The sequence below is a fragment of the Cherax quadricarinatus genome, chromosome 55, assembly GCF_038502225.1.
Source record: "Cherax quadricarinatus isolate ZL_2023a chromosome 55, ASM3850222v1, whole genome shotgun sequence".
In the NCBI taxonomy this organism is placed as follows: Eukaryota; Metazoa; Arthropoda; class Malacostraca; order Decapoda; family Parastacidae; genus Cherax; species Cherax quadricarinatus.
Window position 1 is genome coordinate 4,909,438 of NC_091346.1, and position 72,089 is coordinate 4,981,526.

The window sequence follows — 72,089 nt, forward strand, 5'->3', positions numbered from 1 at the left end:
AAAAAATCTGATATTGAATTGTTGTTACTACCATGGTGATTTTCCCAAGGTTTGTGGGGTCTGGACCTTCTGGTCCCTTTCAAATGAAATGAAGCGCAGTTTGTGTTGTAGCTTTGTTTTTGGTGGTCTGATGTATAAAACATTTTAGGGTGAAAAAGTTTAAAGGAAGCAGAATGACTTACTCCTTTTGACAGGAGGTCACGGCATTTTTTGGAATGGTCAAAATTGTACGTTTCATTCGTTTTTCCAGGTATTCCATGCCTGCAGATATTCTGGTGATTTCTGCAATATGACAGGAGCCTGGGGATTCGTGCCTTATGGCGGCCAGCAAGATATTTTCCATAGGAATGGTGCCGTCTCTCCACCATTTTAAGGCTCCCAGACAACTGATGAAACATTGGAATCTGTTCGAAACCATTTCTTGAAATATTTCCGCCCTACTGTAAAGATAAGTCTTGCGTGGTCCTCTTAGCCTGGTCCTCTCAGGCAGGTCCTCTCAGCCCGGTCCTCTCAGCCCGATCCTCTCAGCCCGGTCCTCTCAGCCCGATCCTCTCAGCCCCGGTCCTCTCAGCCAGGTCCTCTCAGGCAGGTCCTCAGCCCGCTCCTCTCAGCCTGGCCCTCCCAGCCTGGTACTCTCAGCATGGTCCTCTCAGCCGGCCCTCTCAGCTTGATCCTCTCAGCCTGGTCCTCGAGGCCTGATCCTCCAGGCCTGGTCCTCTCAGCCCGGTCGTCCCGGCCTCGTCCTCTCAGCCTGGTCCTTTCAGCCTAGTCCTTTCAGCCTAGTCTTCCCGGCCTGGTCTTCTCAGCTTGGTCCTCTCACCCTGGCCCTCCCAGCCTCGGGTTTTAAAACCATCAGTGGGATAGGAGCGGTCTGGGGAATGAATTACGAACACTCCTGGGAATGAAATGGGAACGATTCAGGGAATGGAATAGAAACATTCCGTGGAATAAAGTACGATCGATCCTGGGATTGATATACAAACGGTTCGGGGAATGGAATGGCAATGGTTCGTGGAACGGAATGGAGATGGTCCGTGGAATGAAATGGAAATGGTCCGGGGAGTGGAATGGAAATGGTCCGGGGAATGAGATATAAACTCTTGCTGCAGTCAGTAATACAGAAAAGACACAGGTGCTGAAACACGTTTCGCCTTAACATTTCGCTCTGATAAAGCTCTGCACAAAGTCAAACGTTTTCACCACCTTGCTTGGCTCTTATGTTTTTTCTTTGAGCAGGGAATTTTTTTCTTAGAGAGAGGGAGAAATAAAGTGGAAGAAATTTCTGCATTAGTCCATTCATGGAGCATTGCTAAACCCGTAGGGTTGTCATACAGCGCCTGGATAACGGGAGGCATTCAGGCTTGATCCAAGGATGGGCAGGTAAGGTCCAGTGTCAGCCGCTGTTTCTCTCGCTCGCATGTTATGTTTTAACATTCTTATTACAATCATCATCATCATCATCATCATCATCATCATCATCATCATCATCATCATCATCATCATCATCATCATCATCATCATCATCATCATCATCATCATCATCATCATCATCATCATCATCATCATCATCATCATCATCATCATCAATCCTCATGTATTTTTTCCACGTACCAAATTGTCTTAATCCCTGTTCCCTACACCGTACCCAACCCCCACTCATCTCCCCTTCGTCTTCCCGAGGTGGCCACTTTACCCAGGCCTCACCATTTCCCCCCCCCCCCTTCCTCATACCATACCTTATTCCCGTCCCCAGGCCAGATCATCCATCCACCCCACGGGCTACAGCTAGACGATCCGTCCATCCCACAGACCAGACCATCCATCCACCCCAAAGGCCAGACCGTCCATCCACCCCAAAGGCCAGACCGTCCATCCACCCCAAAGATCAGACCATTCATCCACCCTACTAGTCAGACCATCCGTCCATCCCACAGGCCAGACCATTCAGCCACCCCACTAGCCAGACCATCCATCCACCCCAAAGGTCAGACCATCCATCCACCCCAAAGGCCAGACCATCCACCCACCCCACTAGTCAGACTATCCACATCCCTCCCCCAGGTCAACAATCTGTGACCAGCAGACAGACGGATACCAGCCTCCCCAACTGTCATTAAGATAATGCCATTAGTGGTGTAATTACCGCCAGGGGGTACACGACAACACAAACATTAAGAGGCAGCCACTCTGTAACAAGCTCGTCCCAGGCTGCTTAACACTCTCTTGTTTGCATATACGACTCAGATGCTTATTATTACCTCATCTTAACCTCTGCGGTCTCTGGTTATATGACTTATCCCACATGAGGATGTCTCTATTGTATTTTTTTGTCACTGATGCTGACGTGGTATTTGATGTATCCTTAATGTCGCTGTTAAGTGGAGGAAGAAGGAATGCTAGGATAGAGAGCTGGAGGATGAGGAGGATGTGCTGGGACTGAAGGAGTGGGAGGGGAGTCTGAGTGTAAGGAAGTGTTAGGCAGGGGAGAGGAGGAGAGAGAATAGAACGAAAGGGATTTGAGTTTTAGCAGAGCTGATCTATCCGTTATACCATCATCATAACACCATTATAGCTCCTCTTCACACAGGAGGCAGCAGAGCGCTGGCCAAAAAAAAAAAAAAAAAATTACAGGTCAGTAATACTAACATCACACATTTTCAGTCTGTTAAAGAGTGATGAGAGGGCAGATTACAATCATTATGGAAAAAGCATGATCTGCACAATCCACTCACAACCCATCCTACCAGCAACTATGTCACCTCGCGCGGCTGCAGTACAAGTCATACTTCAGTTAAAGGAACCGTCAACAGTCACCCATTTGACTGTTTTTACAACAGTGCCAGGATGTCTGTGGTTAAAGGGATTGGCTTCAAACCAGCATAGACCTAGATCGGGAATTAATTTTAGATTCTTCAGCCGAACAGCTAGTATGAAGTATTGTGCACTCCATATCCATCCTGTGGAGTTTAGTGCAAGAGCATATGATACATCAAAGGGCATAGGAACTAGGTCCCAAAAGGGACAACAGGAGTATTTCTGGATTTATTCTTATATTGTCTTCTTATCTGTTGTAGGCAAATATAGGATATTCTCTTAATATGTCTAGCATCTTATTTCTGTATCACATAGGTTATTATATTGCCTATCTCTATATTCCTTAGTAAATGGACAGTTAAGCACATAGATTATTATTATTATTATAATAAAAAAGAAGCGCTAAGCCACAAGGGCTATACAGCGCTGCTAAGCACATAGAGTTTTCAAGTGACCATGAGGCATTTAGTGTGATCATCATCTGTGTCTGACAAACTAAGCCTGGGTACTAGAATATCAATTGTGTGTTGACATTGCAAATCGTAGACATGCTTATATACATTCAAAGTATCATAGTCAGTGATAGATCTACTCAGACTCCTAACTGCATTCCTATGACATTTACTTTACTGAGAGGATCTTACTTGTCACTGCATGATAACGAAGGCTTTGCAAGAAAATGATAATGTAGATGTGGTCTACACTGATTTTGCAAATTCATATTATGAATGAAGTCGTGGTGTGATGGCACAGAAAATGAGGTGAGCTGGTAAACGGGAAAATTAGGCTGTAGTAGTAATAGTAAACAACATAAAATTTGGTCGTACCGCAGCAATGCAAAAATCTCATTACTCCAGGGTAAAGTCCTTGCTTCTTTGCTATTTTTCATCCATATGTCAGTTACAGATGAAAACACTCGGCACAGCTTCATGTATTTGCGGATGGTTCGAAGATAAGCATGAAAGTATCTTCAGTAGAAGACACAACGAAAAAATGCAAGAGGATATAACCAGAGTTTTCCAGTTTTCAGTAGATAGTAACATGGTCTTCAAAGGTGACAAATTCCAGTTGCTCGTATATGGAAAAAAAATAACTAAAACCGAAACTACGAATGAAAACAATATTTAAAAGAACCTAGATGTAATAATGTCAGCCAGTCTGCCATTTAGAAGACAATAGGCAAATATTGGGAAAGCTAGAATAAAGTCGGGGTGGATAATGAGACTGTTCAGTACTAGAGAAATATTACCAATGATGACGCTATTCAAATCGCATGTGCTCTCTCTACTAGAGTACTGTTTGGTGTTGACAGCCCAGTTTAGGCCTGGCTAAATATCAGAGCTTAAACAGACAGGAAGATCACATACATAAAGCCAGTAAAACATTTAAATACTGGAAACGCCTAAAAGTACTCTTTGTATGTGCTCTTTGGAGCGAAGAAGAGATATATGATAATATGTACATGAGAGATACTAGAGGGCCTGGTCCCAAACTTACACAACATATTTAGTAAGAGAGCTGGAAGGAGGCGGGGTGAGGCAAGGTAAACCCAATGAAGTTCAGGAGAGCTGTGGTCACAAGTGAGCACTGTATCAACAACTATGGGTCCAGACTATTCAACATTTTACCAGAGGATATAAAAAAATAATGCTGGGATAATTGCAGATGTCTTCAAGAGAAAGCTGGACAAGTACCTCATCCACAAATCTGACATAGACGGTGTTCGTGACCAGCGAACCAGTTGCTAAGGGTTTAACGTTCAAGGGGGCCCCTCGTTGCCCCGTCGTTATACCAGTACCTTGGTTCAACCAACAAATCACAAGGAAGCCAACCAGAGCTGTGAAGCAATGTGGTACACTCGTGAAACAACTATAGCGGACTTGCCTTCCCTGCTAGTCGCCACAATTTGACTGTATCTTGTGCTTGCATTTTCCTCATAGATTATAAATACCAGCTTATGTTTGGTGAAGGAAATCTAGTCATTTATTTTCTGTTGTCTTTTTTACTCGTTCCTAAGTAGTTATAGCATTACGACAAGGTGTGCAGGCCATATCTACACCTGTGTACGTAATAGACAGAGACATGAATCATAGGCATTGTATCGTATCATCATTTACAGACGACATTAGAATTTGCATGAGTGTCATCCATTAAGGACACTGTAAATTTCCATGTAAATCGTCTTCCAGTGGGCCGCAGAAAACAATATGATGTTCGTTCAGTTACTCTTTTATGGAAAACTTGAAACAATAAAAGCTAGAAGAGAATATAAAAGATATTATAACCACACAATAGCGCGAGAAACTAATGTGAAAGATTTAGAAAATATTATCAGTAGACATCACCTTCAAAGATTACAACTGCGTCGTTATCACAACAGCCGTGAGGAAAGTGATAGGCTAGATGATGAAAATCTTCAAAACAAGAAATGAACATTAAAAATGGTATAAAATACCGACAGGTTGTTAGGTAAGACACATATGCAACAGTTAGGTATATTGTTTCAGACTACGGAACAATGCTCTTCTCCAGACAGAGGGACTGACCACCTCAAAACTTTAAGGGTGATGGACTGATTACATCGTCTTCAAGTCTCTTCTGCTTCTATCAACTTTTCTGTACTCTACTGAAGAAGCCTACTGTGTAGGCGAAACGTTTCGAAATAAAGATAACTGACTGTTGCATATGTGTCTTACCTAACAACAAAACAAGAAATGTCAAGCGAATGATGGTCCTCTTTAAGTTACTTGTTCTCTCTAGGCTGGAATATTGCTGTACACTAGCAGCCCCATTCAACGCAGACGAAATTGCTGATCTAGAGAATGTACAGAGAACCTTCACTTCACGTATAAGTTCTGTCAAGCACCTTAATTACTGGGAACGTTTGAAGTCCTTTGACTTGTACTCCTTGGAACGCAGCCAAGAAATATGCATCATAACTTAAACCTGCAAAATCCATTATACCCCCCACTGAGAGTCAACACAGTAAGTGTCAGGAGCCCAAGACTAACAGCCTCCATCATACATAAGGTGAGATTACCGATAGACATTTACCTGTCTTCAAGAGAGAACTGTATAGGTTCTTAAAATCACTTCCTGACCAGCTGGGGTGTTTTGTACGTTGGACTGTGTGCAGCCAGCAGTAACAGGTCATAATATACAATGGTCATATCATGTCACTTCACTCTGAGCCTTCAAGGTTGACTAGACAAGGGAAGAAGGCAGTACTTGCTGATGCAGTGTGGACAGCTGTAGGCATAGGCACTCTCATGCCTGGTCCAACCGGAGACGAAATAAAATATGTGCTTTATGGTGGCTCACTACTTCTACATCTAGTGCCTTGGCGCAGAGACGCATCATTTGACTCTGTATATTACATACGTGTAGAATTTGTCTTGAGACATTTCGACCAGTGCACCATTGTGTTTGGTGGATATACAGTAGTTCCATCTACCAAGGATCAAGACGATCAATGGGTGTGGTTGGAGCAAAGGTAAATTTCAATGGAACTATGCTCATCAGAACAAAGACGGACCATTTCTTGGCAAATACCTCAAATAAACAACGATTTGTTGTCATTCAGAGTGAGAAATTAGAACAAGGAAAATACAAGTGCATGCATTCTCCAGGGAGTCATAGAAGATGCTGATCTCTTGGTTCTGCTGTGTCATCATGCCGATATCACATTTTACCCACCGTTCTTACAGTCGGGTCATAAGGACGGTATCAGGAAGCAAAAAATGTCATATTCATTGAACGCTCAAGTTTGTTGATGTAGATACCTGACGCATGCAACCATTTGTGCATGCTGTTGTGGGTTGTGATACCACTTCACATATTTTTGGCATCGGAAGGGGAATCCCTTTGAAATAATTGAAGAGGATTCGCTCTTGCCAGTGAATCCACCATTGAAGAAATGCATAATGCTGGTTAAGAGGTGCCTGTTTGCCTCTTTCATAGTCGTCCCGATGAAGATTTAAATACATTGCGCTACCGACGATGTGTAGAGATGGCTTCAACTATTACATCACCTGTGCTGGTAAAGACCCTACCTCCCACATGAGCTTCTACCCAGTGCCACGGTTCTCGAGTTTACTTCCAAGTTCTAGAGTTGATGGGCAATGAGCAGTTGAAACCTGAAGCCTACATACAGACTTGCTAGCCACTCCAGAAGTTCTATTGAGGGTAGTGAGGAGCAAGCGTAAAACATTGAAGGAAATGTACCTGTAAGAAATAAGACCTGGATTGCTCGCCTGCTTGTAATAGTGCGGAGGTGTTAGTTATATGAACTCGCCTGAATTCTCCATGGACAATTCAAATGAAAACTGAGACCAACTCTTTGTTAAGTAATGAAGATTGCTTTAGGAAGTATCTGCTCCCTATTGGCTCAAAATAAAGTACTAACACAATATCACCTCATCATTTAGTAAACTTCCTCCACATACATCAGTCTACATTTTTCATATGTTACTTCTGGAAATGTTGAATAGGATTTTGGAGAAAAAAATTCTGTTACATTTCTTTGAGGTTCCACTACAGATTGACTGGACGAGAAGTCCGTCAGTGCACCAAGGCACTGTTCTAACACCTTTGTTTCTCGTCCTCTCAGCAGATGGAACGTTTTTAAGCCACAGCTTCCTATCATTCTTGACAGAGGATACTGAAGTATGAAAGTCGCCTCGCTAGAAGGTAGAAACATTACAAATAGATAGCAGAGTAAATCAGTGGGCACATGCAAATAACATGATGTTCACTTGTGACAAATTTCGCTTGCTTGAATATGTTAAGAGTGAAGAACTCCAAACGAGTATAGTATGCAGAACACAAGCAGACTCTCTCGTAGAACGTAAGAAACAGGTGAAAGATTTAGAATACTTATACGTGGAAAATCCTTGAGGGATTGATCCCGAATTGAACATTCAAATCACGCCATACAAGGCCAAACTAAACTAAAAGATAACTCAGTATGTGTGTAGTGACGAAGGCATTTCAACACCCTCCCCTAATACAATATGGAAATTACCAACAGACCGCTGGCTGTCTTCAAGAGGGAACTAAATAAATGCCTGAAGCTAATTCCTGATCAGCCAAACTGTGGTGAATACATTGGATTCCTTGTGACTAGCACCAACAGCCTGATTCATAAGGCCATCACCGTGAAGGGCTGGTCTGGGATGAGGCCGTTGCAATGGTAACCCAAGGGAAGGTCTTACAGTAACCTTCAGATTACCTGCTGCCAGCAGATATCAGCAATATCACCGGAACTAAGGAAGCTTCAAAGATGAAACTGAACTACTGTCTATAGCAAGTGCTTGATCAGTTGGGCTGTGATGGACATATTGGCTGCTAGCACCAACAGCTTGAATGACCAGGCGGTCACCTGAGAAGTCTGGCTTCAGGCCGGGGTATGAAGGTAGAATACTGGATACCGACCACAGGTATTTTACAGGTAGAGGAAGAGAAGGAATACGGAGAGTTTGAGGGAAAGTGAAGGGAGTTTGATAATGGAAGGTAATGAAGTAACACCTGAGCAAAACACAAGAACAAAAAGTCACAATACCGTGACTGGAACAATACATAAATAACCCGCGCGTAGGGGACTCAAACTTATGACGACGTTTCGGTCCGACTTCGACCATTAAGCAGTAACACAGAAACTGGTTAATGATCCAAGTCGGACTAAAATCTTCGTCATAAATCTGAATCTCGTACGTGCAGGTTATTTGTATAAAACACGTAAGTCATAAATGTCCTATATGTTTTGCACAAGTGTCATTTTATCAACTTGTCTGTATTACAAAAGTGGTTTTTACCAGGGGAGAAAGAATTCTTGTGGGAGTGGGAGTGTGAGGGGGGGGGGAGAGGCTGGAGTTAACACCCCAGATGAGTGCTTCATGGGTTGTCGTGATATTCAGAATCGTGCGTAGTAAAAGTCATCGTCACAGTGTTCCACCAGCACACCCAAGTTATCATGCATTAAACAGGGCGAGATAAAGGCAGCTTAACGAGGCACTTCACGTTAATTATCACCTAGGACTTTGTCTCTGGCGCCTCTGTTAATTTATTGCTGCCACTGCTTGCATTCTCGCCCAAGCTTTATCCTGATTCTCTTGATAGTAGAATTAATGCATATTTCTGTATGCCTTTCTGTGAATATATATATATATATATCAACCGAGCTCCGTAAAAAATTAATTGAAAATATATAAAAAGATATTTTTGGGCCAAACCTAACTTCAAAATCTCTCCTAACCTAACTTAACGTAAAGAATTAAAAGACACAATACCGTGACTGGAACAATACACACACAACCCGCACATTGAATGAAACTTATGACAACGTTCTGGTCGAACTTGGACCATTAATTAATCACACAACTACTAGGTTACCAAAGTTCGTTGCCATATGACTGCTTTTGAGCAAGACAAATTTGCAACGCCTTGTTAGGTATCTTTATTACCAAGTAGACTTTTTTTTCAGTCGAATACGGTTATGACTATTATACTGGAGATAATGGAAGTAGAGAGGTAATTTTAAGGTGTTTAGTCTTTTTGTTTACAAGTGCCGAGAGGAGTTCAAACTTTTAGTCTTGAGCTGTGTAAAGCAGAGACATGAGGGTGGAGTGTTATATAGGGAGCTAGGGGAGAGGTGCAGCAGTTACAGATGGTGTCATAGGTGGGCGGGACCCACTAATAGAAGTCTGTCATGGCAATAAATTTGGCAGCACTTAACATAAGAGTTATAGAAAATATCCTCTGTATCAAGACTGCATGATATTGCTGTATCATATAAGTATCATACATTAATGATATACAATACCGACAGGTTGATGAAAAAGACGCATATACATATGTATTCAAAATAAGACATGAAAAAGCAAAATCATACCGGGAATGTGGAAAAAGGCTTGTGCACAGTTCAAGACATGAAGCCACTAGCAGCGAGATGTTTCCTCTCTATGTCCTAATGTCTTTTTCTACATCTTGTTGGTATTATTAGACCATTTTCCAATTCCGGGAATAAACCACACCAAGCAATCGATGGCGAAAAGTCGGGGCCCAAAAGCTGCAGTTTAACCTACCTCCTAAATTTTTTTTATATATTTTTTCCGCTTAAGCGGGAAACTTATTGTGTAACTCATACTGTGGAGGGTAGCACGAAAGCATATGGATACACAAAAGGCCTACGAAGTAAGCCCCAAAAAGGCTGTGAATTATTATTATGTGAGTAAATTACCTGCATGAGGTTTACAGGGTATTATCTGAATTATTACAGGCAAGTAATTTGGGTGAGATAAGTGGGACTTAAGTCAGAGCAGGTCGCAGGACTGTATCTCCTTCGATGTTCACTTCATCCCCACTCGCACAACAAGCTAGACCTGACATTAAATTAATAATTACAATATTAAACATTAATACAAATAATGGTAAATTATTAAATAATGTGGACTGTATATGATTAGGCTTGCTGGGCACACACAATATAATTATTGGACATAAATTACAACAGTGTTATTAGAAAGGAAATTCGTATTATCACTTACCATTTAATCACTGGATCATAATTATTTTTTGGAAACACACCCTAACGCTACCTCTACAGCTAGGATTTACGATGGCCAATGCAAAAACTACTGTACATAATGGGTAAGTGCCACTTAACTAAGGTGTGTTGCTGGGAAGGATTGGAGTCCTCTATGTTGTTAATCCTTGTTGCCGAATTGTAAGAGTTTTCCATACTATTTATCCCAGTTCTTCAGCAGGAACGTGTCAACAATTTCTGAATTACGGATTAAGGCCGATATACACCAGTTGACCTTCGAGAACGCCTGATTACATTGCACAATTCAGTCTAGTGTTCACACATAAATTCAGTATGGCGTCTCTCCTGCGTCACTCCCCCCGGCTGTTCCGTATCCCCCCTCACTCGAAATTTCTCGAAGGGTCAAATCAGCATCACATTTTAATATACAATTATTATATAATTCAAATTTATACATGCTGAATTTAGGAAAATTTAAAATTTTCCACAAAGGCTGTCTGGAGTGCATCTGGATTTATACCGACAAATGACTTATCTATTGCAAACAAATTATGATATTTGTTTAACATGTCTGGTATCTTCTTTTTATTATTAATATACATTGACATATTTCAAAGCCTGCCACAGGTGTAATTAAGCTAGTGCACGCCCGCGCGAGCGCCGCTGTGGACACAAGCCACGGTCATTAATAAGATGATGGGAGCCAGTGTTCATCACGGGAAGCATACACCACGAACGTTGGACCATGGACGAGTGATCGACTACGTACAGAAGACGATAAATGCCGGACTGGGAAACTGTTAACCTGTAAATTACATATAGACGATTTCGGAGGTCATGGTGGTAAGCTCCCAGACCAGCTTCCCTGTTGATGGTCTGATCAAGGACAGAATTCACTGCGCCACTAACCGATAACAGACCACGAGCAGGGTCCACGTACGGAAGTTAATAGATTAAGGACGGAGGACAGAAAGATGAGATACAGTCGATAACGACGGAAAAAAGCAGGCGAGGGCGTCAAGCAACGGACGGAAGGCGACCTTGTTTTTGTTACCATTACCCTTCCACTCTTTTGAAGTTGTTGGGATAAAAATGAAACTAGCGCCTTGATACTGACGGGATCATTATCGAGTCTCAGAAGTTGAGAGAGAGAGAGAGAGAAATTGAGCTAGCAAGAATGAACGAAAAGAAACTATCCACCTTAATAATTGTTTAATATTATCATAGTTGGATAAAGAACTTGGCAGCATGCCCAGACACTCTTCTCCGTGGCATGAATCTTTGAATTATATATATATATATATATATATATATATATATATATATATATATATATATATATATATATATATATATATATATATATATATATATATATAATATACCACTAGCAAGGGTGCTCGGCATACTTTAATGTAAGAGTTGCACCGGGTGACTTTCAGAGGCCCTGAAAATGGTAGCCATAGCTCCACTACACAATGGAACCAGTGCAGCAATAACAAAACTTGACAGGTAATTCACACTAGCATTTCTGAGAGGTTACTAAGAAAGCAAATTGTTAATTTCGTGAAAATTACAAAACAGATCAAAGTGGTTTTAGAGAGGGAAAAATACTGTCACTGTCAGTACTAGATCACTAATACACCTGAGGATTTCCAGGACAAGACAACCAGTATTTTTCGGATTTTTTTTTTATTTACATGTTTGAATTTACAGACTAACGAGCACCATGGGCACAGTGAAAGAACAAAATGTTTAGAACTATTGCTGGAACACGTGTAGAAGTTTGAAAAAAAAAAATGGCGCAGTATCTGTGCCAAGTGCCAGATCTATCAGGCTGTGATGGCTATGTAGGCCAGCGGGCTGCCAATGATAACAGGAAAGCCTGATCCCAGGTTAGATTGCAAGGCTACTAAACCTCTCGAAGCCGGTCATATCTACCTCAGCTCATTAAAGGTCTATGCCTATTTAAGGTCTATTATAAATATACCATAATCCAAATCACTCCAGATTTGTAATTAATATTTTCCCATATTCGGCAGAGTACAGTATTCCAATGTTGTTTTATTTACCGAGATTAAAAACTGAGCAAGTGATTTCTTGACTTATAGTCACTATGTGACCTCTGTGATGTCATCTGATACGGAGAAATTATTCAACTCAAAATATTAATTCAGTTATTCACAAGAGCTGCGATAATTGTGTACATACATAGTTTACTTGTTAAATCTCGCCGAACTCCAATGAACCTGTTTTTTTGTCACTTTTTATCTGACTGATAATTTAATGAGACTCGTACTGGTTCAATATATTGAAGTTCTTAGTAAAATATTTTATTAATATTATTTCCTAATTATAAGTTTTGTTAATATTAGACAAATTCAATGACCGAAAAAAATATACTTGGTACAATATAACATATACTTATATACTATATTTATATTATGCATTTTCATTGACTAGCAATATTAAAAATGTCTATAGGCCGGGAGAGTACCGGCAAATAAAAATATAGGCCTTGTTCAATTAATTTCAGTTTCCCTAGGCACTTAAGTTACTAACAATGTTATAATAAAAACAAACTTAAATACTATATAAATTTGTGAAATTAAATAACCTGGTCTAGCTGTTAATAAGTGTCACTTTAAGAATACTGTCAGCATGTTCTTCAGACAGAAATGTGTATTGTAGTCTTGAAGTGGTGATGACTTCAACAGGATGATGATTTGGTACAGCGTATATATATATATATATATATATATATATATATATATATATATATATATATATATATATATATATATATATATATATAATGTTGTATCAGGAAGAGAATATGAAATACATTCAGTGCTGAATAAAGGTAATTGCAAAGTCACCAGTTCATCTGAGTGTTTCGTAATACAGCTTATTTAAATAAATACAACCAGTATAATTTATAAACTTTATTTTTCAAGTCTTTACAGGAATTTCTTTTCAACTGTCTTCCACCTTTTGATCTTTGTATTGACAAAGAAACGTGTTATATTAATGCCTAAGTAATCTTCACAAATTCTAACATTTCTTCAGGTGTAAAAATTAATTTGAATAAGTTCTCTGCAAACTACCACACTCAATTTGCCCTTTTGAATGTTCCTCCAGTTCCATCACATGTATATATGCCCTGGCAGGTGACAGATTGGTGCCATCCATAACTCAGTCCAATATCTTCATGATCAATTTTAGAACCAGAGATAAACACTTGTATCTAACATGTATTAACGTGTTCTAGAATTGCAGTGTAGTATATATTAAGATAGATATTACAGACACATTAATGTAGTTAAAAGGTTTGCTTAAATATAAATTAAGTTGAAGAATAAGACGTATGTGCAAGACGAAGAATATTGAAGGAAGGTTTTGCCTGCGCTGCAGGCTTCATTAGTCGTATACAGAGATGAATTACACTGCAGAAGAGATCAGCTTCGGTGGAAGACGAAGATAGAGGGAGTTTCCTGGTAATTTCCCCTATGTATGAAAGGAGTGTGTTAAAGAGTCTTGGTTTATTTACACTTAATGTACTCATAGCACATTTGCTTTTCATTATGGGTATTTTGCGCAGACTGTTGGGCCTTTTCCTCTCTTAGGGAATGATTTGTGTGTGCAGATTTGGGACCAGTCAGTATAAAATTTTCCAAGTGGAAATTATAATTCATTTTTCTCTCCTGCATTATAAGGGTATTGAAAAGTCTTGGATCGTTTACAATTAAGTTATGTCTTGTTGTATTTATTGCATCCCATCTTTCGTATTTTCCTGGTATAAATTCTGTTGTCTTCCTCGTCTGCATTCCAGTAATTCAGGTGCTTTAACTGATGTGGACAGTGAACGTTCTCTGCACCATTACTGTTTCTCATCACCATATCATCCTTTGCGAATGATGAAAGACGTGGTAATGTATACATGGAACATACTAGAGAGCCAGGACTAATGTATAGACTAAGAAACAACTTATTAGAATGAGAGATTCTGGAAGAAGTGTAGAATATAATCAGGTGTGAGAAATATTGCCGGAATAAAAGTACGATGAAACAGAGGTTGTTGGCTATATAGGTGTGCGAGCCGCGGGTAGCTACAGCCTGGTATATCAAAATTCCGAAATGGAGCCTGGCTTTAGGTTGGGCAGCGAGAGTAGAAAAACTCTTGAAGCTGCTCACAGATATGTTTCGTTAGAACATTTTAGTTGAAAGAAAATGTTGCGTTTAGTTTCTCCTCCCCGCTCTCCCCTATTCCATCCATCATTTCTTCTTTAGTACATTGCCCTCTTCCATCCTCTTCCTACTTTATCCCTCGTTACCTCTCTCATTTCTCCCTTCCAGTTTTCCTTCCTAATTTTACGTATATAAGAGAGCACTGCACCAATATTTTGAGCAATGAAGATTTAAAAACTGTTGTCCAGAAGGCTGAGGAAGGGTTGTTGAGGTGGTTCGGGCATGTAGAGAGAATGGAGCGAAACAGAATGACTTCAAGAGTGTATCAGTCTGTAGTGGAAGGAAGGCGGGGTAGGGGTCGGCCTAGGAAAAAGTTGGAGGGAGAGGGTAAAGGAGGTTTTGTGTGCGAGGGGCTTGGACTTCCAGCGGGCATGCGTGAGCGTGTTTGATAGGAGTGAATGGAGACGAATGGTTTTTAATACTTGACGTGCTGTTGGAGTGTGAGCAAAGTAACATTTATGAAGGGGTTCAGGGAAACCGGCAGGCCGGACTTGAGTCCTGGAGATGGGAAGTACAGTGTCTGCACTCTGAAGGAATGGTGTTAATGTTGCAGTTTAAAAACTGTAGTGTAAAGCACCCTTCTGGCAAGACAGTGATGGAGTGAATGATGGTGAAAGTTTTTCTTTTTCGGGCCACCCTTCCTTGGTGGGAATCGGCCAGTGTGTTAATAAAAAAAAATAAATATTTAAACTAGTGCTGATGGATGTTCAGTTGTGGTGAAAAATAAACCCGTTAACACCGCCTCCAGAGTTCAAAAATTATGCACAAGTTTCATACAACAGTTGCAGATACGTCACAACCTGCTTAATTACTAGCTAACTTTAGAGTTTTAGGGATGATTATTCGGGATTAAACAAGATATTTCGTCTTTAGTGAAGCTTTCCGCGAACACTTTCGTAATGATAGACGTTCTTTGTTAATGGTGTTAGGGTCATCGTCTCCGCTGTGTGGTCTCGGACCAGGCCTCTTAAATTAGAAATAAAAAAAAAAATATAGCAAAACAAAATATTAAAAATATCAGGAAAGTAAAGTGTACGTATATGGAATATAAGTAAAAATTTTCAATATTTACTCGCTATCATACATGATCACAAAAGAAACCAACAAACCTGCCAGAGTGCAAAAGGTTTAACAGACTTCAGCTTCATAACCATATATGACAGGATGGTAGTACCTACCTGAATGGTTGGTGTCTACCAGCCTGTGTGCGATATTTTTATCTTTCGTAAAGTTCGTTGAATCCTAACATTACTTCGTAACTTGTTTGCGGTGTATGTACTGTTGCAGGTTGGTGTGCGGGTGGTCCGCTCAGTGACCTCTGCTGATTGATAGGCTGCCTCTGTGGTCCTAATTGCTTAGACTCATTTTCTTCCACCACCGAATTAGGTCAGTGAGTGATTAATCTCGGCTGCTTGATTACCTGGACCCTGTAATTCCCGAGTCTCTTGTTTAATATTTCACTTGTTACCCACCAGGAAATATGGAATATACTCTTACATTTGCAATTTGATTTTTTTTATTTTGGATTCACCATGGGTAAAGTTGCTTTGAGTGCCTAATGTTGTCACTATATTTTGAGTGAAAGAAGATGCGAATCAGTTGGGTGTAAAAGGTCGATGAGGTTATAAATATTTTCTTACAAGATTGTACAGTGGTATTAAAATTCTTTCAACCGACGACTTTGAAATTGAGAGACTGTCATTGGGTACATGTACCGAGATGTTCCCAGCAGGTCAGCAAGAAATACTAAAGATGAAGAATAAGACTTTCGGTCGAATACAGACAAATACATCAATAAATAAGAGAGATTGTGTGTAAATGGTAAGAGCGAATGACTTAAAAGAGCATTTTCAGGAGTTATGCTGTAAAATATATCAACTGAATTCTGAGATGGTAGTCAGATATTATTGAATATGAAAGTGGAGAATTTTAATACTATTTGTGTATTAGGTGATTAATGTTACCGACGAGACCATTTTTTCCTTGGTTTTGGGCGTTGTAGGTGCAAAATCACGTGAACTGATGTGTAAGAGGAAAGACTTTTTAGATTTATGCTTGTGGTAGACAGTCGGAAATTTATGGATATTGAAAGCTTTAAAGTATTTTTGTAATTTACAACTATTGCTGCAAATACTAATATTACTGCTGCTGCTTCTCAGGAGGAAGTTCTGCTAAGAATACTATTACTATTAATTGTTGTATTAAAATTTGTTTATTAATTCAGTAAGAACGACCTTTCAAGACATTAACTGGAGATTAACACTTGATTAATGCTAGACCCCGTGAAGAACAGGATACCAAAGACTATAAGTACTTAAGTGTAAGCCACTGACTAGGGGCACTTAACAGTGTAAGAGACTCACTAAGAGTACTAAGTTTATTGTACAAGGGACTGACTACTAGCACATAACAGTGTAGATCATTATCTTGTTAATTATAAATATAATTCAGAGTGTGGGAAGCGACTTGCAGCTGGAAAGCAGATGAGATTAACGAAACTTGACACAAACTTTGCGATGTTTAATTAACCAGTGTATACATTCATCCATACTTTCACAGATGATAAATATATTTTAATTTGTTGTAATAGGATCAGTAACCAATGTGTTAAAGGGGGGAGAGAGAGAGAGAAGAGAGAGAGAGAGAGAGAGAGAGAGAGAGAGAGAGAGAGAGAGAGAAATATAGTGGAGGGAGGGAGAACTAGAGTAATGAGGTGCCAGATTGGATAAGTAAGACCCAACGTAGCAGCTTCCTTCAGGAAATGACTCTCTTCGCTCCACAGCGTCAGGAGGGTCCTGGCTGGAGGGAGATGAAGATGCTGTTGCGGGATAGATGGATGGGTAGTAGAAGGTGGAAAACTGACTCGAGGGAAGCGAAGATGCTGCTGTTGGATAGATAAATGAGTAGGCGGGTACTGGCTCGAGGGGAATTAAGACGCTACTGGTGATTTTTAATTAACATAATCAGAACTCTGATATCTGTTGCCCAACACTTAAATACTTCCAGCAGGTACTGGAGTTTCTTACTTGCAGGACTGAAGTGTTTTATTACACAGGGTAGGACATTCCAGAAGGAAATTTGAATGTTGTGACACTTCTTTTCCCCGGATGCATCCTACAACAAATTGCTATAACACTGGTACCTGTTTTTTGTCGTTAGGAAACTGGCCAGGAAATTGAACCCGGGACCTTTCGATTGCGTCGAATGCTGCTGCTGAAGAAATGGATGGGAGAGGAGAGGAGGGCGGCGGTTGTCTGGCTTGAGAGAAAGGTGACGATGTTGCTACTGGATGGATGGTGGAGTTGGCTCACGGGAGATAATGTTGCAGCTGGATAAGTAGACGGTTGGGTCAAGGAGGAGGTGCACTGCGTAAGTGGAGGGGCTGACTCGGGATGGTAGATCACCCGGAAATGTGTAAATATTCACTGGATAAAAAGGGTGCCATGACCTAGAATGTTCACTGTTTAATGCAAGACTAATTGAACGTTTCCAACGTAAATGCTGATACGGTGGAACTTAGGTTAGGTAAGGTTTGTCAGGAAACAGCAAAAGTGTTTCCTGACCCGGGTCTTAGTCATATGAGGACCTGCAGCTGGAACTTTTGATCATCTGACCGAGACCTTCCGCTTGCTTACCCCCTTCATCTCTTTAAAAATTATGGTTAAGTGCCTGGGATAAAAGTGGAGAATAAGAAAAGAAGCAGGTAATTGTCCTTATATACAAACCAGCATCAGCAACAGCAGAGGAATTCACTGAATAGATAAAAAAGACGAACACCTTCCTAGGAAACCTTGAAAATACTACACCAGATATTATCATTCTTGGAGACTTGCCCGATGTAAGATGGCTGAGGATAGACAACAGTATTCTAGTGGAAATTGTACCGAGAACGAGACAAAATACTGCAGACATCTTCCCAATCTTTGATACAACTGTAAGCCCACTTGACTTCGAAGTAGCTGTTGATTGCATGCCCACGTACTCAGCTAGTCAAACAATGTAATAATATAATATCTTTATTTCTACAAGTACATATACAAGGTATACAGACCTAGCTGACATCAGTGACATACTACTATATAAAAAGCCCCTTGTTATGCAGAGCATTTCGGGCAAATTAGGTCAGTTTTGTCCCAGGATGCGGCTCGCACACCAGTCGACTAACACCCTGGTACTCATTTTACTGATGGGTGAACATAGACAATCGGTGTAAGAAAACATGCCCAATGTTTGTACCCTCGCTGGGAATCGAACCCGAACCCTCGCCATGTGAAGCGAGAGCTTTAACTACCAGGCCACTGGGCCATCCAAAATGAGAAAATGAAACGGAGTATCAGCCAGGAGGGAAAAAGTACGGGCGAGTACCAGCCAGGAGAGAGGGAGTGCGGGCCAGTGCCAGACTGGAAGGAGTCAGTGCGGGCTAGTACCAGACTGGAGGGAGTGCGAGCCAGTACCAGACTGGAGGGAGTGCGAGCCAGTACCAGACTGGAGGGAGTGCGAGCCAGTACCAGACTGGAGGGAGTGCGGGCCAGTACCAGTCAGGAGGGAGGGAGTGAAGCCTAGTACCAGACTGGAGGGAGTCGAGCAGGTGCCAGACTGGAGGGAGTGCGGGCCAGTACCAGTCAGGAGGGAGGGAGTGAAGCCTAGTACCAGACTGGAGGGAGTGCGAGCAGGTGCCAGACTGGAGGGAGTGCGGGCCAGTACCAGCCAACATGGAGGGAGGGCCAGTACAGGCCAGGAGGGAGTGCAGAGAGGTAATAGCCAGGAGGGAAGGAGTGCGGGCCAGTACCATCCAGGAGGGAGGAAGTGTGGGCAAGTACCAGTCAGGAGGGAGAGTGTGGGCGAGTACTAGCCATGAAGGAGTGCAGAGAGGTACTGTTAGCCAGGAGGGAAGGAGTGCGAGCCAGTACCATCCAGGAGGGAGGGAGTGCGGGCCCGTACTAGTCAGGAGGGAGGGAGCACGAGCCAGTACAGTCCAGGAGGGAGAGTGTGTGGGCGAGTATCAGCCAGGAGGGAGTGCAGAGAGGTATTAGCCAGGAGGGAAGGAGTGCGGGCTAGTACCATCCAGGAGGGAAGGAGTGCGGGCCAGTACCATCCAGGAGGGAGGGAGTGCGGGCGAGTACCAACCAGGAGGGAGTGCGGAGAGGTATTAGCCAGGAGGGAAGGAGTGCGGGCTAGTACCATCCAGGAGGGAAGGAGTGCGGGCCAGTACCATCCAGGAGGGAGGGAGTGCGGGCGAGTACCAACCAGGAGGGAGTGCAGAGAGGTATTAGCCAGGAGGGAAGGAGTGCGGGCTAGTACCATCCAGGAGGGAGGGAGTGCGGGCGAGTACCAACCAGGAGGGAGAGAATGTGGGCGAGTACCAGCCAGGAGGGAGTGCAGAGAGGTATTAGCCAGGAGCGAGGCAGTGCAGGCCAGTACCAGACGGGACGGAGTGTGAGCAAGTACCACTGTAGAGGAAGGAAGGGATTGTGGACCAGTAATACTGTGGAGGAAGGAAGACAGGGTGGACCAGTACCAGCGTGGAGGAAGGGAGGGTGGACCAGTACCAGTGTGGAGGAAGGGAGGGTGGACCAGTACCACTGTGGAGGGAGGGAGGGTGGACCAGTACCACTGTGGAGGAAGAAAGGCAGGGTGGACCAGTACCAGTGTGGAGAATGGAAGGGAGGGTGAACCGGTACCAGTGTGAATGCAGAAAGGGAGGGTGGACCAGTACCAGTGTTGAGGAAGGGTGGGTGGATCGGTACCAGTGTGGTTGAAGGGAGGGTGGGTGGACCAGTACCAGTGTGTAGGAAGGGAGTGTGGAAAAGTACCAGTGTGGAGGAAGGAAGGGAGGGTGAACCGGTACCAGTGTGGAGGAAGAAAAGGAGGGTGGACCAGTACCAGTGTGGAGGAAGGAAGGGAGGCTGGACTAGAACCACTGGAGGAAGGAAGGGAGGGTGGACCTGTACCAGTGTGGAGGAAGGAAGGGAGGGCGAACCGGTACCAGTGTGGACGAAGAAAGGGAGGGTGGATAAGTACCACTGTGGAGGAAGGAAGGGAGGGTGGACCAGTACCAGTGTTGAGGAAGGAAGGGAGGGTGGACCAGTACCATTGTGGAGGAAGGGAGGGTGGACCAGTACCAGTGGAGGATGGAAGGGAGGGTGGACCAATACCACTGTGGAGGAAGGTAGGGAGGGTGGACCAGTACCAGTGTTGAGGAAGGGAGGGTGGACCAGTACCACTGTAGAGGAATGGAAGGGAGGGTGGATCAATACCACTGTGGAGGAAGGAAGGGAGGGTGGAACAGTACCAGTGTGGAGGAAGGGAGGGTGGACCAATACCACTGTAGAGGAAGAAAGGGAGGGTGAACCAGTACCACTGTGGACGTAGGAAGGGAGGGTGGACCAGTACCAGCGTGGAGGAAGGAAGGGAAGGTGAACCAGTACCAGTGTGGTGGAAGGGAGGGTGGACCAGTACCAGTGTGGAGTAAGGAAGGGAGGGTGGACCAGTACCTGTGTGGAGGAAGGAAGGGAGGGTGGACCAGTACCACTGTGGAGAAAGGGAGGGTGCACGAGTACCACTGTGGAGGAAGGAAGGGATTATGGACCAGTACCACTGTGGAGGAAGGAAGAGAGGGTGGACCAGTACCAGCGTGGAGGAAGGGAGTGTGAACCAGTACCAGTGTGGAGGAAGGAAAGGAGGGTGGACCAGTACCAGTGTGGAGGAAGGAAGGAAGGGAGGGTGGACCAGTACCAGCGTGGAGGAAGGGAGGGTGGACCAGTACCAGTGTGGAGGAAGGGAGGGTGGACCAGTACCACTGTGGAGGGAGGGAGGGTGGACCAGTACCACTATGGAGGAAGAAAGGCAGGGTGGACCAGTACCAGTGTGGAGAATGGAAGGGAGGGTGAACCGGTACCAGTGTGAATGCAGAAAGGGAGGGTGGACCAGTACCAGTGTTGAGGAAGGAAAGAAGGGTGGACCAGTACCAGTGTTTAGGAAGGAAGGGTGGGTGGATCGGTACCAGTGTGGTTGAAGGGAGGGTGGGTGTACCAGTACCAGTGTGTAGGAAGGGAGTGTGGAAAAGTACCAGTGTGGAGGAAGGAAGGGAGGGTGAACCGGTACCAGTGTGGAGGAAGAAAAGGAGGGTGGACCAGTACCAGTGTGGAGGAAGGAAGGGAGGCTGGACTAGAACCACTGGAGGAAGGAAGGGAGGGTGGACCTGTACCAGTGTGGAGGAAGGAAGGGAGGGCGAACCGGTACCAGTGTGGACGAAGAAAGGGAGGGTGGATAAGTACCACTGTGGAGGAAGGAAGGGAGGGTGGACCAGTACCATTGTTGAGGAAGGAAGGGAGGGTGGACCAGTACCATTGTGGAGGAAGGGAGGGTGGACCAGTACCAGTGGAGGATGGAAGGGAGGATGGACCAATACCACTGTGGAGGAAGGAAGGGAGGGTGGACCAGTACCAGTGTTGAGGAAGGGAGGGTGGACCAGTACCACTGTAGAGGAATGGAAGGGAGGGTGGATCAATACCACTATGGAGGAAGGAAGGGAGGGTGGAACAGTACCAGTGTGGAGGAAGGGAGGGTGGACCAATACCACTGTAGAGGAAAGAAGGGAGGGTGGACCAATACCACTGTGGAGGAAGGAAGGGAGGGTGAACCAGTACCACTGTGGACGAAGGAAGGGAGGGTGGACCAGTACCAGCGTGGAGGAAGGAAGGGAGGGTGAACCAGTACCAGTGTGGTGGAAGGAAGGGAGGGTGGACCAGTACCAGTGTGGAGTAAGGAAGGGAGGGTGGACCAGTACCAGTGTGGAGGAAGGAAGGGAGGGTGGACCAGTACCACTGTGGAGAAAGGGAGGGTGCACGAGTACCACTGTGGAGGAAGGAAGGGATTGTGGACCAGTACCACTGTGGAGGAAGGAAGAGAGGGTGGACCAGTACCAGCGTGGAGAAGGGAGTGTGAACCAGTACCAGTGTGGAGGAAGGAAAGGAGGGTGGACCAGTACCAGTGTGGAGGAAGGAAGGGAGGGTGGTCCAGTACCACTGTGGAGGAAGAAAGGCAGGGTGGACCAGTACCAGTGTGGAGTAAGGGAGGGAGGGTGGACCAGTACAAGTGTGGAGGAAGGGAGGGTGGACCAGTACCACTGTGGAGGAAGGAAGGGAGGGTGGACCAGTACCAGTGTTGAGGAAGGAAGGGAGGGTGGACCAGTACCATTGTGGAGGAAGGGAGGGTGGACCAGTACCAGTGTGGAGGATGGAAGGGAGGGTGGACCAATACCACTGTGGAGGAAGGAAAGGAGGATGGACCAGTACCAGTGTTGAGGAAGGGAGGGTGGACCAGTACCACTGTGTAGGAGGGGAGGGTGGAACAGTACCAGTGTGGAGGAAGGGAGGGTGGACCAATACCACTGTGGAGGAAGGAAGGGAGGGTGAACCAGTACCACTGTGGACGAAGGGAGGGTGGACCAGTACCAGCGTGGAGGAAGGAAGGGAGGGTGGACCAGTAGCACTGTGGAGGAAGGGAGGGTGGACCAGTACCACTGTGGAGGAAGGGAGGGAGAGTGGACCAGTACCAGTGTGGAGTAAGGAAGGGAGGGTGGACCAGTACCAGTGTGGAGGAAGGAAGGGAGGGTGGACCAGTACCACTGTGGAGGAAGGAAGGGAGGGTGGACCAGTACCACTGTGGAGAAAGGGAGGGTGCACGAGTACCACTGTGGAGGAAGGGATTGTGGACCAGTACTACTGTGGAGGAAGGAAGAGAGGGTGGACCAGTACCAGCGTGGAGGAAGGAAAGGAGGGTGGATCAGTACTAGTGTGGAGGAAGGAAGGGAGGGTGGTCCAGTACCACTGTGGAGGAAGGAAGGGAGGGTAGACCAGTACCAGTGTGGAGGAAGGAAGGGAGGGTGGATCAGTATCAGTGTGGAGGAAGAAAGGCAGTGTGGACCAGTACCACTGTGGAGGAAGGAAGGGAGGGTAGACCAGTACCAGTGTGGAGGAAGGTAGGGAGGGTGGACCAGTACAAGTGTGGATGAAGGGAGGGTGGACCAGTACCACTGTGGAGGAAAGAAGGAAGGGTGGGCCAGTACCAGTGTGGAGGAAGGAAGGAAGGGTGGACCAATACCACTGTGGAGGAAGGAAGGGAGGGTGTACCAGTACCAGTGTGGAGGAAGGAAGGGAACGTGGACCAGTACCAGTGTTGAGGAAGGGAGGGTGCACCAGTACCAGTGTGGAGAAAGGAAGGAAGGGTGGACCAGTACCAGTGTGGAGGAAGGAAGGGAGGGTGGACCAGTACCAGTGTGGAGGAAGTAAAGCAGGGTGGACCAGTATCAGTGTAAAGGAAAGAAGGGAGGGTGGACCAGTACCAGTGTGGAGGAAGGAAGGGAGGGTGGACCAGTACCAATGTGTTGAAAGGGAGGGTGGACCAGTACCAGTGTGGAGGAAGGAAGGGAGGGTGGACCTGTACCAGTGTGGAAGGGAGGGTGGACCAGTACCAGTGTGGAGGAAGGAAGGGAGGGTGGACCAGTACCAGTGTAAAGGAAGGGAGGGTGGACCAGCACCAGTGTGGAGGAAGGGAGGGTGGACCAGTACCAGTGTGGAGGAAGGAAGGGAGGGTGGACCAGCACCAGTGTGGAGGAAGGGAAGGTGGACCAGTACCAGTGTGGAGGAATTAAGGGAGGGTGGACAAGTACCAGTGTGGAGGAATTAAGGGAGGGTGGACCAGTACCAGTGTGGAGGAAGGAAGGGAGGGTGGACCAGTACCAGTGTGGAGGAAGGAAGGGAGGGTGGGCCAGTACCAGTGTAGAGGAAGGAAGGGAGGGAGGGTGGACCAGTACCAGTGTGGAGGAAGGGAGGGTGGACCAGTACCACTGCAGGAAGGAAGGGAGGGTGGACCAGTACCACTGGAGGAAAGGGAGGGTGGACCAGTACCACTGGAGGAAGGGAGATTGGACCAGTATCACTGGAGGAAGGAATGGAGGGTGGACCAATATCACTGGAGGAAGGAAGGGAGGGTGGACCAGTACCACTGGAGGAAGGAAGGGAGGGTGGGCCAGTACCACTGGAGGAAGGAAGGGAGGGTGGACCAGTACCACTGGAGGAAGGAAGGGAGGGTGGACCAGTACCACTGGAGGAAGGAAGGAAGGGTGCACCAGTACCACTGGAGGAAGGGAGGGTGGGCCACAACCACTGGAGAAAGGAAGGAAGGGTGCACCAGTACCACTGGAGGAAGGGAGGGTGGACCAGTACCACTGGAGGAAGTAAGGAAGGGTGCACCAGTACCACTGGAGGAAGGGAGGGTGGGCCAGTACCACTGGAGGAAGGAAGGGAGGGTAGGCCAGTACCACTGGAGGAAGGAAGGGAGGGTTTGCCAGTACCACTGGAGGAAGGAAGGGAGGGTGGGCCAGTACCACTGGAGGAAGGAAGGGAGGGTGGGCCAGTACCACTGGAGGAAGGAAGGGAGGGTGGGCCAGTACCACTGCAGGAAGGAAGGGAGGGTGGACCAGTACCACTGGAGGAAGGGAGGGTGGGCCAGTACCACTGTAGGAAGGAAGGGAGGGTGGGCCAGTACCACTGGAGGAAGGGAGGGAGGGTGGGCGAGTACCACTGTAGGAAGGAAGGGAGGGTGGGCCAGTACCACTGGAGGAAGGAAGGGAGGGTGGGCCAGTACCACTGTAGGAAGGAAGGGAGGGTGGGCCAGTACCACTGGAGGAAGGAAGGGAGGGTGGGCCAGTACCACTGGAGGAAGGAAGGGAGGGTGGGCCAGTACCACTGGAGGAAGGAAGGGAGGGTGGGCCGGTACCACTGGAGGAAGGAAGGGAGGGTGGGCCAGTACCACTGAAGGAAGGGAGGGAGGGCCAGTACCACTGGAGGAAGGAAGGGAGGGTGGCCCAGTACCACTGGAGTAAGGAAGGGAGGGTGGGCCAGTACCACTGGAGGAAGGAAGGGAGGGTGGGCCAGTACCACTGGAGGAAGGAAGGGAGGGTGGGCCAGTACCACTGGAGGAAGGAAGGGAGGGTGGGCCAGTACCACTGGAGGAAGGAAGGGAGGGTGGGCCGGTACCACTGGAGGAAGGAAGGGAGGGTGGGCCAGTACCACTGGAGGAAGGAAGGGAGGGTGGGCCAGTACCACTGGAGGAAGGAAGGGAGGGTGGGCCGGTACCACTGGAGGAAGGAAGGGAGGGTGGGCCGGTACCACTGTAGGAAGGAAGGGAGGGTGGGCCAGTACCACTGGAGGAAGGAAGGGAGGGTGGGCCGGTACCACTGGAGGAAGGAAGGGAGGGTGGGCAGGTACCACTGTAGGAAGGAAGGGAGGGTGGGCCAGTACCACTGGAGGAAGGAAGGGAGGGTGGGCCAGTACCACTGGAGGAAGGAAGGGAGGGTGGGCCAGTACCACTGGAGGAAGGAAGGGAGGGTGGGCCAGTACCACTGGAGGAAGGAAGGGAGGGTGGACCAGTACCACTGGAGGAGGGAAGGAAGGGTGCACCAGTACCACTGGAGGAAGGAAGGGAGGGTGGGCCAGTACCACTGTAGGAAGGAAGGGAGGGTGGGCCAGTACCACTGGAGGAAGGGAGGGTGGGCCAGTACCACTGTAGGAAGGAAGGAAGGGAGGGTGGGCCAGTACCACTGGAGGAAGGAAGGGAGGGTGCACCAGTACCACTGGAGGAAGGAAGGGAGGGTGGGCCAGTACCACTGTAGGAAGGAAGGGAGGGTGGGCCAGTACCACTGTAGGAAGGAAGGGAGGGTGGGCCAGTACCACTGGAGGAAGGAAGGGAGGGTGGGCCAGTACCACTGTAGGAAGGAAGGGAGGGTGGGCCAGTACCACTGAAGGAAGGGAGGGTGGGCCGGTACCACTGGAGGAAGGAAGGGAGGGTGGGCCAGTACCACTGGAGGAAGGAAGGGAGGGTGGGCCGGTACCACTGGAGGAAGTACGGGAGGGTGCACCAGTACCACTGGAGGAAGGAAGGGAGGGTGGGCCAGTACCACTGGAGGAAGGAAGGGAGGGTGCACCAGTACCACTGGAGGAAGGAAGGGAGGGTGCACCAGTACCACTGGAGGAAGGAAGGGAGGGTGGGCCAGTACCACTGGAGGAAGGAAGGGAGGGTGGGCCGGTAACACTGGAGGAAGGGAGGGTGGGCCAGTACCACTGGAGGAAGGGAGGGTGGGCCAGTACCACTGGAGGAAGGAAGGGAGGGTGGGCCAGTACCACTGGAGGAAGGAAGGGAGGGTGGGCCAGTACCACTGGAGGAAGGAAGGGAGGGTGGGCCAGTACCACTGGAGGAAGGAAGGGAGGGTGGGCCAGTACCACTGAAGGAAGGGAGGGTGGGCCAGTACCACTGGAGGAAGGAAGGGAGGGTGGGCCAGTACCACTGGAGGAAGGAAGGGAGGGTGGGCCAGTACCACTGTAAGAAGGAAGGGAGGGTGGGCCAGTACCACTGGAGGAAGGAAGGGAGGGTGGGCAGGCAGGACACACCCCACATTACTGTACATGTGTTCCGTATTTAGCATCACTGATCCTTCATTTATAAGATAACCAGGGCTCTCGTAAATATAGACAATCCTCCATCAGGACTCCCACACTTCTCCTATTGTTCATCATCAGGACTCCCACACTGCTCCTATTGTTCATCATCAGGACTCCCACACTGCTCCTATTGTTCATCAGGACTCCCACACTGCTCCTATTGTTCATCATCAGGACTCCCACACTGCTCCTATTGTTCATCATCAGGACTCCCACACTTCCCCTATTGTTCATCATCAGGACTCCCACACTGCTCCTATTGTTCATCATCAGGACTCCCACACTGCTCCTATTGTTCATCATCAGGACTCCCACACTTCTCCTATTGTTCATCATCAGGACTCCCATACTGCTCCTATTGTTCATCATCAGGACTCCCACACTGCTCCTATTGTTCATCATCAGGACTCCCACACTGCTCCTATTGTTCATCATCAGGACTCCCACACTGCTCCTATTGTTCATCAGGACTCCCACACTGCTCCTATTTTTCATCATCAGGACTCCCACACTGCTCCTATTGTTTCTTATCGGGAACTCCACACTCACTGCATTTTTTCAGCCTTAAGGTGGATAAAAAGTGGTATTGTCTGACAACAAACTGAGAAATACCCAAGATTTCCGGTCTGGTTTAATTACTTTAATTAATTAGTCGTTAATTAGTTGCTAATTACCTTCTCACTGTAATTATTTTATTATATATTTTCTGGCTCTCAACTACTCTTCCCTTCACTTATCAGATTAGGCAAGTAAATTATAAACAGTGTAAAACATGGTACTGCACACATGTAAAAAGTGCGAGGGGGAGTTTATGGGTAATGCAAAAGGAAGAATTAAAAGGCTCTTTGCAACAATTTATTTACTATCTTAAAGGACACAGTGATATAAACTCTCAATACTATTAGTTATTAGTTATCTTAAAAACTTCTATCAATAATGTACCTGGAAGGAGAACGATATTATTAGAGGGATAAGCATAAAGGAAGAAAGTCTAAAACACAGTATACTCACAACATTTTCCTGTCTTCAGAAACAACCCCTAATATTAGGCTACCTCATTGTAAGTGGTTGTCGCTGGATCACCAGCGACAACCACCTCTCTGCCAGTCACGGCACCATTACTCCTTCACCCTCACTTCTTCATCTCCTTTCTTATTTTCCTAGATAGAGCATCATAATCACCTAATATATTATCTACCAGCAAGTCAGCAATTCCTTATGAATTCAATTTATAGCTTCTACAGTGAAAAACTCCGTTCCTCAAGGTACAGTACTCGCCCGAATCCTTTTCTTCATCCTGCAGATACTAGAAGCTGCACGGGAGTGTCATCCAGTGACACTGTAACTCTCCAAGAGGATATAAATCAAGTCTTCTAGTGGGCCGCAGAAAACGATATGATATTCAATGAGGACAAATTTCAGTTACTTCGTTTTGGAAAACTTGAGAAAATAATAGCTAAACCGGAGCATAAAACAAATTTTATTCACACAATAGAGCGAAAAACTAATGTGAAGGACTTGAGGGTGATGATGTCAGAATCTCACCTTCAAGGATCACAAGTGTCATTATCACATCCGCGAGAAAATGATGGGGTGAATAATGAGAACCTTTAAAACAAAGGGTACCGTGCCAGCGATGATCTTCTTTAAGCCACTTGTTCTCTGTATGCTGTAATACTGCTGTACACTAGCAACCTCACTCAAGGCAGGCGAAATTGCAGATCTGAAGAGTGTGCAGTATTCATTGCACATATAAGTTCAGTCAAGCTCATTTATTATTGGGAACCTTTTGAAGTCCCTTGAACCACACTTCCTGCAGTGCAGGTGAGAGGGATTGATCCGAGATCTGCACACAGAAATCATTCTGTACGAAAGCAAAAGACCCGGCAGACGGCGCAACACTCCACCAGTGAAAAGTAGGAGTGCCATGAATACCCTAAGAGAAGACACAATAAATGTCTGGGTCCCAAGACTGTTCAACGGACTCCCATTATGCACAAGAGGGATTACCAGTAGACCCCTACATGTCTTCAAGAAGGAACTGGATAAGACACCTTAAGTCAGTTCCCGATCAGCCGGGCTGTGGTTCCTATGTTGTATTGCATGTAGCCAGCCTGGTTGATCAGTCCCTGATCCATCGGGGGGCCTAATCGAAGACAGGGCCATGGGGCGTTGACCCTCCGGAACCAGCTCCAGGTAGGTTGAGTAGGGAAGGGAGGTAGTCCGCATTGCACTCCTCACGGGTATCCTTCGAGGTTTTCCTTATGTATCCCTCACGGGAAGGTACTCTTCCCAGAATGACTTTGATGAGATAATGGAAGCAAATACGATATACAGTTTCAGGGATAGATGCAACATAGTCGACGAGGAAAGAAGGAAACTTGTGAAACCAGTCTGGTAAGGTTGAGAGGTGAGGAACAACTCCCTCCCTTCCCTCCGGCCACCCAGTCACCCACCTCAGAACAGCATTCAGAGACTTTAAACAAATACTCCTAGAGAAGAGAGAAAACTGTACGTGGGCGTCAGTGCGATAGCCCCCGAAATCAACAGTTTCCAAAAGATTTAAGCCCATCATAGAACTCTTAGGCCCAGCGTAGAACCTCACCTGATCAGTCAGATGCAAAAACTTCGATTTATGACCCGAAGCGAAGGCTTTTTTTTTTATGCTGGGAGGGGCGATTTTATTGTTCAGCGCTACTTACCTTCTGAGCAGTCTTTTACCACCTTAATAAGACGCCATTAACGATATCAGCTGAATCCTTGGCTGTTTCTAAATACAAGTAACACTACATTTACAAATTATATTGCTTAAATCCTGTCTTCATTTTTCAAATTTAGGAATGCTTGAGCCGTTCATATACATCTGTAGCATTAATTGTAATATTGCAAGAGTGTAGGAGGGTTTATCCTCCTCTGCTCACACTTCACATTGTCTTTCTCCTCATGAAGTTCCTACAACACACTGCCACATATACAGGTACGTAATTAGAAGAAATATACACTCTTTACTGTTCTGCTTCTTCTTTCACCATAAATATATTTCATCTAATACAAAACTTATTGTAGTGCTGTACAGATTCACTATTTTGATGTTTTTCATTGATTTGACCTTCTAGATTTTTTTTCTTATAATTCAGTGCAACATTTGTGCCAACCTATAGTGTGTTCTTGTGCCAGTTCATCAGCTCTCTTATAACTTATGTTAACGTGAAGTGATATTCATACAAACTCAGAATTTTTATATGTTATAACTTTTTTATATTTCTTTGATTCCCTACCATAATGATATTTTTGGTGTTTAAACTGATTAAGGCTTACATTGAAAATGAGAATACAACCGGATGGATTCTTATTTTCCCTACTTCTCGATGTATAATTTAAGGGTAACTATGACTCACAAAATCGTAATAACACTATCACCAACAAATCACAGAACGGGTAGGGCTCGTACCCCTGGCATGAGTGTTATTAGAGCCAGCTGGTCCAGTAGTTAACACACTGACCTGTGAGTTTTAGGACTCGCCTGCCACGGGGTCGAGCCAGACCGTTCTGTGATTTAAGGGTAACTATTTTACTCTTGATTAAAGATGCTAAGTTTCAGACCATGACAACAAACATTTTTATTTCTAACTACAGAAGCGCTGATCTAGCTCATTATTCAGGGAATATGATTACGATGCACAGTGCTAAAATGAACTGACAAGCAGACATCTGTTTACGAAAATCAAGGAGAAGTTGGCATAGAAGTTAATTAAAACCATATTATGAACCATAAGGGCACTAGGAAGTATTTAAGCCTCAGGATCGTCGAGTAATGGAACGAGCTTTGAGGACGTCGTGGAGGTGGACACCTTACACAACTTAAATAATATATAGGTACGATAAAAACCGCAGACTCATAAGCTGGTAAATATTTGTCCACTTAGTGTAATGTGTGGGATCACTGAGTGTAATGTGTGGGGTCACTGAGAGTATATCCCCACTACCGACTCGTAAATACATATGCATATAGCAAATACGTAGACTACTGATTCTATGTCATCATTGAAGGCTCTTGACTCATGTAATGACTCAAATAACATGCTCATTGGAGAAGCCAGGTATAGATACTCAAAAATTAGGAACAAAGGAATTAATGTACAATTGCTATGGATCCCATCACACATTGGATTACTCCTTCATGATAAAGTTGATATGTTAGCCAAGAAGAGTACCCAGAAGGAGAATGTAGAATATAACTTTGGTATAACTGTGTCTAGCATTAGGAATAATATTAGGAGAGAAGTAAATAATGAAAATGATTGCTATAGGAATGTAGTTAGAAGCCTGAGTAGATCTATAACCCACTATGATAACATGAACGTAGATAAGTATGTTTATGGAGCAACTTGCAATGTGAACAGACTGACTGATGTTGTAGTGGCCAGGCTTAGGCTTGGTTACAAGTACTTCTGGCAGTTTGGGAGACACACAGATGATGATCAAACTAAATGTAAATTATGTGATCAGGCATATGGTCACTCTCTTGAACACTATGTGCTTAATTGTCCACTTATTGAGGAATACAGAGACAGACAGTATAATAACCTATGTGACATGTCAAGATATCTTATTAATAAAAATAAGATACCAGATATACTAAGCAAATTTCCTAAATTTGCTTGTAACAGATAAGTGAACTATAGATATGTAGATATAAATCCATATGCATTCCTGTTAACCCTTTGGGGCCTAGTTCCTAGGCCTTTTGTGTATCCATATGCTCTCGCGTTACCGTCCACAGGATGGATATGCGGTGCACAATAAACTAGCCACTTCGGTGGCAAAATCTAAATCTAATCGTAGACTACAAGAATATTGTCACTGTACCTCTTAAGAAACTAAATTAAAATAGGGCAAAATAAGGAAGATGATTCACCGGATAGTGGAATATTTGAGAAATAGGAAGAAAAGAATATCAGTGAAAAAGAAATTATTTTGGAAAGGAATGACAAGGCTCATCCTTCATACTAATGCCCGCGGACGATTTCAAGCTATTAATATGAACATATGATGGAAAAAAAACCATACCACGGGTGGGGTTTGAACCCGCGGTCAGAGAGTCTCAAAACTCCAGATAGATGTAGATAAACTTCAGACATGCTTTGAAAAGAGTATGCTGGTGATAAATATGAGAAAAATAACACGTTAAGAACTATAGAGTTGAAGGAACACTAAAGATTGACCAACAATATAACCCTCAAAACTGGCATCTCGACGAGTGTATCGTGTGAGGTATACACAAACATGATAAACTTAACCGGTATATACGAATGTAAGAACTATCTTCAAGAATTTCTAATTTTTTTTTTCGCGTAGCCCCGCCTCAAGACTACGGTAGACATCACAACGCCTCCAGACTACGGTAGACATCACAACGTAGAAAATACTCAAAATTGTTAATCAAATGGAACTACATTTACTGATGTAGGTGCCAGGAGAGAACACACATACTGTTACAGAATGTCCAGGAACCAACAGCTGCAAAGGTCTCAGCAGTGTGTGTGTGTGTGTATGTGTCTGTCTGCGCGCGCGACTACACGACTTCCTACTCAGCAAGCATTTTCGGGGTCGCTTGTCCAGCTGCCCGCTGGGGGCGGAAAATTGTCTTGTCTCTGGAACACTGTAGACTGTAGAGGAAAAGGAGAGAATGGTTGTGTGGAGAGGATGGTTGTGTGGAGAAGATAGTGGAGGATGGTTGTGTGGAGAAGATAGTGGAGGATGGTTGTGTGGAGAAGATAGTGGAGGATGGTTGTGTGGAGAAGATAGTGGAGGATGGTTGTGTGGAGAAGATAGTGGAGGATGGTTGTGTGGAGAAGATAGTGGAGGATGGTTGTGTGGAGAAGATAGTGGAGGATGGTTGTAGGTAGGGGAGTGTGGGGTGTTTGTAGAAGAGGACAGAGGACAGAAGGGTTATAAGAAGATGGGTTGTTGGTTGTTGGGAGTGTGTTGGTGTGGGTGAGGGGTGGGGGTTTTAGGGGAATCGGGGTGTGAGGGAGGAAAGAAGGGTGACTACATGGTCGACCAGGTTATTTCTTCTAGTAGTCCGCAGGCCTACATACTCGTAGCCCTCACAACCTGGCTGATGTGGCACCACCGAAGGACTAACTTATCTACCCGAACTAACTACTGGTTTACAAATAATCTAGTGACAAAGATGAAGAATTTACATTTAAGAGACTGAGATGAGATTATTATAATCAAATAGAAGCGCTAAACCTACAAGGGTCATACAGCCCGTCCCTTGTAGGTTTAGCGCTTCTTTTTGATTGTAATAATAAACTCATTTCAGTCTCTTAAATGTAAATTCTTCACCTTTCTCAGTCGATTATTTGTAATCTAGTAGTATAGGCAGATAAGCCAGTTCTTCGGCTGTGCTGAAATGAGAGAAGATTGACAAAGCAATAGAAAACAGTTATTGTTGACGGAAGTGGAAGGTCTGTAGTGCAGAGGTCTTGTTTGATAGATATATGGGTGTTTTATTAAACAGGTATAAGGTTTCTGTCTCTAAGTTGCCCTGCTGGCTAGTCTGTTTCTGTGATAGAAAGGCTGCCTGTTTCCCTGATTACCGCTTAAGTCTGGGACAAGTTTCGTTGCAAACAAATGCACTTTATTCAGTTTCTTGACATGCTTTATCAGGTGTGGGTTCCATGTTGTTTCTACCCACTCCAAAAGAGGCCTGAAATATGTTGCGTATAGTGTTGCAAATGCCTCTTGAGATTCCTGAAAGCAAATCTGAGCAAGAGAATGAGGGTACTTGGTTTCTGAATCATGGAATGGTTGCGTTTTGGACGATTAAGAGGAAGTAAAGTTGTCTGGTGAATACTAATTCACTGGACCTCATGTTTGATCAACCAGACCTGTTCCCTATTTGAGGGGAAACGCTAAATTTATAGGAGTGATACAGAACCTGGTTTAGACTGCTGTTATAATTTGTGAGTTACCTGCTCATTTCTCCTCATCCTGGTTAATTTTAATGCCCAACACCCTATGCAAGATGTGTTTTCTCTATGCTAGACAGGAGGAGTGCTCTTTTAAAGACTTTGCTGACCCCTTTGGATGTTAGCATTCTGAGCAACAGGTCTGTAATCTATCGTAAGGTTCGTACGAATGCTTTCTCGGACATAGACTGCTCTAAGTCTTCAGACGGCGTCGGATTCGCAGCAGTGTTTCCGGACAGCGTCGTGCGGGGACATTTACTATCTTCAGCTAGCATTTTTACTGCTGAACTGTATGCCATTCTTACAGCACTTATTCGTATCGCATCTATGCCTGTGTCACCATTTGTAGTAGTCTCAGACTCCCTTAGTGCTCTACAGGCTATACGAAAATTTGATACATCTCATCCCCTAGTTCTCCGTATCCAACTTTGGCTACGCCGTATCTCTACCAAACATAAAGATATTGTTTTTTGTTGGGTCCCTGGTCATGTCGACGTACAGGGCAATGAACAGGCAGACACTGCTGCGCGGTCAGCAGTACATGACCTACCAATTTCCTATCGAGGTGTTCCATTTCTGGACTATTTTGCTGCAATAGCTACCCACCTTCGCACCCGTTGGCAACAACGTTGGTCAACTCTGCTCGGTAACAAACTTCATTCTATTAAACCGAGCATAGGTTACTGGCCGTCTTCTTGTCATCAGTGCCGAAGTTGGGAGACCACTCTCTCCCGCCTTCGCATTGGTCACACTCGTCTTACTCATGGGTATCTCATGGAGAGGCACCCTGTTCCTCTCTGTGAGCAGTGTCAAGTTCCAGTATCGATTAGCCACATTCTGTTAGACTGCCCTCTCTATCAACGAGCACGCAGAATTTACCTCCAACGTCGTCTTCGTTCTACTACTCTCTCTTTACCTTCCCTTCTTGCTGATGGACCCTCCTTTAATCCTGACTCTCTCATTGACTTCTTGACAACGACTGATTTACTCCACAAACTCTGATGATACTTTTTGCACTCCCCTCAGCCCTTTCTAGTTCAGTCTCTTGCTGCCCTTTACCCTTTCACCATCCACTACCCCGCTGTTATCCGTAATCTATTACTCATCCATCTCCCTTTTGCCACCTGATGCCCTCGCTTCCTTCCTGCCCTGCAGCGCTGTATAGTCCTTGTGGCTTAGTGCTTCTTTTTTATTATAATAATAATAATCTGTTCCAATTCTGAACTTCAGATGGTCTGTTCTTCCAATCTTACAAGGTTGCGATCATTTCCATCTCGTTGAATCTGTAGTATCCTTCGCTCCATAAGTATCAAAGGAAATATACCGACAAGTATTTGAATAAGATAATATGAAATTTCTAGCATTTACTGAGAGACTTTATCAATCCATTGATAAAGTCCCAGATTTACGAAGCGTCTCGGTAAATATCATAAATTTCATATTAGTCTTATTAACATATCTTCCATTCTAGTTTTCTCTCTTTGGTGAAAGCTGGCGACTTGTTGAAGGTGAATTTTGTGGAACATAAGAAAGAAGGAACACTGCAACAGGCCTACTGACCCATGCGGAGCAGTTCCATGTCCCCCCCCCCCCGGATTAGACCAATGACCCCCCCCCCCCCGGATTATCCCAATGACCCACCCAGTCTGGTCATTCCCACTCAAGGATGGAGCACTGTACCAGACCCAGCAGCACAAGCTAGTCAGGTCCAACTCTCACCCACCCACACCCACTCATGTATTTATCTAACCTATTTTTAAAACTACACAACGTTTAAGCCTCAATAACTGTACTCGGGAGTTTGTTCCACTCATCCACAACTCTATTACCAAACCAGTACTTTCCTATATCCTTCCTGAATCTGAATTTTTCCAACTTGAAACCATTGCCGCGAGTCCTGTCTTGGCTGGAAATTTTCAGCACACTATTTACATCCCCTTCATTTATTCCTGTTATATGTGGCATGATTATTTAACTGTCCAACATTTAGAACTTTGCATTTCTCCATATTAAACTGCATCTGCCACTTCTCCGACCATTGCGTCAGTCTATTCAAATCATCATGGAGTGCTCTAATGTCCTCATGAGTTAGACGGCCTATTTTGGTGTCATCAACAAATTTGCATATAACATGTATTGGAAGTACTCCCCAGTCCAATGGTCAGCCTTCTTCATATTGGGCAAGTAGTAGACTACCCTTCTGATGTGGCCAATACGTTTTCTGTGGGCTTCTCCTCTATCTCAAGTGTAGGACATTCCAGGTCTCTTATCCCATTGTGGAGGACTTTGGGAAGTCTTGTGATTTTTCTCTGCTTCTCTCTCCCCATTGCTCCGAGGGAAGGGTGGAGACCATTACTACAAGTTACAGCACCTTTCCTCGCTATCATGCTTTTATTGGCCATATTTAATGGTGTCTGGACAGGTTGGGTGATGTGGTTTTGGCTTTACCCAAGTCAGGCCAGAACTCCAGGGAAGCTGTGAACTAAAGCCCGAGCTCTCTGACGAGCTGTATAAGTTGTTTGAGAGGATGTTGAATTTTCGATTAGTATGGTACTTGGAGACGAAAACCTACATCGCTTTAGTGCATATAGGCTTCTCTAAGTTCAGGTCGATGACTGATCCCTTGGTTCAGCTGACTGGTGACATTCGGGTGGATTTCTCCAGATGCCTTCACGTTTTGGTTTTCTTCTTCAACTTGCAGAAACCCTGTGACACAAAATGGAGGTTTGGCTTACTTCTCCGTCTCCAGACTCTAGGACTGTGGGCCGTCTTTTCCTGTTTCTAGAACAGTTTACGTAGATCATTCAAGGTGGTTCGTAAGGCTTGCAGTAGTGGGGGTCCTGCATTACAGCATTTGGAACATCACATGTTTTACTATTATAATCATGAATGGTGTGGTCATTGTTATTCCTAATGTCAAAGTCTCCTTGCATTTGGACGATCTTGCAGTGTACGATTCATGTGTCTACTCCTGGGATGGCCTCTCACTGGCATCATGTGGCAGTGAACATCACGAAGTGGACTGTTTCTGATGGCATCTGGTCGTCCACTAGGTAGACGGTGGCTGTTTATTTAATCAGGCCTTGGTTTCGACAGCATGTTCCTAATGTGCGCTGCATGGTGTGGGCCTCCCATATGAGCTGCACATGACATTCTGGGGGATCTTTGATCATCGCCTGACGTGAGCATCTCATAGAAAAAAGCTCAGTGAATGCAGTCTAAGGGCGTTAGTTAAATTTACGGTGCTTTTCCTCCACCAAATTGGGGGTGGATTGGTGGACTATGCTTTGCTTGTATGTGGTTTGCTGTTCCATTCTGAGGTATGGCTGCTAGATCTACTTCTTGGCCTGCTCTTCTCTTCTACACTTGTTCTAATCTGTCCGTTACTTAGGACGGTTACATTCTATAATTGCTTTATTGAGTGTCTCTATTTTGAGTTTGGGGATTTCCCCCCGAATCTTTACTAAGAGCTAGACCTGCGCAACCTGTTTCAGGTTTGGCATAGACCTGGCATCCCAGCTTATGCTGTGCAAGTGGGTGGGGCCCGCTAGCGGAAGTTGGTCAAAGCAGGTTGAAGGACTGAATACCTCAAAATTACCTCCAGCATAATAGTCGCCTCTGCCTACCTGGAGGGCATTCCGGGGATCAACGCCTCCGCGGCCCGGTCCACGACCAGGCCTCCCGGTGGATCAGAGACTGATCAACGAGGCTGTTACTGCTGGCCGCACGCAGTCCAACGTACGAACCACAGCCCGGCTGATCCGGCACCGTCTTTAGGTATCTGTCCAGCTCCCCCTTGAAGACAACCAGGGGTCTTCCCGTAATGCCCCTTATTACCGGTGGGAGGCTGTTGAACAGTCTTGGACCCCGGACACTTATTGCGTTTTCTCCTAGTGTACCAGTTACGCCCCTACTTTTTACTGGGGGTATGTTGCATCGCCTGCCAAGTCTCTTGCTTTCGTATGGAGTGATTGCTGTGTACATATTAGGGACCAGTCCCTCCAGAATCTTCCAGGTATAGATTATGATATCTCTCTCTCGCCTGGAGGTTACCTGGAGGTTATTCCGGGGATCTAGAGAGTACAAGTGAAGTGCTACCAGGTGCTCCCAGTAGTTAAGGTGTTTGATGGAGCTTATACGTGCAGTAAAGGTTCTATGTACATTCTCGAGTTCTGCAATTTCACCTGCCTTGAATGGGGATGTTAATGTACAGCACACTCAAGTAAAGGAGCAGTTGTACAGGCGAAACATTTCGGCAAAAGCATAACCAAGTGTTGTATATATCTTTTTCATAGAGGCGTCCTTTGTCGTTTGGTGTTCGAATGCAGGAAGTGAACCGGGATCACTAAGCGATAACCTTGGCTAATTTCTTGGAACGTGAAATGTTCATACTTAAAGGATAAAAATCTATACAAACAAGTCAATGACCGAGGGTAGTGTTGGCACCGCTGTGATTTCGGTGAGGTCTCTTATTGAGCACAGTTACCAAGCGAGTCTTCCTAGTGTACTGTAGAACTCTACGTAATCCTAATCCTCGCTACTCGTCTCCTGATAACTGGCTTATTTGGATCTCAGTTCACCGTTTACTAAGATTCCCAGTGTGCTTTTTTTGCCCTGGCCAAGTATATTTTTGTCTACTCTGTGGTTAAAACAATCCAGCACTGGTTACCCCGTCTCCGCGCGGGACACATGGATGTGGATGTAGATTTCTTTTGGTGCTCGGCCATGTTGTGTCCTGGAAAATAAATGGGAAGATTCTGAGGCAACAGCTGCTGTAATAAAGTTTTAGGAGAGTCGACATTAACAGTTTAATGGGCTTTCTAACTAATGCTGGTTATTTTAACTTGGTGTGATAGTATTTATGTGTGTTGTGTGTTTTATTCATGCAATAGTTTGTATATTTTGTCTTTTCTTTGTCATATATGTTGTATATTTTTATTGTCAAGAGCGCTAAATGATCTACACTCTTAACGCACTGTTCAGATTTAAAAACTACGTACATGAACGCTTATCTTAGATTTACTAAATGTGCATATGTTGCAGAAGTTATTCGGTTGAGATATGCTTAGTGCTGTGCTCGCCCTTAGGCCCTTCTCTTTACCCTTCCACAATTTTTATAACCTTACATTTGCTTGGGTTTAATTCCAACAGCCACTTGTTAATCATGCAGCTTGACCATGCAAAATAACGCCAATGAAAAGCAAGGGCACGATGAATGCACTAAAAGAAGAAAACTCTAAATATATGGGGACACGACTCTCCAACATCCTTACATGATGCATAAGGGAAAGTACCAACAGACTTCTTGCTGTCTTCAAGAGGGAAGTTGATGATAAATTCTGCAAGTTCCTGATCAGTCGGACTGTGGTGCATGCATTGGTATGTGAATATGACACAAAATGCGGTTTATGACATTTATTGAGAAGAAATATCTTCCCAGTAAATGCCATAAACCACATATTGTGTCTTTTCCACATGCTTGTCAGTAAAGTTTACCATTAGTATACATACATCGGTCTGCATGTGGTTGGCACTAACAGTCTGGTCGATTAGGCCAGCAATCTGGAGACATGATCACTTAAATTTCTAGTTTCCAGTTGTCGTGTGTATGCGCGCGTGCGTGTGCGTGTGTGTGTGTGTGTGTGTGTGTGTGTGTGTGTGTGTGTGTGTGTGTGTGTGTGTGTGTGTACGTGCGTGCGTGCGTGTTTGTGTGCGCGTGCGTGCGAAAGCTCGCACGTACATGTACATGTGAATGTGTACGCGCTTGTACGCGATGTTCAACCCCACACAGCTCTGGAAATTATCACGTAAACAACGTGACAGGAAACATCTGGTGTAGTGATGTCATGAGCAGACTGTAAACAGCGGGCAGAGCAAAAAAGAAGGGAGAGGAAGGGCAAAGCAGGGCAAGACAACGAGAGCAGGAAAATATGGGCAGAAAGGAAGGGAATAATTTATTTTAAATAGACCAAGGCCTAGGCCATAACAAGGTAAAATTACTCAATAAAACTTAACGGAAGTAGTTTGGAATGCAGTAAGCTCTACCATATAGCTGTAAAGGGTACGATTTTTGTAAATACGTTTGAAAAAACTCCTCCGGAACTTCAGAATGATCACTATTCAATTATGGATGCACTTTTTTGAGTCATAACTATTTCATCAATTGATTAACATTTATTCATGTTAATAATCACAGAGGTCATTTTTTTTTCTCGCCCTTATTGTACATGCTCTGTTAAACTAAGGAATTATGTACTTATCGGTCAGGCTGACTTATATTTCGTCTTGTACATCCCTATATTTTTCAGTCATCTTTGTTATCGAGTAAGTGGAGTGCACTATGGTTATTGGCAATGATTGTGTAAGTATTTGAGGGTAAACTTGGGTAGGACTTGGAGGGAGGGGTGGGATGGATGGGGAAAGTGGATTGGGTGGTTGGGAGTCGGTATGTTTGTAGTAGGAAGAGGTGAAGATTTTTTTTTTTTTTAAGTCAAACTGGATACATGTGTGCTGCTACCCTAGTCTATACGACAGTTACATAGCAGGAACCAAGGCTACCTATGTTTTCCTGTTATATTTCATCACGCAGGTTATGCTACATACATACATAGTCTTAGAATCTGAGATAGGATATTTCAGTAGGACAATGAAGGTATTGTCAAGTATTCCATTAAAGGTTCATTAGCTATGGGAACTTCAAAGGAAGGAAAGGGAAGGGTGGGAAAAACAGATTAGTGAAGTACATGGGCTGAGAGGGAAGCTGAAAGGAACAGTTGAGGTCATGGTGAGGGAAGATGGTGAAGAGAAGCTAGGGAAGATTTAGGAGGAGATTCAAGGGGTATCAGATATTGGCTGATTTCTTTAACGACCTTTGGAATGAGTAGGGTTCTCCCTGGATAAAAGATTTATACCCCTCTCCCTCCTCGTCTATTTTTTCTCCTTTATAAAAAATAATTGTTCATGTGTTCCATCATCCTTGAAAAATACGGAATGAGATCTGTGCTGTGTATAATCTTGTCTCAGCACCATGGTCTTCTCTCTGGTTTTCAAAGAGACTCCCCATATGATGGCTTAATTCAGTAATGTGTGCTCCACTCCGCAATAATCGAACAACTTCCGATCCCCCGCACATCGTTTCACTGTATTTCCCATGGTGAATCTTCGACTCCATCTGCCACCCTCGAGACACAGCAGACCATTACTGTACGAGCTAGAATCTCACTTTCTGTCTCTCTCTCTCTCTCTCTCTCTCTCTCTCTCTCTCTCTCTCTCTCTCTCTCTCTCTCTCTCTCTCTCTCTCTCTCTCTCTCTCTCTTTCTCTCTCTCTCTCTCTCTTTCTCTCTCTCTCTCTCTCACTCTCACTCTCACTCTCACTCTCCCTCACTCTCGCTGTCAACAATAGTTTTTACAGGGTTGGTTGAAGATTCCGTAGTATTATTTAAAACCAAAGAGCTGTTGCCTGCTTCAGTTCATTGGGAAGGCTTACCTAGCATTACCTTTAAGTTTTATTGCTACAAATAGGGAACAGAATGAAACTGGAGCTCGGTGTGGGCTAGTATTTCATCGATGTTGTTATGCTTTGCGAATATGTTCCGGACTTGAGCTATTTTAGGAATGAATGATCTCATAGAAAGTGATGTTTTTGAGCAGTATACACCCAGAGGGTGATTGTTTTTTGTTCCCCTTGCTCCTCCCTTTTCCCCTCTCTCTCTCTCTCTCTCTCTCTCTCTCTCTCTCTCTCTCTCTCTCTCTCTCTCTCTCTCTCTCTCTCTCTCTCTCTCTCTCTCTCTGCCTGTCATTCACTCACTACCTGTGCTACAAAATAAATAGTGATACCTGTCATGTAGCATTTTCTGATATGTGCTGTTAGCGCTCTCTGTCAAACGTTCAAATTTTATTTTCCTTGTCTTTTCTCTAAAAGGCTGTTATACCTATAACTGGTTAAGTGTGTTTTGCTCTCGAAGCCTGGCATAGGTCAAAATTCATTCTTTATTAACTTGACTCACGAAATCGTAATGACACGATTGCAAACAAACCATACCACGGGTAGGGATAGAACCCGCGAACAGAGACTCTCTGATCGCGGGTTCTAGCCCCACCTGTGGTATGTTTTTTTTTTTCAATCTTTATTACCTGGTCACAATTGGCTGTTGGTGTCAGCGGAACACAGGCGTTCTTAAGCCATCACAACTTTGCTTATATGTCTGTGGTTGCACTAAGTAGTCCAGTTTCCTCTTGAAAACATGAACCTTTGTTCCCTTTCACGCTACATCTTTCACTCCCTCTCCAATCATTTTTTTTCTTCCCTTCTTTCTTTCTTCCCTTCACACTCCCTTCATAACAGCAAACTCCAGACCGCTTGCATGAGCGCTGGTTCCGTACCCCAGAGCCAAGGGACTCTAGAATTAGGCCAGGGTGTTCGTCCCCTCTCCCAACTAATTAAGTTTGATGTTTGACTGCCGTAATCAGTAATTTGCGTTCATAATTGCCTCTTTATTCTCAGTTCGCCTCACGGAACTGAGGGCCATTTTTTTATTCTCCGAGTTTGAATGACTGTTTTCATTCGCTCAGATTTGTTCACTAGTTGCGAGTCGTTCCTGCCTCTTTAATATCTAATTCTAATTTTTCTGGGGATAAATTACACTTCTTCTGTCCTTTCGTCAGTGTTTCAAGTAATTTTATTACTTGTCTAATGTCATTACTTGCTTTCATTCACCACTTTCTTCAAGACTTTTAATTACGTGTCCGTTTAGCGCTACCGGACCTTCGTTGTCTTCTTACTGAATGTTGGACAGTTGCTGAATGGTCAAAACTAGCTTCTTGCACTTATTTCCGAGTTCATGGCAAGAAGATGCCGACCAGAGTACAGAAGTCAGGTCTACCCTGAAGTAATTCCTGGGATTCCAAAGAAAGATTCAGAATTGAGGCATTGAAGTGGGTAGAGAATAGCCAGATTTCAAATCGATGTCTTCATAAAATTACCCTATTTTCCCCTCACCTCAAAAATATGTATATTTTAGAATGACGTATATTTTAATGGCAGTGTCACTTGATAATACAAGGAGAGATAGATGACTGTGGCAAGGAGAGACGACAACTATGGCAAGGAGAGTTGACATCTTTGGCAACAAGGAGAGACGACGACTGTAGCAATGATGAGACGACGATTGTGGCAAAGGAGAGACGACGACTGTGTCAATGAGGAGAGACGACTATTGTGGCAACAAGGAGAGACAACAACTGTGGCAACAAGGAGAGACAACTGTGGCAACAAGGAGACAACTCTGGCAACAAGGAGAGACAACAACTCTGGCAACAAGGAGAGACAACTACTGTGGCAACAAGGAGAGACAACTACTGTGGCAACAAGGAGAGACAACTACTGTGGCAACAAGGAGAGACAACTACTGTGGCAACAAGGAGAGACAACTACTGTGGCAACAAGGAGAGACAACTACTGTGGCAACAAGGAGAGACAACTACTGTGGCAACAAGGAGAGACAACTACTGTGGCAACAAGGAGAGACAACTACTGTGGCAACAAGGAGAGAACTACTGTGGCAACAAGGAGAGATAACTACTGTGGCAACAAGTAGAGACGACAACTGTGGCAACAAGGAGAGACGACTGTGGCAACAAGGAGATGCAGCTTGTGCGGCAACAGCGAGATACAGCTTGTGTGGCAACAAGGAGATATGGCTAGTGTGGCAAAAAAGAGATATGGCTAGTGTGCCAACAAGGAGATACGGCTAGCGTGGCAACAAGGAGATATGGCTAGTGTGGCAACAAAGAAATATGGCTAGTGTGACAACAAGGAGATATGGCTAGTGTGGCAACAAGGAGATGCGGCTTCTGTGGCAACAAAGACATACGGCTTGTGTGGTAACAGAGATACGGCTAGTATGGCAACATGTCAACAAGTGGACATCAAGACATGTATTACGGAAGCTTATTATTGTAGTTTACTGTAATAGTTTCTCACACAGTTCATCTTAATCAAGTTCTCCTCAGTCAACAGTGATTTATTATCTCGAATAATCTTGTTCTACGATTCGCTTTTATAGTAATTTCTGGTTGACTTTCTTCTTAGTTTGTAGAGATAGAATGGTGATGAATCCAGCCTCGCTTGTATAAATTTTGGTAAATGAAAATGGAAATTTTATTGCCTTTGTAGCAAAATTTGGATTTTTTTTTTCATTTTGCAACTCAAGGTATACAGTCCTAGCTGACATCAGTGACATATAGAAGGCCGCTTATTATACAGAACATTTCGGGCAAATTAGGTCATTTTTGTCCCGGGATGCGACCTACACCAGTTGACTAACACCCACCTGGGTACCTGTTTTACTCATGGGTGAATATGGACAACCGGTGTAAGGAAATGCGCCCAGTGTTTCCACCCCTTACCGAGAATCGAACCCGGACCCTCATTGTGTGAAGCGAGAGCTTTTGCCACCAGGCCACGGACCACGAGCCACTGTTCTTTCATTCCCGGGTGCCCGTAAACCTGCCTTGTATAATCATATATATTAATAGAACCCAATAGGTTGGTTATGGCATGCTATTGAAAAATACGTTTCGGCTGCCACGGACTGTATTAATTAATATACTCTTTGATGGACCGAACGTTTTATCAGTAAATTGCTATAAACCGCATATTGTCTTATTAACATATTTTTTTTATTAACTAATCGGCCGTTTCCCACCGAGGCAGAGTGACCTGAAAAAGAAGATACTTCATCATTCACTTCATCACTGTCTTGCCAGAGGCGCGCCTAAACTTCAAGAACGCAGGCACTGTACTACCCAACTCCAGGACTCAGTTCGGCTCAGCGGTTTTCCAGAATCCCTTCATAAATGTTACTTTACTCACACTCCAACAGCACGTTAAGTCATAAAAACCATTTGTCTCCACTCGCTCCTATCTAACACGCTCACGCACGTTTGCTGGAAGTCCAAGGCCCTCCCACACACAAACCTCCTTTACCCCCCTGTTAGTATATAATGGCACTGATGTACATGTGATAGTATATTAGTTTTGTTTGTGCTAGTAGTTATTAGTTTTGGTACCTGGGATGTCTGTGTTTTGCGGTTAACTGCTAAGAGTTTTGGTACCTGGGATGTCTGTGTTTTGCGGTTAACTGCTAAGAGTGAGTGATCTGCCACGTCAGAATACGTATATCTTCAAACTTCCCAGCTACTTTACTCTCTTTATAACACTGAAGCTTTGTCATCTTTCTTTGCGGCAAAATACTTAGCTCGCATTTCATCGCCTCCCATTACTTGTTGATGGTTCCTGAGGGTCATGGCCCCCACGGCCCGATCCCGGACCGGGCCTTCTGGTTGACTACCTGCTCAGTCTAGCTGTAAGGTGCTGGTAGATCAGAAACTAGCTGATCAGGAACCGCTTTGAGTAACATGTCAGGCTCCCTCTTCAAAACAGGTGTTTGGAGCACGATAGTGCAATGTTGTATAACAAGCATGGAACACCAACATGATATTGCGAGTTTTCCGTGACAAGCATGCAAGAGTCGCACGATATTGTCTGTGTTCCACGACAAGCATACAACAATAACATAATACATCCAGTCTTCAATTATCCTTTGCAGGTGACGTCCGTTATTTATACTTTTCTGCATTGCATCGAAATTGCTCTATAATGCAATTTTCAGTTTCATTGAAGAGCAGTTAGGTTAGCATAATGCCTTGCAACTCTGCATGGCGCTGCTAACTAATGACAAGATGCAACACCTTGCACAGTGTCGTGATCAAGCTGTAACTTATTACCTTGTGAACACAGGTTGCTGAGTGAGGGGGAGCGGCGAACCTTACCTTATTAATACATTTATATGGAAGCGCTAAGTCTGTAAGGTCATGCAGAGTCTGGGGATCAAGAGGTAATGAGGTTTGATCCTAGGAAGGAAACATTACCTCCAATTCCTTGGATCAAGCTTCCTTCAGATAGAATGACTTGAAGGGTGCCTAATCTGTAGTGGAAAACTCGGAGGGAGGGGGAATAAAGGTTTTTGTGTGCGAGGGGTTTGGACATCCAACAAGTGTGTGTGAGCGTGTTAGGAGTAAGCAGAGACAAATGGTTTTTATGACTTGACGTGCTGTTGGAGTGTGAGCAAGGGAACATCTATGAATTGATTCAGGGAGACTGGTTAGCCGGACTTAAGTTCTGGAGGTGGGAGGTACAGTGCCTGCGTTCTGAAGTAGAGTTGGGAATATTGCAGTTTGGAGGGGCATCTGAGCTGTAGTGTCGGCGCCTCTCTGGCAAGACAGTGAAAGAGTGAGTGATGGTGATAGTGTTTCTTCTTTATCGGGTTACCCTGTCTATTTTACCCTATTATTTTATTGAAAAGAAGTAGCAAAGAAAGGCATCAGTGTAATGGGAAACTACAAGGAGCTCGTCGTGATATTACCAGGACCTGCACCAGGATCAGTGCTCCCAATATTCGTGCTTAATACCATGAGGTGGACGATAGTGCTTGTACTTGGGTGGGAATGTTGCGGTTTGGAAGAAGATTTGAAATGTGATATCCTCATTCTCTCATCCACTCCAACACACAAAATACAAACACACACAGAGGGGTTCTACTTCACTTATTGCACTCAGTTACACCAACACAACACTGTCAGGCCAAGTAATTTGGTTGCCATCATAGCCCAAGTAGCTAATACAGTCTTGCTTCAAGATAAGTTAGGTCACCTGTAGCATATTCTAACTTGCTCTGCTTATTTTAAGGTAACATGCTCTACATATGTTAAGGTAACTGCGCCTTTACTGTGACAGCCAGTTCTCTGTTGGATTCCTCTATCTTATTTACGCAGCCAGACATACAAAGTAACCTAATCAAAATTCGCATTTAACATTATCGACGGTGAACATTATTGATGAGTGTGTCACGGAGAATATCTTATGCAGCCCTGTCGGTATGGAGCTATGTCAGAACCTAAGTTCTGCAGTACTTTCGACCTTACATCTCTCACTCTCACCACTATCGCTGTATATTGGAACCGTGGGTAATTCCTTTCTGTTTAGGGAGAGAGAGTTCAGGAAAAGCAATTTCCCGCGTAATTGTCTCTTAGAAGACCTGTTGGCTTCCAGAGATGGTAATAGCAATTTGCATATCCTTGGCGCCAGGGGTAAGCAAAGAACACAGTAGAGTAACTGGTGCAGGGGCAGGAAGAGAAAGAGGGAGAAGAAATTCTTTGTACCTTTTTAAGCTTCTAAACATGTTTAATGAGGTTTAGAGCTCCAGGACAGTGCTATACATTCAAAGACGGGCCTGACGTACATTGTATACAGAGTTCTTAAAGATTTCGTTAAGATTGTTGAAGTCTACGTGAGATATACTAGCCCGAATGGGTTGCCAAAATCTTAGGGTTTATGTGCTCTTCCGGCTATGCTTTAGGTGTGATCTTAATCCCTAGATACATTTCATTCATGTAAACCTGTGATTCCTCACCTCCCAGTCTATATTGTCTCTTTTTCACTAACCAAGTTTCATGCCCTTGCATTTGTTTGGATTGAATTTCAGCAGCCACTTGTTTGACCACCCGAAATATGTTCAAATCCTAAATCATGATAATAATGATATACAGTAATAACAAATTGATTAATAAGACACATGTGCAATACTCTGGTAACTTTATTAACGAAATGTTTCACCTGGACAGTAAACCTCTTAATTCTAATTCAGAAGTGACGAAAATCGGAGACAATAGAAGCAATGGAGGTTAAAGATGATTTGATCAATCCACTAGTCTTGAAGTAGTTATGATGTGGTGAAGAGTCCCTCATCCTTGGAAAGTGTCCAGCTCCATGGTTTCGATAAATGTCCTCAAGGAGGGAGAGCATCGAAGAGTTGGGGACCTTTTACATTCATCGAGTTTTCTCTTAGTGTACTCATAAAATATTTAAGCTAGTGTTTGTTTTCCTCTGTATACCAGGAACGTAGTTTAAGATGTATTTTGCACTATCTGCCAAGTCTCCTGTCATACGGAGTGATTTCGTTTTACAGGTTAGGGACCAATCCTTCCATGATTTTACAATGTAAATTATTATATACCTTTCTCGACTACGTTCCAAGATTACAGTTGAAGTAACTTCAAGCATTCCCAGTAATCCAGATGTTTCACTTAATGTATACGAACATTGAATGTTCTGTAGGTTGTCCAGCTCAGCAGTCTCGCCTGCCATGAAGAAGCCGTCAGTTTACAGCAGCATTCCAACCTGGAGAGAACAAATGACTTAAAGAGTATCATCACTGGCTCAGCATCACTTGTCTCATGTTTTATATATCACTGTTTTTATACCATCTGTGTATTTTTTTCCAAGCCCGCGGTGGGGAAAATGGGCTTAGTACTGATCCCTGGGGTTACATATAGGGCACCTGTCAGTTTCGGGTAATCAGCGCTCCTCACGGCCCGATTCCAGACCAATCCCCATGGTTGCGGACCTGATCGATCAGGCTGTTGGTGCCAGCTGCACGCAGATCAACATATGTGCCACAACCAGGCTAATCAGAAACCAAGTTGAGGAACTTACCAAGTTCCTTCTTTAAGACAGCTAGGAGTGTGTTGGTAATTCCCCTTACACCTGAAAGGCAGGTGTTGAGTCCTGATCCCTTTTCTCTTATTGCATTTTTCTCTTTGTGTAGTTATCGCTTCCCTGCTTTTCAGTGGAGGTAAGTTGCACAGCCTGGGAAGCCCCTTCTGATGCTGGGTCACCTTACCTTGGTGGCGATGTTTGAGCGTCTTAGCCTGACTGAGAACCCTCCACCACTTCCCGTCCATCCTTCGGCTTAAAAACTGAGATTCTCCATCCCTCCCCTCCATTCGCCTAAATTTGCTCACGCTCTTGATTGATGACATGGAACGATTTATGGACATGCATTATGGATTACGAAAAATTAAATTTGAATACTTTTACTTGCGTTGTGATTATGAGGTATGTAATATGTGAGTGACTTGGTCACGACAGTAGCAAGTTCGTGTTGATAATGTAAATTTGATAATGTTCGTAATGGAATACGTTTAAAGCGTTGAATAACAATAGAACAATAACCATTTGCGTAGGCGTTTCACTTTAGATGGATTGATTTTAGGGCGCAGGTTTGGTTTCCATCCCTCCATAATTTTCCAGATGTAGATTACGATATTTCGCACCTCCGTTCCTTAATCCAACTTGACACTTCTTTCCCTGCTGTAGTTTTCTTTTAGGTACTCTTTGAGCCAATGTATAATTTTTTTTTTTACCTCTGCTTTCTTTTCAAACTTGTAGATATGCTTTTGGTGGAGGACTGTGTAAAATACTGTCTTGCGGTTCAGAAAAATGCAGTTTTCCAATCCTTGCTACTTTATTTCAGTAATTGTATCTTAGAACTCCAACAGATTGTTCAGACAGGATCTTCCCTCTCAGAGCCCATGGTATTTTTTCACTGATGAAGATTCTCTCATCTCTAAGAGAACCAGCATCCTCCTGACAATCTTCTCCAGTACGTCACTGAGCTAGCCTGTAGTTTAGCGCTTCCTGTATGTCCCCAGTCTTAAATATTGGGTGGTTAAAGACACATGGGCAGTATAATGCGAGCCTTTGTTAACAACGTTTCACCCACTAGAAAGCCTCTAGCTATCCGTTAGTTGTCCTGTTCCTTGAGATTCCTTTTCTCTTTTGTTATTCATATTTATTTTCTGGATGAAAGGTCATAAGATCCTGTGACCTTGGCCACTTTATATTATCAGTATCGTTAGATCTTCCACTTTCATATTTTATCTAGCGAGGCTGATCAGTTATTGATCCTGTTACCTGGCATCATTTCTTGCTCTGTGATTACATCCCCTATTTTTAGTTCTACACATATCTTCCTAGGTACGACATGGTACCGTTCCTAGACGAGGGTGTGACAGCCAGTGACTCGACCTAACAGTAAATGTTGATATCCTCCCCACATTAGTGAAGTGGTCCCACCTGTTGTAGTCATAGCAAGTTACGATGCATCTGGTGAGGGAAGGGGGTGGAGATGACCACCTGGCGCAGGGGGGAGATAACCTTTTTTTTTTTTATCTTCGGACGCAGGCACATGAAGAAGAGGAGTGGGGATGGACATGTGGCGAGAAGGGGGTATTTTTTCCACAAAATTGGATACATCAGCAGTGTGCTGCTGCTACATATTTTATATAATAGTTACACAGTACGAGCAAAAATTAGCTTTGTTTTCCCTGTCACATTCCATCACACAGGATGGGCTTCATACATAGTGTTAGAATCTGTTAGCCTGATCTGGAAGATGAGGATATCATCAACTATTACATTAATGGTTCGTCAGCTACGGGATGTTTAAAGGTTTCGTTCCAGCAGATGGAGTTATCACTTTGGAATTACCATCTTTTAAACGAGATAAGTTAATTTTTTTTATGAGAATATCTCAAGATGTTTTACAACTTATCTGCAGCACATCATCTAACATTTCTAGCCGCTATTCCTATCAGTAAAAATAACTAGCCTGTACACTGGAGCTGTAAGTGTGAGTATGGATGGCAGTGTATATGTTACCGTGTCCCAGAATACAAGGCACTCTATGGTATAACATTAGATTTTAAAGATTTTAAACAGAGAAATGTTTGCTGGTACTGGAACGACATTTGCGTTTGATGGAAACAGCCTCTATTTCCTTGATCATACCTGCAAGTGTTATCGAGGAAGGCATTATCTGAAAATTATAGACATTGAACTAAAATTTGTTCCCACATTTTGCACAGCGGAATGTGGGTATTTAGTCGATGTATTTCGCTGATATCTTCACATGAAAAGGTTAAAATGCTCCATCAGTAGCCGGGTACAAGTGACAGGATAAACCCCCCTAACATATGCTATGACACCTTGTTTAAACGCACGATGACATTATTAAATTCGTCCCTTGGGCAAAATTAAATAAATTCTCTCAACCCCCCCCTTACTAGTCTCTTCTCTGTTATTGCTCCTCATTTACTTGAGAAATTCTGGCATCCTCCCTCCTTTTCCAAAAATCTTCCTGTTTTCTCGTCCACCCCCTCCTCTTCCTCTATCTTCCAGCTCCTCTTCCTGGTCTTCCCCTATCTCCCAGCTCATTTTCCTTCTCTTCCTCTATCTCCCAGCTCCTTTTCCTGCTCTTCCTCTATCTTCCAGCTCCTCTTCCTGCTGTTTCTCTATCTTCCAGTACCTCTTCCTCTTCGTCTTGCTCCCCATCTATGTCCCAGCCTCCTCTCACCATCGCCTCCTCCTCTGTTTCCTCTATCTCTTATAATTTCTGTTGTCCCCTCTGTGTAATGATGGAGATATCTTTATAACATTTCAGTTTCTCCTGTTAGGGAATTAGGTCATATTGAGTAGTGGTGATTCCCAAGTAATGATAACTTCATCTCTGCTAGAAGGAAGCCATTGATTCTACTGTAGTTGTTGAGCCTTTAATGAAATGCCTGAGGATATCCTCTTTGCCCTTCTGAAGTCTCCCAGCTTAGGCTGACATATTTCAACACTATGTAACCCATCTTATGTGATGGAATACAACAGAGGAAAAACTCTAGCTTATGTTTTCATTATATAACTAGCATATAGAATAGGGTAGCAGCACACTGCTGATATATCCAGTTTTGTTTAATAAAAACGCCGCCTCTCTCCTTTCGTCAACCTGCTCCTCTTGTCCGTTTCACCCTTTCTTTTCACTCCCTGTTTATCCCAGCTCTTCCTCTCTAAAAATAACCACCACTTCTCCCCCTCCCATAATGGGACCCAACATCAGCGACCCATGACCACAAGCTGGAGATGCTCCCACTTTTTCTCTTCCTCAACCTCTACCCCTCACCCTGAGTGGATGATGGGGACTCCCTCACCCTACCTGGGTGAGGATGGGGCTCCCTCACCTTGGCTTAGTGATGGTGGAGCTCCATCACCTTGGCATGGTGATGGTGGGGCTCCATCACCCTGGCTTGGTGATGGGGAACTCCCTCACCCTGCCTTGGTAATGGGGTGGGGAGGTTCCTTCACCCTGCCTGGGAACGCTGTGACCTGAAATAAACGTCCCGGTGTTGCTTAATGTATCGTTCAGCGAGCCACTGATGGGTGAGCATAAGTAGTGGAAAAGTGAACACGAAGTGAATTAAATATTTGAGACACTGACATACATCACTAAATTAAAATTGAACTTTACGAAATTAATATAAAATTTCGTGAAAGTGATGTTGAACTTGACGTAATGGATAATGAACCTCGCTAATTTGACACTTAATCGTATGAAATTGACATAGAATTATAAGAAATGAACGTAAAAAGCGTGAAAATTACATATTTCACGATATATTTAAAACACCTCATTTAATTTTAACAGTTCACGAAAATTACATAGTTCACGAAATGAACACTGAACTTCAAAAATCGGATGCTGAAATTGGAGAGTTGGGCACTGAACCTCAGGAATGGAAGACTGTGCATCTTAGATTGATGCCTGAACCTTGCGCTCATCCACGGACTAACAGGAAACGTATAATAACTTAGTGGTGTAAATCGCATCATCGGTGGAGGCGCAGAGGCAAGGTTCGTACTTATAAAACCCAAGTTCACATGCAAGACCTTCAAGGAGGATTGGAAAGGTTCAGAGAATGACCTTCACACTTATGACTCGAGCTGAAGGACAAGATACCATAGGAAGAGTCAAACATTGAAGTATGTTTATTGGCCTTTGATAAGCAGGTTCTATTCTCACTCGTCCATTCCAACTATTAACCCTAATTTTTAAAGGGGTGGATCTGTAAGCCAGCGGAGGCCTCAGTCAGATGACCAAAAGCTCCAGCTGTAGGTCATCATATGACTAAGACTCGCTTCGAGAAACACTTGTCTTGTTTCCTGACCAGCCTTACCTAACCTAACATCGCAAGTATATTCAATCTTGTATCCTTCAAACCTTATGTATTGTATACTCCAGCATCTTTATACCATCAGTGTATCCTTTAATCTTTGTGTTTCATATTACATATACCTTTATTCAATCTGGGTTAAATCCAGGTAACAAAAAAAAAAAATGCTGGTATTGCACAGGAACCATTACATCAGTGACCTAATACTTAAGTACTTATTTTTAAATGCTAGGCGAGTAGGAGGAGCAGGTGAAGGTAGAGCAGTGCCACACACTTGTAAGGAGGTTATGGAAGATAAATAAAATACCTTAAAGTGAACATCGATCTTTTTGCTCTCTTTGCTGAGAGTCCACGAATATGACAGCTGTTTTGAATCTTCCCGTCTCATGAGCAAAAAACAAACCTGTATCTCATACAACATACCTGCATTTCGTACAACATACCTGCATTTCGTACAAAATACCTGCATCTCAAGAAACATATCTACTTTGAGGAGTGTGCAGGTTCGAATCTTGCTGTGGACTGAGATACAATGTTGGTAAATAATTTCGCCCGTTTGCGAATTGTTAAGCATTCCAAAATCTCCGGAAGTTCATTACATGTGGCAGGATTTGATGAAATAGCTTATCATAAGCCTGGTGCTCCGGGGTATGGGATATACCGCCTAGCTTCGGCTAGGCGCCCATACTTACCTGGAATCTAGCTGTGTGGCAAAAGTAGTGCGAAGTTTGATGCGATGTATGCAGATGCGAAATGATTTACAAACATTATCGCTATGTCCACGGCAGGATTCGAACCTGAAAACTCGGCATTAGAGTACACAGTACTCTATCCATTTTATTCATGAGTCTGGGATTGTAGATAAAATACTGTGTACTCTAATGCCGAGTTTGCATCGAATTCTGCTGTGGACATAGAGAATGTTTATATAAATAAATTTTATATATATATATATATATATATATATATATATATATATATATATATATATATAAATAAATATATATATATATATATATATATATATATATATATAGATTATGTATGTAATATGACACATGATATTTGTGTCCCAGAGTCCTTGTCAGGGATTTTTAATGTTTATTTATGTGGCAGCAATTATAGGTTTAGATGGTGTAAGACTACACTGTATTTGCCACTAACGAGCAGACACGCCTGCCCACCCCAGAACAATGGAAAATATTTTTGAGCGCAATAGTTGTGAAGTATATATCGTTGGGAAGTAAATTAAATTTGCAATACTGAAAGTATATTGTAGTTATTGTGCAGAGCCCTTGAGAAGGTGGGAATTTTAGAATTAAGGAAATATTATTTAGTTTACCTACCAATTACTGTTTTGGAAATGACAGTGAAGGGATGTCAGTCTCTATCTCTTTCGCTCTGTCTCTCTTTCTTTCTCTTTCTCTTTCTCTTATTATAGTGTTCTGACGTCCACAGCACGATTGGCTATAATCTGGATGTTCTTACTGAAGTGTCGTGCATCACGCGGTCACCGCTTTCCTGTGTGTGTGTGTGTGTGTGTGTGTGTGTGTGTGTGTGTGTGTGTGTGTGTGTGTGTGTGTGTGTACTCACCTAGTTGAGGTTGCGGGGGTCGAGTCCGAGCTCCTGGCCTGTGTGTGTGTGTGTGTGTGTGTGTGTATTGATATGTACTCGATATATGTTTGCTTAGGTCGAGTGTTAACTCCTGGTCCCTCCCCCTTCAACTACACTCGCCGCTATCAATACTTCCTGGCCTCTCAGATCATATATTAGCAACTTGCGATACTGTATGTCATGTTTGCTTCCGCCAGTTCCTTGTATAAGTCATTTTACTTACCACCCCGAGACAAAACTGTAAAGTATTTCCTAACATCCCATTTGCTCGCACTTCATTTCACATTCTGTCTTGTACCTCCACGGTGTCTCAGACTTCAATCAAACCGTTATAAACACTAAGCATGATATATCAGTTAGAGGGACGTAAAAATTACAGAGAGATATCAACAAAGTCAACCAATGGGCAAAAAAATTAGAAGAATAACGAACTCGAAACGAACACAAACACAACACAATCTTAAGAGAGCCAGAAGAACTTGTTAAAGACTTATCAACAATAATATCAGAGGACGTGTCATTCAGAGAAGAAAATACAAGACAAATGCAACAAAGGTCAGGAAAATAACTGGGTGGATTATGTGAACTTCAAGACAAGTCATGCCGATGATTGTACGTTTCATATCAGTTATAAAACTTCTTGAATATTGGTCTGCGTTCACAGCACATTGCAGGACAGGAGAGAGATATCAGAGCTGGAAAATGTATGGAAGTTGCTTAATGCCAGTATGGAATTAATGACACTGCTAAATTACTGGAAATGCCTCAGAGCACTTAGAATATAATCTATGAATGTAATAATACTTATAATTTAATAGTGCTGCAGTGCCATTAATGAGTGGGGTGTCTACCTGGAATTGATTTCCGGGGTCACCGCCCCTGGCGTCCGGTCCCAGACCAGGCCTCCCATTTGCTGATCTGATAGACCATGTTGTTGGTTCCAGCCGCATGCAATCCAGTGTATATACCACAGCCTTGCTGAGTCAGGAATGCATTAAGACCTGTTGAAAATTTTGGTCCACTGTTTTTCTTTGTAAGTATTTTGCACCGTCTCCCCAAGTCTCTTGCTTTCTTGTGGAGTGATTTCAGTGCAGGTTTGGTACTTCAAGCGCTCCTATTAGTTCAGATATTTAACTGACTTTATGCGACCATTGAAGGGTATCAGTACGTTTTCCATTTCTGTAAAATTTCCAGCTTAGAACAACCAGCCTATTATTTTCATTGTGGTTGCGATAATAACATTGTTGTGATCTTTGAATGCGAGAACCTCTGGCACTGTTACTACCAAGTCTCTCACACTGAGTGATTCTGTAGGGAATGATTCTGTAGTCTTCCCTCATGGAAAAATCTCTCCATGATGCAGTTTTGAAAAAAATATTCTTTGAAAAGTCTTAAGAGTAACGGTGCTGGAAGAACTTGTGTTCGAAAATCACAACAGTGTTATTGTCACAACTGCCAAGCGATAAGCTGCATAACAAACAGATGCCAAGCTGATGGTATTCGTAAAGGTGCTTATACACTCTATAATGAAATGTTATTGTATATTAATGGCCCAGTTTAAGGCCCTGAAATTGCCGACCTGAAGAATATACTGAGAACTTTCACTGTCTGTATGCCTAAATAAATGATATTAAGGTCCCTCCAACCGTGCTACCTGAAGTGCAGGCAAGAAAGATGCAGCATAATCTCTATCTGAAAAAATGAAGAAGGGACTGGTTCTGAATCTGAGCACTAATATTGCTTCCTTAGAGAGTAAGAGGCTCGGCAGACGATGCAAGCACAACCTTTGAAACACAGGGGTGCAACAGATACAATAAGAGATAAAAGTATAAGTGTAAAGGGCCTAACACTTTTTAATATTGTCTCTGGTATTTTTAATTTTGAAGGGTCTAGCTATCCAGATTCTCATTTCTTTTGCTCATCTTTTCCTCTGTTGAGTGATTTCCTCAGTTTTACCATAGCAGAGTAACTGAAAGTTTTCCTCGTTGAACATCATTTTGTTTTCTGTCCCAGAGGAAGATTCCGGTTCATATCAGCTTTGGAATTTCCTGTGTCCCTAAAGGATGCCACTCTCAGACACATTCTGATATCGAATGCAGAGGATGATACAATGCTATGATTTATGTTTCTATGTCGTATATAAGAATGAGAAAGGATTGGGGCAAGTATTGTGCTTGGGAAACAGTTTTTCACTGTGGCAGCCTCTGATTTAATGTTGCTCACTATTACTTTTTTGCATTTTTTGTTACGAAATTAAAAATCCATCTTCCCACTTTTCCATTTATTTCCTTTGCAAGCATCATGTGGATTCTTATACCATGATCGCATTTATCGAAGTCTTGAGAAATGTCTTCCTTCAGTACATCCAAGACTATGTCTATGTCTCAATGGTTCACTAGTTGCGAACAACAGGAGCCACCTACTCTAATCTCATGTTGCCCTGGGTTGTGTAAGTGTTGTGAATCCATGCGATTTGTGAGCTTCCGTCTTAAAACTCAAAGATTTTATTGCGAGACGCCAGAACTATTGGTCTGTATTGCTTTTGCAATTGTTTTGTTCCCAGCTTTGTGGAGTTGAGCTTAGGGCTTGTTGCAGTTCTTGATGAACATGGAGTTTTACGTTTCTGGAAAATGTGAAAGCCCTGGAAGATGTCGAGCCCCTGGAATATGTGGAGGTTCTAGAAGATGTAGAGCCCCTGGAAGACGTGGAGGTCCTTTAAGATGTGGATCCCTGGAATGTGTGGAGATCCTGGAAGATGTGGAGCCCCTGGAAGATGTGGAGCCCCTGGAAGACGTGGAGGTCCTGGAAGTGGTGGAGGTCTTGGAAGGATGAAGTCTGCTTGTCTAAAGTATTAATAGTCTCAACCATCCCTTTGCATAATGGCTGCTGACGTCACTTAAGAGTGGCTTCACCAGCAGCTGACGTTAAGCCTCCAGGGGCTGAGGACCAGCTGTTGTGGTGTATAAACATTGTTAGCCTTGCGCCCTCAAGATGACAGAGGTGCGTGTCCCGACATGGGTCCAGTTATTATTAGTATGGGCCCAGTTACTGTTAAACTATGTACCCAGTTACTCTTGAATTGCGTACCCAGTTACTGTTGAATTGTGTGCGCAGTTACTGTTAGATCGTGTACCCAGTTACTCTTAGTGCTTCCAGTAACTGTTAGGTGGTGGGCCCAGTTATTAGTTACTGTTAGTCTGTGGGCCTAGTTACTGTTAGACTGTATACCTACTTACTACTTGACTGCGTAGTAGACTACGCTGTTAACTGCATTATTTATATGTTTATTAGGGTCATTAATAAGGGCAATTTATACTGCGTTTGAGCGTGTACTTTGCGAGGGTGATTCTACCTTGAGAGGCTACCAGCTGTGGCTGCAATATTAAAGTAAGGATATCAAGTGACCATAGAAAGGCAGAAACAATTTCTTGAACGCTAAAGAAACTCAAGATTTTTTTATTTATGCGAGAAAGTTTGAGCTCTTTCAATCTTTAGTACTTTTAGTTGAAATATTTTTGTCACCAGCCACGGTTACCGATAGAATGGTCGGTGCCGTCCCCACCCTACTGCCATCCCCCTACTCCCCATGGCCCCTACTCCCCATATGGGGAGTAGGGGCCATGGTAGGGTGGGGCTGGCACCGACCATTCTAAGGATAACCGTGGCTGGTAACACATGAGGCGGGCCAAAACAGCATGGGTTCGACCTCTTGGCTAGTGCAGTGTTGTTATTGATCAATACCACTTGTTCCGTGGGTACAATAATATATATATATATATATATATATATATATATATATATATATATATATATATATATATATATATATATATTTTATATGAATATATATATATATATTATAAAAATCACAAATTTATAAATGCATCGATTATATAATTAAAAATGCTAAGCCGCAATAATTATTTTAAGCAAATAAAGGCATAATGAACGCAAAAAACCTCACGATTGTGACGGTATTTTTCTCAGAAAAGCAACTTGGTTCCTCAGCGCTTATTTCTTCTTTTATTGTGCTATTTGGTTCAATTAGCCGAGGGTAGCGTGATGAGGTGGCACATATAGTGAACTGATTGTGTTTGGGGAGGGAGGGGTCGGAGGTATGTGTACTCGCCTATTTATGGTTACAGGGGTCTATTCGCAGCTCCTGGCCTCCCTCTTTGCTGGTTGCTACTCGATTCACTCTATCTCCGCTCTAACAGCCTTGTCGTACCTATTCTTAAAATTTTGTGTATATCCTGCCTCCACTACATCACTTTCCCAATGGTTCCACTTCCTGACAACTCTAGTGCTGATGAAATACTTCCTGATATCCTTGTGACTCATCTAAGTTTTCAGCTTCCAGTTGTCACCCCCTTGTTCTTGTGTCCTGTCTCTGAAACATTATGTCCTTGTCCACCTTGTCAATTTCTCAGTATTTTATACGTCGTTATCCTTTCCTGCAGTGTCGTCATGTTGAGTAGCCTTAGCCTCTCCTCGTAGGACATACCTCTTAGCTACGGGACTAGTTTTATTGCAAACCTTTGCACTTTCTCTAACTTCTTGACGTTGACCAAGTGTGGGTTCCATACTGGTGCTGCGTACTCCAATATGAGCCTGATGTACACGGTGTATAGTGTCGTGAATGATTCCATACCTAGATGACTAAACGCTGTTCTTAGATTTGCTAGGCGCCCATATGCTGCAGCAGTTATTTGGTTGATGCGCACCTCAGGGAATGTGTTCTGTGTGATGCGCACCCCAGGATCATTTTCCTTGAGTGAGGTTTGCAGTCTTTGACCCCCGAGTGTGTACTCCATCTGCGATCTTCTTTGTCCTTCCCAGGCTTCATGACTTTGCACTTGCTGGGGTTCACTCCAAGAGCCAATTGTTGGACCAGGATTACAACCTGTCCAGATCCCTTTGTGGTCTTTCATGGTCCTTGTGTGTGTGTTTGTGTGTGCGCGCGTGTGTTTGTGTGAGAGAGAGATAAAGTGGGTATGTGTGTGTGTTGGAGTTGGAAATGTATGAGTAGTAGTTTGTGTGTGTGTGTGTGTGTGTGTGTGTGTTTGTGTATGGTTGTACCCACCTCTGGTTTCTGGTCTCTTTGAGTCCTATCACATGTACTCTTGAAACTATATAAGGAGTTCGTGTCCGCCACTGGCACCTCCAGTTTATTCATCTTACTGCTCTCAGACTGAAAACCTACTTCCTAACATCGTGACTTGTCAATGTTTTTACTTTTGTGCCTCATTGTACCTTCTTCAGTTGTAAAAAGTCTGTCCTTATAAGCTTTATCAGTTCCAATTAGTATTTTTGTGTTGGGAACGAGAAGGGTGGAGAGTGGCTTGTAAGTGTAGGGAAGGAGAAGGGGGGGTAGGAATGTTTTTTCAATTAATTTCATTAGGTACACGTTCTTTTTACTCAACACTTAAATTCTTCCAGCAGGTTGTGTAGTTCTTCCACGGGATATGACATTCCAGCAGGGCTAGAGTTTTTTTTTATTGCATTCTTACCCGGATGCTACCTCCAGCTGTCTGATAACCCACAGGTACCTATTTTTACTGATAGCTGGGCAGTGGCAATAGGGATGTAAGGAAGTTTGCCCAAAAGTTTGTCAGTGCCAGGGAATCAAACGTGCGAGTGAGAGCCGAGTTCTCTCTCCAGTGAGCTACGCAGCACTCCTGAATATAAGGGAGGAGTGTTGGCTGTGTCATGGGTCAGTATTGGGTCAATCCCCTTAGAACGCCTAATCGTTGTTTACCTACCCTTTACCGTAATTATAGACAGGTGCTAGAACCCGGGGAGAGTGAGATGGGGGTCACTCTGAGGGTCACGGAGATCATGGACCATCCACTGTTTGGAAGGAGACGAGGATATTGACGTACAAGAGTGGATTTTTGGCACGAGGTAGGTAGGAAATCAGTGATAGCGTTGCAAAGAGGGAAAAGACTACACAAACATAAACGCTGTTGAAGGAAACTGGATGTGAATCATCGTAAGACAAGAGTGCGAGGCTTGAGATAAAACTATATTTATTACATTACTGAAAACCTATGTCCGAGCGATGAACGAGTAAAAGTAATCTGTTTCCCAGTGAGGCCCCTATTTGAGCAATTGGGGTGTCTGTCTGGCATCTATGAGGCTGAGATCATCTAAATATGTTTTTTTTAGAAGCTTCTTTTTTTTCATTTATCATCTGACAACCTGGTGGAATGTAGGGTGGGTGGATGGTCAGCTTGTTACTTAGTTCAGCTGAAGACTCCTTGTTTGGCTGGCTGTCTGCCAAGCAAGCTGCTTGCCTAACTGGTTGGCTCCTATCTGGCCAGGTGAGTAGCAGCCTAGACAGCTGATTGGTCGTCTGTAGGCTCTCCAGCCCGCTGTCTCCCTCCATATCTCCTTGCTGCCTTACTGGCTGGCTCCCAGTGTGAATACCGTAATGCTCCTTGCATTATGGTGATGTTTTGGGCCAATTTCTCAATAGCGTCTGAGGGAAGTGGCAGGTGCAATGAGTCTTGTAGACTAGCAACAAACTATACTATGCAGCAGGACGTGTTTTTGGTCTCGTTCTTCAATAAAAGTTAAGTTTGAGAAGGTATTCTGTCGCTTGAGGATTAGGTAGACTTGTCTCCAGCAAGGTTACCTACTTTCTAATGATCCTGCCCCCCTCTCTGCCCATCTTTTTTGCATATTTACCAGTGTGTGTGATTTTAGCACTCTACTCCTCCGCTTCGTCTTGTGGTTGGAAAATTGTTCTTGTTATTTTTCTCCGCCTTTTCTTTTGTCATGAGTGAGGTAAAGTTCACGTTTGCCTTCATTACACAAGTAATATTCTGCCTCCTGATACTATTGCTTGACGAAATAAACGGTCACTGAATGCACCGTTGATCACCCTTGTTTACATTGGGCTCCCACACTCTTTCAAAGAGACTTCACTCACTTTCTCCCAGGGAGAACCCAACTCACTTCCGTATTGATTCTTCCAAAACGGATTACTTCAACGTCCCTTCAGAATATAAAACACACTTAAAAAGTGGAAGGAGAATGCAACAGACTTGAGAGTAACGGTGTTAGAAGACCTGAAGTTCAAGGAACAGTAGTGACACTTATCACAACTTCGAGGAAAACGTTGGGCTGGATCACAGGTCTCTTTAAGGTGGTGCCTTGCTTAGATCTAACCTAATTACTTCTCATTACGGAGGTGCATAATGGCCTCTACGAGTTTTATACTTCCCCAAGAGTAACATAATACTGGATAACAAGAAGTTTAAATAAGAGACGTGCTAGGGAATTGGTTGGCCCAGTGTGCTATTCAGACCAACAAAAATAAAGATCAGGATGTGCCTAGGGGTGCATATACCTCGCTCGTAGGGCACACTCACCCATAGGCACCTGCTTGCAGGTGTTCCTGCCACTCCGTGTAACGTGAGGCGTGCAGCTGTCTGTGCAGCGCATCCTGTTTGTAAACGGCCTCGGCCTTTACGCCTCAGTTGTCTTTGTATACAATTACCGGGGTATCTGTAGGGACCTCTTAAGTTTTTTTTTTTTTTTTTTTTGGCATTAAAGATTCAAAAAAAAATTATTCGAAGTGATGCAGGCTATTTTAACTGTAGTATTTATTCGTTGTTGTGTAATTACTCCCCAGAATGATTTTAACGAGCTTATCAGTGATTTAGAACTGCCGGAGAGCAAGGCCGAATTGCTGAAATTCCAGTTTTTTTTTTTTTCGTAATACTGTATATTTATGGCTTGCAAATGTTAATATTTAGGGTTGCATTTATTTTTTTTTATTTTCAAGTAATAATTCACTCTGTAGGTGAAAGAACGTTTTGTGATCCAAAAAACTTCTTAACATGGATCTCAGTCCCAGTTTTGTTTGTCTTTCCCAGTACATTGTTAAATATTCTGATCTTTAGAATAAACATGACCTGACTTTGGCTGTCACCTCACTTCTTCACCTTACCTGTCTTTCCTTTTTCTCTCACTCGCATCTTGATAATGGTCCAGACGGACTAACATGTTGTCTAACGTTTCCTCTATAATTGGTGAGTTAATTAGAAATTTGTTAGTATTTACTCCTTTGTTATTTTGCTTTAATTTCCATTGTTAAATGTTCCTGTTAATGGAAACTAGATGTAATAAGACAGTGCACTGCTTTCTGACAGTTCAAAGACGTTTTGTGGTCCTGAGAGAGAGAGAGAGAGAGAGAAATACATAGTCGCAGCACATACACACTATGCAGACACACATACGGATAGAAATATACACACACACCTAGATATTCATAAGGTCTTAGGAATGGAATTTGAAAGTGGGTAGGCAGACAGGAAACAATACAGATACCATGGAAACTGACGTAGTGACAGATCCAGTAAACAAGGCACAGTTGTTGCCAAAAAGAGAGAAGAAAAATCCACAGAGAAGGAGACAGTAAGTGTTGACGTATTTCAAATGTCTTGGTGGAGGAGGCAAAAGTGAAAGTGGGAAACTGAAGAAGGTGGAGGGCGAACATCTCAAGAGGCACTGTCTCCTCCTTCCTGCCTCCACACTCCTCTCTCCTGTCTCTTTACTCCTGTTCACCACATCTATGCTCTTGCATCAACTTTTTTGCCTCTTTCACCTGAACTCTTCTCTCCTGTTTCATGCTCCCCCCTCCTTTTTCTCTCCTTCCCCTTTCCCCCTTCCCTCCTCCTTACCCTTTCCCTCATTCTCCTTACCCCCACTTCTTCCCCTTCCCCTTGTTTTCCCGAATCATGAATGTAGATTGCAGAATGTCAAAAATACTTTTAATGGTTTTACTTCCCTTGTGATTATGATGCGCTGTGAGAGTGAGCTGGTCACGGCACCAGCAAGTTCTTAATGACATTGTAAACTGATAATGTTAAAAGCGGAATGTGTTTAAATCTGAATAATTTTGTAAATAAAATTAAACAAACCTTTCCTTTTTGCCTCCTACTACCGCCTCCTTCCTGACTCTCTAATTTTAGTCTACGTGACAGGTAATAGTCGGCCTTCTAGCTATGACCAGTGCTGGATTTCTGTTAAGTGTGTGCGCCACCTGCTGGTAGTGTTCCACTGAGAGAACACCGTCACAGGTGTGTGAAGCTGTGAAAAAAAATGTTGACGATAGCATTACACAAAATACCACTCGAGTTCAGCAGGAAACTCTGATACAGTGGAATATATTAATAATAATATCTTTATTTCTACAAGTACATGTACAAGGTATACAGGCCTAGCTGACATCAGTGACATACTACTATATAGAAAGCCCCTCGTTATGTAGAGCATTTCGGGCAAATTAGGTCAGTTTTGTCCCAGGATGCGACCCACACCAATCGACTAACATCCAGGTACCCATTATACTGATGGGTGAACAGGGACAGCAGGTGTCTTATGGAAACACATCCAAATGTTTTCCAGCCTTACCAGGGGATCGATCCCCGGCCCTCAGTATGCGAGCCGAGTTCCTTACCAAGGAAGTACACGAGAACAGCACACCACTCATCACACATATTTCAAGATATTCGGCTGCTCTCACTTCTAGTACAAATTCGGAAACAATTATATCGGTTGACACTTAACAAGATAAACTCCATAAATCATGGCCAACGAAAAACCGAGATGTGTAAATATTATGCTTGGAGTTTCTGTATACGGTATGTAGCAAAAAAAAAAAAAAAATACGTTTAGATTTGACCGTCCCTTCCTAGATTAAATGCAAACATTTTCACTACAAACTATGTTATACGTTGATAAAGAAGACGACGTTATAATACAAACTGCTCTACATACCACTTAAAAGGAACCAGGAGGTACAAGCCATATGAACAGTTTAACCATGGTATTTACAATCATTCCACAGATTTTTTTAGTGTCACGAAGCGAAAAAAAGAATGGAAATAAATAAAATGAGTTGGAAACAAATCGTGTGGCCGCCTCATCCGAGCCATAGATATTAAATGTCAACAAATAAATCGCCCAACAAACAATTAATGACATTATTTTTGCAGATATACAAGGTCGTACTTCAGTAAACAATAACAAAATATCGTTTATTAATGGATTGATCACTGAGTCAAATTCAGTGTTTGCAACTTTTACAGCGACCGACATGAAAGACTACTTTCTTGACAACGAAAAATAGATTCCTGGGTGCGGTCTACTTGAATGACTCAAAAATCTGTCAAGTAGGGAAGGTGGCCTGTAGATTAAGGAGTCTCTCATTTGCATTGTTACTTAACATCACATGTGTAGTTGAAGTTTTGGCATTAAAAACTGGAAAGCAGAATAAGGTTATTTTATTATATATTACAAATCACTAGCTATAGCTTCCTAGAAATTCAAAGATCAAATACTGAAAACCGAATACCCGGCCTCTAACCTCCTGCTGCTTGGTGATTTCTGTTTAAAACATCTCCAGTGGAAGAATGTAGGAACTGCTATAATATCAGAGAAAATCCTGGGAGGCAGCTCCGATAAACATTCTAACACAAACGAACTAATGAGACTGTGATAAATTCCCCTTAAGCCAGTAAATAGTGGAACTGATCAGACCAGAGTATACTTTTGACCTTTCATTCACACAAAATGGACAGCAACCCAATTGAAGTTCAGATCTGCAGATATTCTGGTGTTAAGTAGAATATCTGCAAATACAACTTCAGGAATTATTATTAGCTGGAATCAAATAAATCTTGACCATACTGAAATATGTTGGGAAGATAGTGTGAGTAACATGAATTTAAACCGGTGTCTCCAGAGGATGAGCTCAGTGGCACTAGATATGTGCTTCAGACTCGCACCATTAAGAAAGAAGAGAAGACGCAGTTAGAAAAAAGAGAAAAACACCCTCTATAAGTGAAGATGGAGAATAACTAATCAAGTTTCTCAGTTTCTCAAGAGCGAAAAGATGTACTGGCTAGAGAGATGGAATACATTGAGACAAAACTGAATACAATATGTAGGTAAATGATTCAGAGAACAGACAAGTTGATAAATTAGACACATGTGCAACACTTGGGTATCTTTATTGGGGAAACGTTTCGCAACACAGTGTCTTCATCAGTCCATACAAAGGAGAATGGTACGGACTGATGAAGCCACTGTGTGGCGAAACGTTTCCTCAAAGATATCCAAGTGTTGCACGTGTCTGAATACAACATACACAGTCCAGGAAAAACAAACAAAATCCAGGCCCTCAACTTTATGTGGTACTGAGACATGTTAAAGAAGATGGAACTTAAACTGACGGTAACAAAGAAATGAACGAAATACTGATGTCACAAATATGACTGTTAAATAAGCCGTAAATCAGACCAAAGATTGGCAACCCAGATGAATTTTTCATAAACAAGACCCAAAACTTACACCTAAGGAGCCAGCTGGAGCTGTGTTCTCTCGTGAGAAGGCGAGAAAGATACACAATATATACATGGAGGATGGTGTGTTGGATCTGGTCCCAAACCTGCACACTGGAGTGAGGGATGTGGGAGGAAGTGTGATGTGGATCCAGTGAGAAGCATGGAAGCCACCGGTAAAATGGGAGAGCATTGTATCAACATCCATGGCCCTCGAGTATTCAGCCTGATATCAAGAGATATCAGAAATTCTTGCAGAAACTGGATCACTACCTACATAGGTGTTATCAGATCAACCAGACTGGCAGGCCTCCAAAAGCAACAGCTTGTTTGACCAGACAGTCAACAGGGAGGCCTTGTTCCAGGCCAGGCCGCGAGGTCACATGTGAGTCACAAGCAAAACCTCTGTCAGCATATCCAGACTTGTTGACGAACCCTGTCCCAACTTAACTTTGAAGAAACCGTTGATAGTATGCACATGCACTCGAATCATGCTTAGAAAAATGGTTATAATTATAACCATAATTTTTAAAGGAGTGGACCGTTAAGCCAGCGAAAGGCCTTGGTCATATGATCAAAAGTTTCAGCTGCGGGGTCATCATATGACTAGGACCCCCGTCAGGAAACACTTGTCCTATTTACCGACAATCCTAACACCTACCAAGGCCCAGGCTTGTGAAACTTCAACTCAGATAAAAATTGCCAAAAGTCACTATCACATGTATGTCTATCCTACAGGGACAGACTCCTGACGCAAAAGTCTTCCTAGTTATTATAGAGTGCAGTAATAATCCCTGTACACAAAGTTGGAAGCAAAACAATTGCAAGAAAATCTATAGACTGACAGCACTGACTTCCCACATTATCATAGTCTGTCTTTGTAAAAAGTTTTAAACTGCAAGTTTGGTAAACTCATGGACTCACAACAAGTGCACACCCCAGGGCAACATGAGTTGAGAGCTGCCTTTTGCAGTTGCTGAAGCAGTACGACATACTCTTGGCTGCACTGGAAGACAGACAAAATACGGAAGTAGAATACACAGAATTTGCAAAAAGAAAAAAAAAAGTAAGCAGATTAGATATTTCATTTTCTATCAGACTGGAAGCAGTATATAGTCTATAAAGTAAAATCAGATGCTGCCAGAGTGAAAAGCTCTTGTTCCTTAAGGTACGGTACTTTTAATTCTCTTCTTATTCTCGTATCTGACATAGAGACGTAACTCATAGCACTGTGTCATTATTTGTGGTCGATACTAGAATTTATACCGGTGTGAGTGGCATCAATTGAGGACACAACAGATCTCCAAGCTGGTATTAACCAGGTCTTCTGGTAGACCACACAAAACAATATAATTAGTGAGGAGAAATTTTCTTTGCTATGTAATAACTGAATAAATGAAAATTGAAAAAGAATAGGAATAGAAATCTCACATTCCTATTCTTCTCTATTGAGCAAAATAGGCATATGAGGGATATAAGTTACAATGTTAGATCTTACATTCGAGGATCAAAGTAGACTTGCTATCACAAGCACAAGGAAATTGATAAACTGGATAACTAGATCTTTCCAAACAAGAGATGCCAAGCCAATGGTGATATGCTTTAATTAATCACGGAGTGGGTGGGGATCGAACCTGTGGTAAGCGAGTCTTAAAACTCTCAGGCTGCTATTTCGATTTCGTGAATCATGAAACTTTAATAAATTTCTATTCTCTACGCTGGAATATTACTGCGCACTGACTTTTAGGGTAGGCAAAGTAACAGAGCTGGAAAATATTCACAGGATTTTCATTGTGGCCTGGTGGCAAAAGCTCTCACTTCACGTGGTGAGGGTCCGGGTTCGACTCCCGGCGAAGGGGTGGAAACATCGGACGTGTTTCCTTACACCGGTTGTCTATGTTCACCCATCAGTAAAATGGGTACCTGGTTGTTAGTCGACTGGTGTGGGTCGCATCCCGGGACAAAACTGACCTAATTTGCCTGAAATGCTCTGCATAACAAGGGGCGTTTTATATGTATGTCACTGATGTCAGCTAGGTCTGTATACCTTGTACAAGTACTTGTAGTAAATAAAGATATTATTATTGTCCTTTTATAAATTCAGTCAAGTACCTGAATTATTGGAAATCCTTGAAATCCCTTGAGTGGTATTCCCTGGAACATAGGTGAGAAGAGACACCAAAATGTACACCTCGATAAATCTGAATTGTTTGGTTCCAAATCTGTACACCGAAATTACTTCCTACAATCTTGCTTAGCAGATGGTGCAAAATGCCTCCAGTGAATAGCAAGGAGAGTAATATGCTGACGTACACTACAACATAACTTAATACATGTAAAGGGACCAAGACTGTTCAGTAAATTTCCTTCATATATTAAGAGAATTACCAACGGAATTTAATACGTACACTTTCCCTGCCAGTTCATTCTCGTCCCCTGCTACTTCCCTTCACCCCCCTCCACCCACCACCCTCTCCCCACTTGCCACTTCTACTACTTCTCTTCTTTCATCTGCCAATTCTCTCATGCCACTGTCACTTCCCTCCTGCCACTTCCTACTTGCCACCTGTCATTTCCCACCTGCCACTTCTCTCATGCCACTGAGAGTTGGACTTGGTCTGTGTCTACTTTTTGTGGATTGGTTGTGTCACCTGTGGTCATCAGACCGTGACGGTTCATGTTCACTGAAGATGACCGTCTCGGTGTCTTTGATGCCTCTATCCTCGCTCCTCTCTATCCTAGCCCCTTTCTAATTTTGTTGATATCGTAAGATATACCGAGATTATATGCTTCGTCACCGTAGCATACATTTTCCTTATGTTGTCGTTGTAGCTGTTGTGGTTGTTGGTGTTATGGTTGTTGGTGTTGTGGTTGTTGGTGTTATGGTTGTTGGTGTTGTGGTTGTTGGTGTCGGGATTGTTGTTGTGGTTGTTGGTGTTCAGGCTGTTAGTGTTGTGGTTGGGGCTTTTGATGTTGTCGTGTAGGTACTTAAGGAGATATTGGAGTAAGGAATATACTCGTTGGATGGTTTGGAGTCGTATAATATGAGAGTCCTGAGGGGAGGCCCAGGCCTTGCCTTGTTGAGTCTGTGCCTAGCCGGGAACTGAGAGGCCTCTAGCTAGAGGCTCACAAGTGAATGGCTTGTGACGTCACACTAGCCAGGGAGCCTATCTTTAACATAGCTGGGATTATCTGCATATACTACACAAGTAATACAAGTAATCAGTGACGCACTACTGACATTGTTGTGGTTGTGTCGTGGTTCTTGGGATTGTTGTTGTGGTTGTTAGGGTCGATTGTGTTGTGGTTCTTGGGGTTGGTGATACTGGTGTTGTGGAGTTGCTAGTATTGGGGTTTTGATTCGTTGGTGTTGAAGTTGTGTTGTGTCTCCTGATAAAATACACATTTATTGTATGTCGCAAGTTTTATTTAATGTTACATCTTTAATGTTATTTTCGTTATTAGCTACAACGATAATATAATGATTTACAGTATTATTTGTGTTATATATTTAGCTACACTAATAGGTAAGATGTGTTACTACACTTTGTGTAGTAACACACGCTTCTTCGCTCGTTTCCCAATTGTGGGATGTGTATTAGGCTGCTAGTGAACCTTACCCTGAGGGGTGTATTTCTCTCAGAGTATATATGCTGAGAGTTTAGTTTAATCCCTATTTCAGGGATTCAAGTGTTTGTCTGGTGGTGAAAAGTTACAGTGCAGCCATAATGACCCTTATGTAGGAGATAGGCTTTAAACCCCCATTAACTAACCAACCAACCTGCCATCACTCTGGAGATCAACGAAGAAACACCTTTCCCTCAGTCTGGGAAAACTGTTTTTTGCTCTTGTGGAAGAATGAGACACTTGTGCAGCATTTGTGAATTTTTATTGCAGAAACTTTTTCGCCAACCAGTGGCTTCTGTAGTCAATGTGTTCAGTCCATCAGTCTTGAGAAAAGGCTGATGGATTGAACACATCGACTCCAGATTGAGGGATTGAGTACCTCAAACTTCCCATCTTCCACCAATGTTCTCTGTATTGGACTGAAGAAGCCACTGGTTAGCGAAACTTTTCCGCAATGAAGATTCCCATATGTTGCACTAGTGTCTCATTCTTCAACTTGTCGACTTAATAAGCTGCTTGCATAATATTTACTCTTGTGATACAGATTCAGTTTTGTGGTAGAGTATGAACTTGTTACTGAGCCTTGTTATTATCTGCAGAGCTGTGTTTCTCAGAGACGTATATAGAATTAGTGATTTTTGACATTTTGTGGTTATATGTCCCGAGATACTCGACGTGATCTATGTCTGGAGTCTAACTTTCTATCTAACTTGTTCAGACTGCCATCTACGCACTCTCATAGTCGGGGTTTAGAAGCTGGTAAACTCAAATTATAAGTAATTTGGGAGAGTTTTGCACCTTTGATGGAGGATATGTTGATGTCCCGTTAGGTCATTTTGTGTCTACCTTTCTTGACGCTAAGCTGCTTACGACTGCTTTGTGCATACTGCTGTTTGGCGAACTGGTCGCTACATTGTTCGAGCAAGCTGTGCTTACAGCCTCTGATGTCAGAATTTAGTTATTTAAGAACTTTATATTTTTGTCAGTCACATTCTTTGCTAAGTTTGCCACATACACACTACATATATACATATATATATATATATATATATATATATAAATATATATATATATATATATATATATATATATATATATATATATATATATATATATATATATACATGACTTATTCAAGTACTGTTAAGTACACTCACATGTATAATAACTTGCAAGATGATACAGTTAGTTACTGCTAGTACTCTAAGTACCTGATATATAATTAGTACGTACCTGATGGTACAGCTAGCGTTGTTATAGTATCGTACAGTCATGAGATAAATCTATAATGCATGCACCCGAGATTGTATGTAAAATACTAAGATTCAAGCTTCGGTTACCATATGTGTATATAATGTTTACCCTAGATATTAAATTTGAATTATTGAAGCTCAAACTTTTAGTAGCAAATTATTTTCCCAGTTGTAACTGGTTCTGTTCCCATGAGTTAAGGTTAATAATTGTAATCTTTTACAAGCTAGAAACAGGTTAGATGCTTGAAGAGTATCAGTAGGTTGACTTTCTAGTATTCTCTGGTAGATCATTATGGTTTAGTTTTGGTATTGTAACAGATTGTTGTTGGGGTTCTTGAAGTTGTTGGGGTTATGGTTCTTGTGATTGGTGTTGTGGTTGTTGTTGGTATTAGTGTTTTTGTAGATGTGGTTGGTTTTGCTGTTGTGATTGATGTTGCGGTTGTTAATGTTGCTACAGTTGTTTTTGCGATTGCTGATGTTGTTAGTGTTGCATTGGTTGTGTTTTGAAGGTGTTGGTATTGAAATTGTTGGTACTGAAATGGTTGGTGTTGCAATTGTTGGAGCTGCAGTTATTAGTGCTGTTGCAGATGTTGATATTGTGATTCATGTTAAACATCTTCTTTGTTCTCTTGCAACGTTTCTTGTTCTTAATGTTATTCAGTTGAACATTACCCGAGATGAGAGGGTCAGTGCTTCTACCACCCACGCTACAACCATGTTTACCTGGAGAGAGTTCCGGGGTTCAACGCCCCCGCGGCCCGGTCTGTGACCAGGCCTTGTGGGGGTGAAAGTAATGATAGTGGTGGGATGCTGGTAGTGGTGGAGGTGCTGGTAGTGGTGGAGGTGCTGGTAGTGGTGGGGTGCTGGTAGTGGTGGGGGTGCTGGTAGTGGTGGGGGTGCTGGTAGTGGTGAAGTGCATGGAGTGGTGAGGTGCAGGTAGTGGTGGGGTGCTGGTTGTGGTGGGGGTGCTGGTAGTGTTGGGGGTGCTGGTAGTGGTGGGGGTGCTGGTAATGGTGGGGGCGCTGGTAGTGGTGGGGGGGGTGCTGGTAGTGGTGGTGTGCTGGTAGTGGGTGTTACATGAAGGTTACCGAGCTCCCGCAGCCCGGTCATAGATCCGTCTTTGTTGATATCTTTATCAAACAGGCTATTGGTGTTCACAGCACTAACATAGGCACCACAGCCCAGCTGATCAGGAAGTGTCCCGAGGAACATATCAAGTTCCCTCTTAAAGACAGTTAAGGGTCTGTTGGTTATTT